Raw genomic sequence first — 72,089 nt, 5'->3', positions numbered from 1 at the left:
GATTGAATTCAATAACTACTAATTTATAACATGTTGCTATTCTTTGTTTTAATGCAATATTTTACTAACACATGTAATCATATATTTTGAAAATTGTCATCTTCATAATTCCATTAATACTACTTAAGATCAAAGAACAGAAACGGTTAGCTATGATGTCCCAAGTATTTGAGTGCTGAACTCTGGTCCAAATCACTCCCACCTGAGAACTGAAAGAGGGTATTCAAGATTGCAGAAGACTGCCATTGAAATCTATTCTCAGGGAATTTCAAACACACAATGGATTGTATTGCAATTTACACAGCACTAAAAAATTGTTGAATTTATTTTCCTGAAAGAAAATTTTGTAGCCTTTGATCAACCCTTCCCCAAAATCACTACATTGATAATTAGTTTGTGAGGTAATGTGTATGTTAATTATCTGGATTTTGCTATGCTACAATGTATGTATATTTCAAAATATTATGTTGCACAATGTAAAAATTTATATAATTTGTCTTTGTCAATTTAAAATACTATTAATTTTAAAATTATTTTAAAAAGATAGCATTTAAATGAATAAAGTCATAAAGCAAGATTCAACTTCTTAAACAGGTTGATAAATATAAATATCAGTGATACATGAAAAGGCATAAAATTTTATATATATTATATATATGATAATATTTTATTCCTTTATTCAACATATAAAACAAATATATATATATATATATATATATATATATATATATATATATATATATATAAAATATCTCCCAATGACCAAGTTTACAAGTCCACCTGAATAGAAATGAATTAAATTTTTAAAGGGGGGAATATGATGGAAGGGGAAAAGGAGTTAAATCTGTTCTCTATGATTTCACTCAAGAAAAATTTAAATAAGAAAAAGAATAACTACTTCCATTCTTTGTCCCATTTCCCAGACTTTGGGGCTCTGAGCAATTAAAAAAAAAAAAGTTAAGCTAAATTGTGTAGTCTATAAGGCACACATTCATCAGCACTTTGTTTTCATCATTACCATTAGTACTACTGATAATATAAACTACACAAATAAATCATTAAAAATATAGAAAGACGATGTTACAATTAAGTAAGTCAGGCTGGATTATGAGAGAGCTCTAACATCACAAGTTTTGGAGTGAAGAAAAGTGAGAAATGGGGGGTATAGAAATACAGGATGAGATTTAATTTAGATAAATATAGGGTAATATACAGAGGGAATGCCAAGAAAGAAAACAAATTGAAGAGTATTAGTTAAAGAATACTACTTGGAGTTTAACCATGGCATATTATAGGAGAGAATGTTTTTAGATAATAGTGAAGTTAAAAACAAGTAAAATTGTTTTTGAGTATTTGAAGTGAACTATTACCCTTTCATTCATACATCTTCTTTTTTTAAAGAGAGAAAGAGAGAGAGATTTTTTTAATATTTATTTTTCAGTTTTTGTTGAACACAATATGTTTATTTTATTTTTTTATGGTGCTGAGGATTGAACCCAGCACGCTTGAGGATTGAACCCAGCACGGGTGCCAGGCAAGCGCGTTACCGCTTGAGCCACATCCCCAGGCCTTATTCATACATCTAAGCTCCATTTTTAGCAAACATTAACTTTAAAAACAACAATAATAATTATGATAGGTAAAATTTACTGAACGAAGTGTATTAGTCATATTAAATTCTACATCTTAGTATTAAATACTTAAGCAAATATTGAAGCAAATAGTGTTATGATCCCCATTGTATTGATGGGGAATTTAGGTTTTAAAGAGATTAAGTAGTATTCTTAATTTGAACCATTATAAATTATGGATCATGGATAATGAAAATTTTGAAAACTGACAGTACAAAAGACAAGAAAAATTTTAAAAAGTATACCGAAGAACTGGAGATTAATATATCCAAATAAATGTTTTAGTATAGCATAATATTACTTAACACCATTTATTACGTGCTATCCACGGTTTTCATAATTTGCTAATTTTGATTTCTTTAATTCTTGAAAATAATATGAGTTAAAATTATTGTTTCATTCAAAACAGGGATACTGAAGCAGGAAACAATTATGTAACTTGCTTAAGGTCATGAAACTATTAAGCAGTGGAGATTGGATTTGAATTCAGTTCTCCCTTGCTTAGCTACATGAAGATGCACCACTTACCATTATGTTATGCTGAATAAAAAGGGCATAAATATATTAGAATAAAGTACAAAAATAATAAAATGCAAAAGGGGGGACAATTACTGAAAATGTATGCTTTGTGACACACAGTAAAATTAAAATAAATACTGAACACACAGAAAGCAACTAAAGGGAACTAAGGAAAATTTGAGATAAATATTATCTCATTAAAAAATAAAAATAAACCAGTAGGATCTCTTGCTTCATTAATTCATAATATTTCCTGTTTAGTATTTGCTAAATATTCACCTGGTGTGAGAAACGTTTTAAAACAAACAAAAAAGTCTTGCCCTCTCGAGCTTGTATTCTAGAAATCAATATTATACCAGTATTCAAACATTTACCATTTTATTTCAAATAGTATTCTTCCTGTTAGCTTTGAAACAAAATATAATTTCATAACATAAAGGAAAATTCATTGTAATATCAAGAATATGTAAAGATAAATTTAAATGATAAAGTATTAAATAAAACTCAGTTTTTAGCATAAATGCTTAGTACTTTGAAATCTAAAATTAATCAGACTCAAGCATAATGCTAGGTGTAGTGCCCTGTATCTTGCTTGTCACATCACAATCTGAGTCCTGAATATACTTCCTGTGATGAGTGTTGGGAGTATGAGTCACCTTGTGGGCATATGGTCTCAAGCCAAGCTCTTCTTTGTCCTTTCAAAAACATTTGCTCACTCTTTCGAACTTGGCATTCCCTAGTCACCTTTATGGCCACTGTAGTCTAAAGTAAAATGCATTATTTAGTCTGCTTAATAAAGTGAAATTCCAAGGCAGCTGAGGAGAAGTGGCAGCAGCTTTAACTTTTCTGGTTTATGTTTTCCCCTCTCCCTCTACCATCTTTCATTTGAAAGAGCAAGGATGTTCTACCTTCACCTCCTAAGTAATGCAAATTATGCTACCTTTTTTTTTTTAACAGAATAGGGTGTGTCCTTATTTTAAGTTGTTTTATTTTTCTTGCTATCACACAAGGATAGTTTAAGTGAATATATGTCTTAATATGTGTTTCCAAATTTCTCATGGGAAAAATAGAAATGCACTTTGTCAAATAAGAATTTACAAAGGATTAAGTGAAATTTTTATTTTACATGCTGGTAGTATTTCTGAAAAACTGAGAAGTATGACATATTGAAAGAATGAAAATAGCAAAATTCAAAAGAATTCTGTTTTCTACTTCCAGTGTTTATGTCTCTTCCTGCCATTAAAAAATGCATGAAATTATTCATTTCAGTGAAGTATAACACTGCAAATGGTAATGATATGATGACAGAGTGAAGAAATGAAAATGAATTATACAGTCAAAGCAAAAGTTGCATTATGTGAGATAACAACTATGAAAATCAATTAATGAAGAGGTTAAATCCAATCTTGGGTCATATGAATCAAGTAAAAATAGGCTGTGTGTATGCATGTTTGAGTTGTGTGTGTGTGTATGTTTGTGTGTGTGTGCATGTGTTTGTACACAAGACAGAGAGAGACAAAGAGATTTGAAAATGATGTTTATATAACAGAAATTATTGCACTAAAATGTTTAAAATCTGATATTGGAAGGAAACACCTTACAGCATCAAAGATTTTTGTTGTTATTGTATTCTCCATTATAAAAGAAAAATCAAAAACAAAAAACTACACTACAGAAAATTTGAGAAATATAAAATTTAATTAGGAAACAAAGTAGCAATCATCAGTAGCTACTGACAAAATTCTTTCTGGCTATTTTTCTATGACAGGATGAATGTTTATTGGTTCCTAATGTTTATAATTATTTTGCATCATTGTAAAGAGGGGTGTGCTAAACAAAATTCACAACCAGTATGGCATTGGCCCTGAACAATGAGAACAAGCAGTAAACACCATGCTGATAGACCCCACAAAATGCTATATGCATCTTAGTCCTGGCAACAGTCAGAATTTGCACAGACATCTTATTCCTAATTATGGAATTGGCAAGATTACTTGTTTTTCCCTAAAAGGAATACTGTTTGTGACTTCTTCCAGCATTTTGATAATTTCACAAATTAAGTATACTCTGTATATGATTTTCATCATGCTTGAGGAAAAAAATCTCATAAGAAAGGTCATTGATAATCCTCTAAAATATTTGGTATACATATCAAATATAGGGAGTTTTAAATTTTGCTAAAACATTATTATATAAACATTTTGCTAAAACATTATTATATATGTATGTACATTCTTATAGTAACATAAATGGACAGTATACCTGTAGAATTGTAAAACCTTTTGACCATATGTTAGATACATTTTATATCACTACCTTTGATTTTTCTGCTTTTGATAATTGCAGTATATTACACTTTACAGGTGCAAAATGCACATTATTAATCAATTTCGGGTTTTTTTGTTATCTTGATCATTTATATCTCTACTATAATTTTTTCTAAAAAAAGACACAACTTGTGTGAAATACATGCATTTTTTATGTAATAGATTATTTATTGGGCTAAATTCTTAGAAGTAGACTAAATTAAATTTTGTGACAAATTTAATTCATATTTAAAATTTTATCATTCAAAAATGAAAGGACCAGTTTGTAATATAATAAACTGGACAAAATCCATGTTGATATGGAATTGCCAACATGTATCTTATCATGAAACAAAACACATACATCATACATGAAAATAAACATAGGTGCTAATAAGAACACACACTTTGATAATTCAAGAAATGAAAAGTTAGATCTATTGCTTTAATTTGCAATTTCATTATAAGTTATAATGAAAAATTTGAAGCACCAAAATATACAATGACATGCTATTGATTATAAAATTTATATTACATGATGATTCAGTACAATATTTACTGACATTACCTGCCACACGTCACAAGGTTTATATTTTATGCAATAAATCGTATTTAATAATCAGTATTCCACTTAATAAGTGTGCTTCATACTTAATACACTGGTGCTTTTCTTAGACAAAATATTTTCAACATGTGATTAAATGGATTTATTATTTTCTTATACTTACTTTTCATGTTTGAATCATTTTTATTATGTATCTCCTAAGATATCAGATAGAAATATAAGAATACAGTATGTTTTAATAGTTAATATTTCTTTCACTTCAAATTAATCTCTATTGTGGTAATATAAATAAACAAGATTTTATTCTCTCCCAGCCATCAGGAAGTAGTTCAGAATTGGTAGCTTGAGTATATCACTGAGGACCTAGAATTCTTCCTTATTTTTAACCTCCTCTGTCTTCTTTCTTCAAAGCCATGTCTTGATCTAGCATGCTCATTGAGTCAACGTTAGCATTTCACACAAACATAAGGGGAAAAAGTGGAATGGGAGAAATTAATATTTCTGAAAATTTCATATGCAATTCTAAAGTCACATATAACTATATAACAGTAATCACATTTGGATTAATATTGGAACACATTCAATTTACTAAGGCCTTCCATATATCTGATTTGATTAATGTAATTAATCAAATTGCTGGGCTCTGGAGGTGCACTGACTTAAAATCTCCAGCCCAACTAGCATTCAATAAAGATCCTAGAGCCCACCTAAGCCTAAACCCTGCCTCCAGGAATTCTACCTACAGGATTATCTCTCACTCCAACAATCCCAGCAATACAGAGGGTGGAACATCTGATGAACCCACCTAACACTGCAGAGAAGAGAGTCTGAGTATCTTTTGAACTGAGAAGGAACTAATTGTTTAATTTTCATCGAGATTCCCCTCCTTTTTCTCTTTTCTCTGTTTAATTGTGATCTTAATGGTTCATGGACATTTATATATACTTATATTTGGTTTCATTTTTTGTTTTTTCTCATTTCTAGCATTTTTGAAGTCATTTATTTTTCACACATCAGTTTTTTGATGACTAGGGTGTTTTATTAGTACATTTCAGGTTTTTTATATTCTTTTATTTTCATTTTTATTTTTAACATTTCTAAATTTTATCATATATAAACATCTACATACCTCTATTCTCTTTTTCTTTTTCTCCTGCTAAAAACTAATATCTATTGTTCACTCTTTTACTCTTCCTATAAGTTTTTACTTCTATTACTTTTATCTTCACTCCTCCTTCCTCATAATCTTTACATCCTATATCATTTCTGTTCTCTCCCTGTCCACCATTTGAAAATGTAAACCCTATGACAAACTTTTTATTGCAGGAAATAACTGAACATATTATTTCTGTTTATTGTGACAATTAACATTTTAGACATCATAGCAGGAATTAATTGGTTTAATTTTGTACATTGTTATGATTTGTCTCCTCCTAAACAGTGAGTTACTGAAAACCTTCCGGGATACTCTAAGTTCACAGGTAGAAACTCTACTGCCTCAGCTCCATACTGTTTGATGAGTAAACACACACACACACACACACACAAAAAAAAAAAAAAAAAAAAACCCATAAAAAAGTAAGGGAACAAATTATTCCAAACAAACCAAAATACTCCAATAACTCCATCAACATGACAGTGGAAGAAGTGTCAGAGAAGAATTTTAGAATGCACATAGTTAAACTGACCTGCAAGGTAGAGGACAATATAAGGAGTGAAATTATAGAGAAAATAAAGTAAGTGAAAGGTCACTGTTGAACCATGATGCAGAGAAAAGACCACCGACTCCAATTTGAATCAAATTAAAGCAAGGTTGTATTGTGTCCACAAAAGATGGCCAGTGGCTCTCTCTTGCATGAGTGGACTAGAGATCAGCAGCACAGCTTGCAGGTATAAGGTTTTATAGCACAAAGAGTTACAAAGAGGGTTGTCTTGGGAACTTACAGCTAACAGGATTCTGGCAAGCATAATAAAAAGGCACATAGGAGGTTAATAATCTACATGGCTAAAATTTCAAGGTAGGGAATAAATTGAAATTCCAACATCAGAATTTATGAGGTGCCATTGAGGTTTGGGGGAGGGTTATTATCTTTTCAAGGAGAGCCAGGCATGTGTGAATTCAAAGCATGGGCAGGAATTTCAACAAGTTTGAACATCAGGTTGTCAGGCCAAATAGAAATCTTAGTATTTTATATTAAAACATAAATGAACTTTTCATAACTTTATGACAAGATGACTCCCAATCTTAAGATGGAATTAGGTTGAGTTCATTATTCCCCTTGTCTTAGGTGTCCATTTCAAATTTTTGATGGGAGGAGAAAGGGCTTTGAAAGAATTTTAAGCCCTCAGGGAACAGTCCCCAACTTCCCAGACTCACTCAAAATTGGCTTTCTTGATCTGACCTGACTCAATTTACCTATCTATACTAACTATCTATACTAATTCTGGCTTCATTTTTCCCCCCCTTCTAATTTTAGGAACTTCTTTCTGCTGTAAGAAAAAGGGGCAATGACCTCTGGCTTCCTCAGAGCTGAGAAGGGGCAATGTGAGATGGGGCAAACAGCTTTGGAGTTCCCTTTTAGAAGTCAGGTTGGATTGAAGTCTTGTTGGGAAACAACAAGTTGTAAAGTCATCTGGGGAAGGGTGCTTCTATAAGAGCGAAACAAAAAGACATGAGCACAAAATAAATATTGTAACATCTAGAATATATCAATGTATATCATGAAAATGATAGAAATCAATAATTTCTCATCAGGAGGTATGAGGATTGAGAAGTTTTTCCCATAATAAAGCCAGAGTGGACAAGGCCTTTATGTGGAAATGTAAATCTTTCATATCCTCAGAGTTATCAGGGATGTAAACATTTAACATTTAATTTTAATTTTTACAAATGTCCTTTCCCACAAGATGTAGTTTAGCTACTTAATGTCATTTCATCTTTTTTACTGGTATGACCTCTGTGTCTACTACAGAATTCTTTATTTCTGCTACTGAGGGGTGGATAATCATTCTATCAAACATCAAGTCTACCTGTGTAGGTTAGGAATATCTAAAGGCCTTAAACTAACAACTTCTGACTCTGGCAGTTACTCTTGATAGTTAGATTCTTTTGATGGTTATTAGGCATTCATGCCCAAGAATCTCTCTTTTGTAGCCTCCAGTCTTACTTTTTCTTGGAGGCCAACACAATGTATATCCTAACTTATATTAACTATTATTTTTTAATGCTCAGGAGTGGCTGTGTTTTGTTTTTACCTGTTTTTGCTAGGGTGATTAAGATAAAGCAAGTCAAACTGACTTTTCTTTCTATCTATTGTTAACAGTCAGCTGATTTTCCATGGAAGTCACTCCTGGGGGAACTTGAGAGCAGTTTCTTAGTTCCCTTAGTGCCATTTGTGCTAGAATGGGTCCAGGTCTTTCTGACCATGTGACTTCCCTTGGAAGCATCAAGGATGTCTCCCTTCTCCAGTGACCCTCCTCTTCGTAGCAAGTGCAATGATTGATTTCCTGTATTCCAGTGGTCTCATTAATCTTGCTTATCAGGAAGTTATGTGGCCCAGGGTTGCAAACTCTTTAGAGAAGTTCCCTGTCCCCTGGATTTAGACTGCCTGGGAGGGCAAGAGCCAAATATTGGTTCTTGGTTCTTTTAATTTAACTTTAATTTAAGTCTGATCTTAAACATTTAGCAAATAAGTCTCACCAGTCTTAAATTAAGGATACTGGGCTTTAACCTTAATGTCTATAACCTTCCAGTCATTTACACTTTTTATTAATTGCAGTCTCTCCTATAGATGATGGCTTATTATAATAAACCCAGGTTGTGTTCTTGAAACAATACCTCTGCAAAACATTAACAGGCAACATTTAGAGAGTTTATAAGGAAAATACAAAAAAAAAAATTAAGAAGAGCAAAAACATATTTAATTTGTGTAACAACTAACTTGAATTTTGGTTGAGTTATATATTATATCCTCTGAGATCCTAGTAATCTTAACAACAAAAATCAACCCTTTGAATATAACTTTAAATGAACTGAATTCTGGCCTATTTTGGAGGAATTCTGACATGTAGTAAGGTAAGAGGCAGAGCCTTATCTCAGATAAGGTGGAGCTCCTTATAAGTCTTAGGTAAAGTGTTCTAGTTTTGAAGCTAATCTTTGATTTTTAAATATCATTTTACAAAGTTTACATATATTGTTTGAGTTCACATGAAGATTAGCTAACACAATATGAAAGCACATTTAAAACACAAATTAAAGAAAGACTGAGAAATTTTAACCTTCAGTGGAAAAGTAGCAAAATGCTTTTGTGTTTTACAATATTAACATTTACATAGATTAGGCTGTCATTAACTTAAAACTACATTTAAATTTTACCCCAGTGTAAAAAGGAACATAAAACTTTACATATCTTATTGATAAGGGGTTCTGTTATAGAAAATTAAATGATATAAATAAACCTCCAGTATTCTATTTTTATAAGACTAAAATTATCATATAACTTTAGTTTGGAGAACACCATCCTTATACAATGTTTTGTAAACCTTCTTTTTAAATACTTGTATACCTGGAAGATATGAACACATTTAATATACAAAGAAGAGTAATAGTACCAAAATTACATTGATGTTTTTATTTTAATCAAGTTTAGTTCTAACAGAAATAACATATTAAAATATTCTAAGATAACAGTTATTGTTTAATTGCAGTTATATAATTCTTAATCTCTTTAAGATTACTTGTTCATAAAAAACAAAACTTCTTAAACACAATGTTATGAGCAAATTAATGTTTCAAGAAGTTTTTTCTTTTTAAAACATAGATTAAACTTTGGTCTATATCAGTATATTAACATTTGACCTTAGGGAAAAAACCTTAAATAGCTTTGACTGATTGTTTCATATATATGTATATATACATATATAAGCAACTTACACAGACTTTTTTTAAATCACTTATTCAAACCATCTTATTCATTTTATCACATAAAGTCTTGCTTATACAGAAACACTTCATTTTCCTTCTTTTAAGTATGGTTTCCATACCTAGAACATTCTAATTTCTCTTTCCAAACTGTTAACCCCCTTCTCTATTCACATTTTGAAGCAATCTTTGTAAATTTCTGAGTTTACATAAATTACTTCATTTTAATAAAAAGAAATATTTTATGTTACTTATAGTACTCTTAATTAGAACACTTGAAACTTTGGGGCCTTTATACATAGAAATCTTCTATAAACCTTTGTATATAGTATCACATCTGTTTATCATTTCATGAAAACATAATGTTTAAGTATATAGAATTATACCTTATAAATTTTTGGTAACTTTTTTACAGTGATGACAAAGCAACTTTAAACCCTTTTTTTTTTCTTTATTTACCAATTTATGAAAATATCAATAATATTACCCAATGGAATTCAAGGAGTTAAGAGAACTTGATGGTATATTTAACAGTTAGCATTTTAAATTTGTAAATTAATCATATATCTAACAAACACATTTATGAGTAATCTTATTCAAATCTATTTTATTTATTCTATGAAAACATTGGACAGGTGTATTAAACAGTATTATCCAGTTTTTGTTGAGGAAAATTTTTAGAACCAAGAGATACTAGACATTTTATAGACATCAACATTTTAATAATTCTTTGACCACCTAGAGAGACTTCTGGATTAAGTGTGATTTTAAAGACATTTTTACTTCTATCTTTTTGCCAATTTAAATTGAACCATTTTAAATCATGTGAATTAAAGATATTTGGATACATTTTTAGAATTTATTAATGCTTCTTATATATCTGCCAATTTTTATATTATATTCATGACATATGGACACACACACTCATGGACAACAACACAATACACAGAGTGCACACATGCAAAAGTAAAGGCCTTGCAGCTTTTGAGGCAAATCTCCATTGCAATGTTACAGATGTTTAAAAACTCCATAGTTGAATAAAAATTAGGACTGGTCAGGGGAAAAAAAAAAAAAAAAACATTTACCTAGATGCCTAGGACTAAAATCATTAGCTCAAAAAATATGGAATTTAAGAAAAAACAAAGAGACCTACAAAAATGACCAGCTGGTAATTAGCAAAGTGCCATACAATTTACTTTTGGGATTCGTCTAATGTAAATTAAGTTAAAGACACTTTTAATCCCCCCCCCCAATTTTAGACCATCTCCTACTCAGCTTCCATTTGCATTTCAATGTAAGTCCTGGCTGATGTTGGGAAGCAGCTGGAGAAAATGTGGTTATGAACAGAAACCTCATACCTAAGGCATTTTAACCATTTTTATCTAGTTGGTAATAGGACAGATTTGGATATTGAAAATTATGATACCTTACTTTCTATTATTTTTTAGAACAAACCTAAAATGTTAAATTTCTTACTGATAAACCATTGGCTGTTGAGCAGGTAGAGAAGCAGGAGAAGCCTACCTGGGGCATTTAAGGTTAAAGTTTGACGAAGTAATAGCGTAACATCTTTCCAGGTGAGGTCAAACATATGGCATGAGTTCTGAAATATCTCAATATAAAAATATATTGAGTACATCTGAGCACAAGAACAGTAATGGGAGATTTTAAGCTGGCTTGTGAAGGCTAACTATTGAAAGACTCCAGCCCAAAACCACCGAGGCATGTCACAAACCTATGCAGGCACCAGAGGTATTTTTCAAATAATTAGTTAGGTGTAACCGGTTGGGAAAGGACAAAGGACCAGGTCCCTAGGCATGCCTGAATGAGCAGGAGCAGGAAGACCGGAGTGCAAATATGTAGCTTTTATGTGGTTCTTTTTTAGTAACATACAGTGAAAAACAACTTTGCCCTTTAGGTAATCTATATGCTGGGTTTAAAATTAACCAATAAGAAACCTATTGTTTCCCCCGCGCGAAAACAGCCCCTTTACCCTATAAAAATCTCTGTATCCCCAAGCCCGGTGTGCCAGCTCACCAAAGCTCCGGCTGAGGTTCTGCTGGGCACCCGCAGGCGCCTGTGTCCCCCAATAAATCCCTCTTGCTTTTTGCAGCCAGTGTTTCATGTGATTCTCCTTGGACAGGGAAACGGGGGTCTTTTCACTATGAGTACAGATGCAACCTGGATGTTTTCTTACAAATTATCTCATGTCTTTTTTTTCAGTTCTATGATCTGAATTGTTAGTGTTTCTGATAATTATTTTATCTCTGACGAACCAACACCCAACTGCAAGATTGTACAATAATTCAGAAAACCATTCAAAGACCAGATTGTTACAGTAAAACATCATTTTTTAGACATGATTACATCTGTAGGTGAACCATTCCGCCAAGATCTTTCCCAAGAAACCACATAAAAGAATAACACACTATAGTTTATGTCTTAGAGAGCCAAAAACAGATACAACAAAAAACACAATGCCAGACCAACAGAGAGTATCTCAAACAATGACCAACAAATGGAAACCTTTAAAACAGATCAGATAAGGGAAGAATCTCCCCAAGTTTTCAACTCCCATTTAATTGTGACTCCTACACCTGTGGTGCCACAGAGGTTCCCATGAGGGGATGAGATTCTCTCACAAAGGGAAACCAAAAGTGTAGAATCAAGGTTCTAGGTGTGCACGCTGGGAAAGCTTACCAAATGGCCCATGTGTTCCAATCTTACTGCATTCAGTTTCCTTTTTCTCCAAGTACAGAAAGATGTAGCAATCCTTACAGTGCAGGGAAGGAAGACAGGAGTTCCTCAAAGCAGAAGGGACTTCAGCAGCTGCTGGGAGTCTCTCAGTCCCTCACCTTACATACAGGAATAGCTAGTTCCTCTGGTTCAGTTCGACCTCAGGCACATTCACCCATTTCCTAACTCTCCACTAGTCAGCTCTCAAAAAGTTACTTAGTTTCTTGGAGTGCCAGGCCTTCCCAAGAATCTGGAGCAGGGGCTGTTCTGGGGTCCCACCTGGGGTGCCAAACGTTGTAACTGAAAGCTCTGTCCCTGTCCCCAAAGCCAAATGCCAATTTAATAATGAGGACATGGTTTTGAGAAAAAGAAAAAATAAGATTTATTGCTTTTCTAGCAAAGGAGAAACCCAGGGGACTCTTGTCCCAAAGGCTGTGACTCTCTCAATCAGGAGGGACAAGGTGTTTTAAAGGAATTTTTCAAGAGTTACATTTCAGTAGGAGTTCCCAGGGAACTCTGATGGCAAGTTAGGATTCACTTGTTAATTTGGGAGATATTCATTTTCTAAATCCCCAGCAGGCAACTTCCTCCTGTGGTGGGTGTGCTCAAGGGCAGCCAACTAGCAGAAGAAATTGTAACATTGTTTCCCTAATCCTGCTTTAAAAAGGGTGTTTGTCAAATTTCCTTAAAACACAGCTCAAAGGAGTATCAGGGTTACTTGTCTTATTACCCATTTTGTTGTTCAATTATCTTATATTTATACCAGAAAAGACACACAATGAAAAGGCAGAAAAAACATATAGAACATAGAACAAATGAGACACAGGGGAACAAGAATGAGGCATCTAAAAAAAAAAAAAAAAAAAAAAAAAAAAAACAGGGAGAATTGCAATGTCTTGCTAATGTTCCAGACATGAGTGCATATGTACCTTGTCAGACACCTCACTGTCCCCACCAGACTAGAGGATGGTGCAACACTTTGCAACCATCCTAGACAGGAGTGCCTATGTATCTTGCCAGACACTTCACTGTCTCCAGAAGGAATTCCTCACCAGTCCAGTAACAGAGGACAGTGTGACAATTTGCTAGTATCGTAGACAAAAGTGTATATATGCTTCTCCAGGCACCTCACTGTCAGGCACCTCACTGTCAATATCAGATGTTATGGGGGCTCCACTTACCTGCAAAGGCTTCCTCAACTAGATACTTTCTAACTCTTTTAGTGCCGCAGTTCACTCCTGCAATCCAAAGAACCACAGGTACACCCAAGGGCTTGGAAAGTCTCAAGGTGTACACCTTCTGGGGTGGCACTCTGGCCTGGATCCCAGAGCGACTGTCCAGCTTCAGAATTTTGGTGGTCTGCATCTCACTGGGGCCTTTAAAATGTTGAACCATGAGGCAAATAAAAGACCACCAACTTCAATTTAAAGCAAATTAAAGCAAGCTTGTATTGTGTATATAAAAGCTGTCTGGCAACTATCTCTCCCAAAACTGGGCTAGAGATCAGCAGCCCAGCTTTCCAGGTAAAAGGTTTTATAGTACAAAGAGTTACTTTGTCTTAGGAATTTACAGCTAACAGGATTCTGGCAAGCATAATACAAAGGCATATAGCAAGTTAATAATCTACATGGCTTAACATTTCAAGGTAGGAAGTAAATTGAGATTCCAACATAAGAATTTATGAGGTGTCACTGAGGTTTTAGGGAGGGTTGTTATCTGCTCAGGGAGAGCCAGACATGGGTGAGTTCAGAGCATGGACAGGAATTTCAAACAAATTTAAACATCAGGTTGTCAGGCCAAATAGAAATCTTAGTATTTTATAGTAAAACAGAAATAAATTTATCATAACTTTGTGATGAGATGACTCCCAATCTTAAGGTGTAGTTAGGTTGGATTAATCAATCACTTCAATAAAGAGAGAGATTCTGAAGAAAAAAAAAGTTAAACAGAAAAACCTGAAATAAAGGAATTAATAAACCAAATTAAAACTTCAATTGTAAGTATCATCCACACACTAGGAAGATAGAGTTTCAGGCAATTGAGACCAAATATATTGTCCTGAAAACAAAGTTGACCATGGAGAAAAGATGTTAAGGGACATTTTAACTATCAGATCTAGTGACAGAGGTAGCCCTACTCAATTGGGAAAAAAAAAAATAGGCTATCTTTTTTAGGAAAGACTGGTAAAGAGATGATAGCCAACTGAATTTGATTGCATCTTTCAAAAGTATGTTTCTAATTTACAGAAATATTCTTATATTCCTACAAATTATGAAATTTTTTCTCCTATAGTTGATACATTTTTATGGATAAATTTACAGAAAATATTTAACTATACTCTTAATTCAATAAATGCCATACTTTCATAGTGTTTTCTAATGTTGATTATTAGAATTAAAAATAGTATTGCTTGTATGTTTCTTGTGAAAAACTCATTTTTTTATTATAATGCTTTCAAGCTGAGGTATTTGTGCTCTCTAGATATGCAATTACATCATTTGTAAATAGTAATTGACTTTTTTTCTTTCCCTGTTTCTTACCAAGTTTATTGGTCTTATTATAGTGAGTTAATTTCAGAATAAACAAATTACTTGAAATCATGAACTACTTTATTTCATGCAGCACTAGGTTTTGTTGGGGAGCATTTATATCACTACATAAATCCAAATATACTTTGTTCATACCACAAAGCACTTTATTGTTTTAAAATGTAAGATTATGGAAAGAGAGAACAGTTATTTTTAGTAGGAAAAATTACTTGCTTAAGAAACCACTCTTGGGCTGGGGTCATGGCTCAGAGATAGAGCACACACCTAGCATGCATGAGACACTGGGTTCAATTCTCAGCACCACATAATGCAAAATAAAGACACTGTATTCACCTATAACTAAAAAATAAAAAATAAAAATAATTTTTTAAAAAACCACTCTTTACTTTCCAACATGAAGAATTGATTTTTTATTTCCCATGTGTAATAAATTCTAACACAATAAACTCTGTGAGAATAAACTATTTTCCTTTCTTCATAAGAAGGTGACTTTTGCATGATTCCATAGAGATTGCTTTTAGTTTCTAATGGAACACGTTCCAGGACAAAAGGCAAAAGCCACATGTGAACATGGCACACATGAAATTTGGCTGGTTTGAGTTAAATGTGCTGTAAGTATAAAATACTTGCTTGAATATACAGATAATACAAAAACTATATAGCAGTAACAATCATAATAATAATATATTTAAATATTTGGGGGTGTATATTGATTTAAGTAAAATATATTGCATGTTTAATCTCATTTTTATCTGATTTCTAGAAAATCTGAAAAAAATGCTTTTCAGTTTTATTTGTCAGCACTTTTCTAGAATCTTTTTTAAAATTTTAACTGACATATAAATCATATAACATACAATTTACTATTTAGAAGTATATGAATCAGTACATTTAGTGCACTTACAATCTGCGCAACCACCACTCTCTGCATTTGTAAACTTTTTATGAGCCAAGAAGAACATCATATCCATAAACAGTCATTCTTCATCCCCTCTTCTCTTCATCTCCTGGCAACCAGTAATCTTTCTACATCTATAAAATTTCTTCTTAGCATTGTATATAAAAGGAATCATTCCATAGATGACCATTTTGTCTTTTTTATTTCACTTACCATAATGTTTTATCAAGACTCATCTAAGTTATAGAATATATCAGTATTTCATTTGCTTGTATAGCTGAATAATATGCCAATTATGATTAAATACTTCAATTCCTTTATCTCCTCAGTTTTGGTGAACATTTGGATTGTGTGTACTTTTGGCTATTGTGAATGGTACAGTGACGAACACTTATGGAAAAAGTGTCAGTTTGAGTACCTGTTTTCAATTCTTGGGATTATAGACATGGGAGTGGATTTGCTTGAGCAGATGGCAATTCCATGATAAACTTTTTGAGGAATAAGCAAACATTTCTACAATGCCTGTGCAATTTTACTTTACTATCATCAATGTGGTAGGGCGCCTGTTTTTCTACATACTTGCCAACACTTATTCTAGTTTTTGATTATGGCAATTACAACAGGTGTGAATTGATATGTCATTGTAACTTTAAATTGAATTTCTTTAAAAATAAATGATGCTAAACATATTTTCATATGCTTACTAGCCATTTGCTATTTTTGGAGGTATAAATATCTATTTATTTTTTGTCAAGTTGTTTGGCCTTTATTATTGAGTTATGAAAGTTCTATATTCTAGATTTTAAAAATGTTATCAAATATATAATTGTCAAAATTTTTCCTTTTCTTTAGGCTTTAAAAACCTTCTTCTTTTGCCTATCTACTGTGAATTTTATTTTTCTTGTTTCTTTTTATTTGCATACAACATTAGAATTTATTTTGACATAATTATAAAATATAATGATGAAATATAATTTGGTCTTATTCAATTCCCAGCATTTTATTTTCTCTGTCATACTCTCTCCCCCTGGTACCTTACCTTTACTCTGTTGATCTTTTGCTATTTACTTATAGTTTATACAGTTTTTTGTTTATTTGTTTGTTGGATATATATGATATTTATGGATATACATAATGGTGAGATTCACTGTGATATAGTCATATAAACACATAGAAAATTTAGGTCAAATCATTCCACTGTTCTTCCCTTATCCTGTCCTCCCCCACCCTTACCCCAATTATTCACATGTCTACTCCACTGATTTTGCTTCTATTTTTATGCAACCACCCCCTTTTTTCTTTCTTTTGACAATGTCTTTGGATGTAGTTTTGTATTTCATTCACTTTTACAAATTCTAATTTAACTCTCTTTTTATTTTATTGTTCATGCTTTTTTGTGTCAAATTGAAAAGTACACTGTGAGATTCAAGGCCCCTATATTTTCTTCTAATAACTTTAAAGATAGAGCTCATTGACTCATTTTGAGACAATTTTTGTATATATAATGAGGTAGGGGTCCAACAACATTCTTCCATGCTTGCCTTCCAGTTGACCCAGAATCATTAAGATAATTCTTTCTCCCATTGAATGGCTTTAGCATACTTGCCTAAAATCAATTAGGCATAGACATATAATTTCTGGACGTTAATTCTATATGTTGGTCTGTATGCCTGTCTGTAGGGCAGTATTATATTTCTGATTGCTGTAGTTTTGTACAGCAAATTGGTTACAACATTGTTTTGAATATTAATGGGATGTGGACATTTCATATAAATTTGAAGAATTTTCAGAAATATGGCCATTTGAATTTAGATGGAATTGCATTAAATCTGCAGAGTAGTTTAAGCACTTTCACAATCTCAATAATATGAAAACTTTCCAATCATAATTTATGTCTTTTCATTTGCTTAGATCTTCTTTAATTTTTCTGATAATGTTTTACGTATTTTCATGTACAAGTTTTTCAGCTCCTTGGAAAATTTTTCAGATATTTTATTAATACTGTCACAAATAAAGAGTTCTATATTTTTGTGGAATCTTCATTTCTAGTGTATAGAAATACAACTAATTTATCTGTGTTAAACTTTTATTCTACAACTATGTAACTTTGTTTATTTCTTTCAACAAATGTTTGTCCATGTTCTTTGGAATATTACGTATACAGACATGCTTGCGTCTGTGTGTCAGGGGTGGAGCCATATGGTGGGACATGGGTGGTTTCTATGTGACAGGATGTGGCATTTGAGTACAGGGGAATTTTTCCTTGAATCGGGGATTAAAAAGACAATGTCCAGCAAAACTCAGCCCAGAAGGCATTGCCTAAGGATTTAGTGGCAGTCCATAGGGAAGCCACAGAGCAGTGATGATGGGTAGTGGTGAATGAGGCCTTGAGAGCCCAGGGCAGGCAGTGCTAGTTCTCTTTCCCATGTCTCTGACTGGGAGTGTTTGGTAATTAAAATGGTGGATGTGGTTTGGGCTACATCTGGTGTTAGCATTGTTTTAGCAATAGTGTTGAATTCTCTCAGATAATCTTCTGCATCAATTGACATTATCATGCATATTTGCCCTTCCTTTATTTTTTATTGATTTATTAATTTTTCATGTTGAACTGTCCTAGAATTCTAAAAAACAGGCCTACAAAATTGTAAAATTGTATACGATTGTGTAAATATGTTCCTAAACTTCTTTTATTAATGTAATATTCATGGTTTTTGCATCAGTTTTCATCGGGGATATAATATAAACTCTTATTTTCCTGGTATAGCTTTGGTTATTGCATCAGTGTAAAGATGGCTTCACTGAGTTGAGAGATATTTCCTTCTTCTCAGATTTTGTAAGTGTTGGGAGAATTACGTTTAATTCTTTTTAAATATTTGATAGTAATCTGCAATGAATCTATCTGGTTTAGAAATGTACATTAAGGGAGGTTTGGATTAATGATTCAAATTTCAATCTCATGTTCTACTAAGGCTTTATGCTCCCTAAGCATTTGATATTGTTTGGTTGTGTTTCTAGAAAATTCTCCATATCTCCAGAGTTACTTTATTTATTGAAATGCAATATTGCACGGTATTTTTTCACTGTTTGTTTGTTTTCTGCTTTCATTATTTTCCCCGAGTTTGTGCCAATCTTCAAAGGCCATTCAGATACTCCATGTAAAGAGAGATTATTTCAAAGACAGTTATTTCTGGTCGGTGTCCCACAATTACAGGAGCATTGGTGACTGCTCTATTGACTGGCCTAGCCACTCAGTTGCCTATATTTGCTGTCTGTGTTTGAGTCTTTCTCCATATATTCTAGATTTGATCTAATTTTCGAATCGACTGCTTAATAGTGATGCTTGTTATAGTTCAAATCTAAAATGTTCCCCAAAGTTCATGTGTTAAAGTTGTTGTCCATAGAATATGGCACAACTGGGAGGTGGTGGAACCTTTAAGGGGAATGGCCTAGTGGGACAAAGTTAATTCATTGGGGCATCACTTTGAAGAAGATATTAGAATTCCCCCAACAACTGCCTCTCGCTCTTTGCTTCTTGGCAACACGTTAGTGAACAGGCTTCCCCTGTTATATGATCCTGCCATGATGTACCATGCTGCCCTAAGTAGGCCCTGAGGCCCAGAGCAACAGGGCCAAGAAACCATGGACTGAAAGCTCTGAAACTGAGCCAAAACAAACCCGTCCTCTTTTGAGGGGGCATTACTCAGGTATTTTTTTATTTTTTCACAGTGATGGAAAACAGACTAATACAATTCTTTCGCTATTGCCTTTTCCCTATGTTTGCTAAATCCTATTGTACTATTGAAGTCATGCTTTCAAAAAATATTCAGACTATTTGTTGTCACTGTTTTGTTTTGAGGCAAATGTTTTCACATTTGTGACTTTACTCTCAAAATTTTAATTTTCTCCAAGTAAATCCACCTAAGAGTTTGTGAATTTTGTTGTTCTTTTAAAGAAAATTCTTTGCCTAATTAATTTTGTATGTTTATACTTTGCTTCATTTATTTTCTCCTCTAATATTTAATATTTTCATTCCCCTGCTATGTTAACCTGTACTTAGATATTTGTATAGATTCATGAGGTGCATTTTTTTTCTTTGGTGGTGGTGCTGGTAATTAAACCCAGGGCCTTGTGCATGCAAGGCAAGTACTCTACCAACTCAACTATATACCCAGCACCCCCAAGGTGCAATTTTTTAAACTTTGAGATATATTTTCATCTCTAATAATCCATCTCAGCAGTTTTTCCTGCATAATATATGTTTTGATATGCAGTGTTTTCATTGCTTATCTACATATGTACCATTTTACATGCAACTTCTTTTTTGACTCAAAAACTTTTTTAAGGATTTATATTTTATTAAGGAAAGGAAATCTTAATTAATGTGATTCAATCATCATCTATATACATGTATCGAAATATCACAATGTGATTCAATTATAGCATATTAAAAAGTTAATATGCTATATTATGGCTATATATATAGCTATAATATCACATATTAAGAAATTAACAATGTTTTGAGAAAAGAAAATGCATTTCATAATTATAAAATGAACACATGTATTAAAGTATCACACTGTAACTCATGAATTTGTACAATAAAAGAATTAAACACAACATTGAGTGTATCCGCAAGACACTAACAATTTACTGTAAATGGATTGACAAGGGATCTGTGGAGTAGAGGCAGTGGAGCAGGCAGAAACATGGAAGTGCAGTGCATCGGATTTTGATGCTCAGATGTACAAGGGCATTACTCAGACCTAGAAGCCCAGTGAAAATGGCAGCAAGGTCAGGTGCCAGGTAGTCAGTAGATGAGGATCCTGAACACATGCAGAGGCCCAATTTCTTTACCAAAAAGCAGGGAAGGTCAGCATACCCACTTCCTGTGTAAAAACACACACCAGATTCTTTGGTGAAGACATTCCACAGTTGGTACCTGTCTTGCAGAAATATTACACACCGGCAAGCCCTCCCTACCCCAACTCCAACAGATGCCAAGTCCCTGCAATAATCTGGTTGAGATTGGAAGAAGGAACCTGAATGGGCCTACGCTGGATGGGAGTTGAGCAAGGCTGGTACAACCTATCCAAACACCTATAGGCCCAGGACCCTCACTATTCTCCACAGAGGAAATTGGGAAAAGAAATCCAGACAGGTATTTTAGAAGATCACCCTCCAAGAACAAACATGGAGTGAGCTCATGGAGTGACCCTGAAGTTCTCAGGCCTTACAGGATAGTTCTAGCCAGCCCTCATCTCCTAAACTGGATTTAGAGAAAAAAATCCTGCTAGATTTGAAGGGAGCCTTCAACCTAGCCTTATCACATTCCTTGGGTGTCCTTAAAGTGTCCCAGATATAAAATAATGACTAGAAAAAAATTGAAGCCAGGAACTTTCCCTAAAATGAATGATGTTTAGGAGATCATACCACCTGCTTCTGAAATGCAAATGACCCATGTTGGTTTCCCTTGCTCAGGGATTATGGGGCTCCTGGATGTGCTGGTCTGTCTGTTCAGGAAGACCCTAAAAACCCTATGCCAGAGTGGAAGAAACTACAACCACAGGAAAGTAGGGTGAGTAATTTCATTGTGTTGGAGGGAGAAAGAGGAGTTCAAATGTGACACCTGATAGGACTCACTTCACCAAGTCTTTGGGAGAAGGTCCTGGCCTTGCCCCACCAAATCCCAGACTTCCCCTGGGACAGAGGTCAGAAGCATCCTCGAGCACATTGTCTCCTCATTCCATGCCATTCCCTGAACCAGTCACAGCCCAGGGGCAATACATGAAGGGGTGTGGAATATGTCAGGTGACATGGTACCACTCTGGTTGGGCATTCCTGTCCTCTTCTACCCTGTGGTTACTCCTAGGCACTCTGAGTGCCAGCTGAGTGCTTTTAGCCTCAGTCTAGTGTGTGTGCTCCCACACCAGGGAGGGCATCCAGGCAGTACCAGAAGAAGACAGGGGACTAGCAGGCAGAAACTTGAGGCACTGTTCAGGTAGTGTTGGTCCTTAAAATATCCAGATAGTGGGAAGATCTGCCTAATTGTCTGAAGATTTGCAGGATGCAGCCAAAGCTGAGTGGAGCTGAAGAGAGAGAAGTGTGACCTGGTTGACTGAACATGCTAGACTGGAAGCAGGCTCCAACATGGAGGCTGTGGCCCATGGACAAATGCATGAAGGGTGGATCCGGTCTGGCAAAATCCCTTCCTAGCACCTGGTGGCAGCATTGCAAGGCAGCATGAAAACTTTAAGAACAGGGGTTAAGAACCCGCCCCACACTTGGATGGAACAGAGCAATATGACAGGGTGGCAGACAGAGGAATGGGTCCCCAGTGACTCTGGGTGACATATTCACATGGATGTGCAACTAAGTTTCAAACAGTGGCAATAGCTGGCAAGTGAGCAGCCTATAAGATGTGTAGGGAGCAGGTGAGGACTGCAGGAGATGAAACCAGGGAGAATATAGGACACAGTAGGCAATGAAGAGGTGTACCTCACTACCAGTGCCACGAGGCACACACACTGTCCTGTGGCCTCTGGCAGAGTGTCCAGGCCTCTTTACCACCTGAGGAGGTTCTGCTTGTCCAGTGCAGTGACCCTCAGCCCCAAGGGTCATTCAGACTACAATAGGCCAACCACAATCAATGCTCATGTGGCTCTTCAGGATCCAAAGGAGGGCAAGGCTTTTCTGTTTGAGGAAAAGGTAGGAGAATGGCAGAAGGAATTTCTGTAGGGCCAAAGCCATTTGGTCAAGGCACAGCAACTTTGGGATGACCTCTAGAGACCTCAGGTATGGTTTAGCCACTAGGTTAACATAACAAGATTCTACTAACACACCAAAGAGCCATTACCAGATGTCTGAGATGCAGCCAGCCTTAGGCACCCTGGAGCCATTGACCATTGACCATTGAATAGAAATCAGACACCCTCCCTGTTTCAGATGGCCTAACTTGAGACCTCAAGCATTATATTCAGTACCAGGAGGGTATTGGACTCCTGTGTTGCTGGTCTACTGGCCCAGGCCTGTGGGGGCAGGGACAGACACTTCAGGTAGACACCCAAGCCTTCAGTCTTCCAGGAACAATTGAGTCACCTATGCCTTGACAGGGCTGGGGTGGTTCTGCCTAGTCTGATGGTGGTCCTGTGACTCTACCCCAGTACCATACAGACATCCTAGCTCTTACCAGCTCCCTAAGAACAAGGGAAATATATCAGAGCAGCAATCAGTTGGAGTGTAGCTAATGCTAGTGGACATGAGAAAGTATGGTCTGCCTCCTGTGAAGTCACAGAAGTGTCTGCAATAGGATTATATTCAGTGTACCTTGGATAACAAAACAAAAACTAACCAATTCTATTCCAAAAGCCTTGACACAAAACTAACATATTCATTCAGGGAGGCTAAACATGGCAAGGAAGATGGCAGATAAAGGAAAGAAGCACACAGCAGTCCCTCAGCATGGGACTCCCAGTGTAAGAAGACAGCTTCTCAGATAGGTTGGTAACAAAAGGGAACTCACTGAAACTTAACTTTGCACTGTTAAATTATAGGGAAACACAAAGTAAATAACTGGAATGTAAGAAATAAATTAGTGAAGCACCAGCCCAAACACCAGCAAAGTAGAGAGGCAGTGTAGACTAAAGAGATGTCAACTATGGAAAGAGAGAACAAGCCAGGTTTTGTGGCACACACCTGTCAAGCCAGTGGCTAGGGAAGCTGAGACAGGAATATCACAAATTCACGTTCAGAAATTTACAGAGCCCCCAAGACACTCAGCCTGCCCTGTCTCTAAACAAATAAAAATATGATTGGAGATGTTTCTTAGTAGGAAAGAAAGAAAGAAAGAGAGAGAGAGAGAGAGAGAGAGAGAGAGAGAGAAGGGAGGGAAAGAAAGAAAGAAAGAAAGAAAGAAAGAAAGAAAGAAAGAAAGAAAGAAAGAAAGAAAGAAAAGAAAAGAAAAGAAAAGAAAAAAAGAAAGAAAGAAGGAAAGAAAGAAAGAAAGAAAGAAAGAAAGAAAGAAAGAAAGAAAGAAAGAAAGAAAGAAAGAAAGAAAGAAAAGAAAGAAAGAAAGTTTGATTTGGGGAATCCTGTGTGAAGAAGGCCAATTTTAATGGTCACAAAGTGATTAGGGATAGCAGCTTAGTGTAAGTAAATTCAAATTTAACTTCCCTAAATCAAGAAATGCACCAACATGGAAGAAATAACTGTACAGGAAGACAATACACAGTATCAAATGCTTATGCTGTAGCTGGGCCCCATCTGCAAGCCTGAAAAAGACTCCAAAAACCATTCTCCATGTGGGCCTGAATGGGGAAATCCACTGCCAACCCCAGTGCCACAGTCTGTGCATGCATGCATCCAAAGCCCCAATCTATGGGGAAGTTATAAAAAAAGCTCCTTCTGCATGAATGAACCTGGCAGAAAAGTTCAGCTCTTACTCCCCAATTGCTGCTGTTCCCACAGCAAAAAAAAATGGAAAATTTGTTACTTAGCCCTGCATGTGGCTTGTTGATGACAAAAAGCAATTATTATGCTTTGTGACTAAAAGTCTCATTATTCAGAATAGATTTGTTAAATTATGCTTTCTCTTTTAATGTTTTACAATTAACAAAAATGAGAGATGAATAAATAAGAGACACCTCTCTTTAGGCTGGATGTTTCCTGCATTAGCATTTAGTATTGAATAACAAGTACATCATCTTAGAAACATCTAAATGTATTCCAAATGTGTCTGTAGCCAACTGTTTGTAACAATTGTTTACTCTCCTAAAGCTCTTATTCTCTCTTATTGGAACCACTACAATTACCTTGTCTACTATTTCTTCTTTCTTTTTCCCACCCTCCAACCTACTCTCTAAGGAGAAGATTGCAGTCAAGTAGGAGTTAACTATTGGAATTAAGGCCTACATTCAAATCCCATCTCTGCCAAGTGCCAGTATATGCAAGTCCCTGAACCTCAGTGTTCAATATTTAAAATAATCTCACCTTGGGGGTTGGTAGCAAAATTAAATAAGTCCACTCCAAGGTCTAATTGAAAAAATCTCTAAGTAAGTATTTTAAAAGTATGAATTATATTATAACACTCCTCAATTCATACTCTGCAAAATAAAATCCAACTTCCTTACAATAACTTGTGTGGTTCCAAGCTTCCAAGATACCCCTAAATGACCCTGCTTCCTGACACTCTCATCCTTTTATGTTCCCCTTCCATACTCTACCAAGATTGTTTTCTGTGGTCAAGACCATACATCAGAAATGGTGGTACATTGCTTCAAAAAGATATATCTCTATGAAGGAAGCAGCCTATCATGTTTTGTGCATAACTGTGCAGAGGCTCACATGGAAGAGAAATAAAGTGTCTGCACAACAGCCAGTGAGGAGCTGAGCCTACCATCACCCTTGCACATGAGCTTGAAAGTGCATACTTCAGTCTGTCCTTGAGATGACTGCAAGCTCATGTGGACCTTGAGCCAGAACCACCCAGCTAGACACTCCCAATTTCCAACTCAGAGAAAGTACATGAGATGTTTCGTTTTCAAATGAGAAGGGGGTAAGCTATGCTTCTCTGTGTGTCTGTGTTTGTGTCTATGCATGCATGCTTTTCTGCACAGGATTCAACTCACATCTTTAGGTGTACTCTGACCTATTTTCTTCAGTCTCCTGTCCCTTGCCTCCTGATGCCATCTACAAACCCATACTTTACCTTCTCTGGACTGTGCTATGGATACTAATGTTCACTCCTTCCCATGACATTTTCCTCTTTTGAATCTCTTATCATCCTGGCATGGAATGGGTATCACCCCTCTGGTTCAGCCCATGACAGACCCAAACAGAGCAGGCCTTACACAACCCCACTCATTATTGGAGCCTTTTTAGCAAACAGGAAGCCCCTGTAAAGACTCAGTGCTTTCACTAGGTAGCATCTGTGTGTTCAAAGTCAATCACATTATCAATGCAAGAAAGGAAGTCAGCCACCATATTCTCCTTATGTCCAATTTTACTTTCTTTGAAGGTAATGTTTCCATAAGGAAAAGACAATAAAAAATTAAGCAAAGCTTTGTGTATGAGTAAGATACTGGGGATGGCTGAAACTTGGACACCACTTAAGTGATCCATTATGCATTTTCTGCTTTTGTGTTCTATATTGATGCTATCCAATATGGTGGCCATTGGCCATACAATCTATCAAAAGCACAAACTATGTTCCTTAGTTATAGGAGCTGTATGTCAAATTTTCATGTGCTGGAAGCTACTGGATTAGACTCAGTTGACACAGGACATTACCACAAAAGCAAAAAAATACTGAATGGTGCTGTTCTAGAGTAGTGGCTAACAAACATTTTCTATAAATCACCAGGTGGTAAATATCATGGCTTATGTAACCTATGTGGACTTCAAATTGCTACTCAGTCTGGCCACAAATGAATGGTGGTAATTGACAATACAATCATTTCTGTCAAAAAAGAGGTCAGAGACACAGACCTTAGATACCACGTTTTTGAACCCTATTTCCACAGAATCCACCGGGTGGTACCTGAACACTTCCAATGATAGAATTTCAAGCACCTCCCAGGCATGCCTCCTCCCATTCTGGTAAATGCCAGTGACTTCTAAGTTTTTCTATAGCTAGAATTCCTCTTACATTCTAGGCAAATGAGAATAGCTAATGAGGACAACCATCACTACCGGGACCACCATTCCAGATAACTCTGGGGAGCTAGCCTGAAAGACAGTTTGTGGACTATGTTTAGGAAGGACCATATGCTCCATGCCCCACCTGATGAGCAGCACTAGATTTCTCTTTTTTTTTTCAAGGGTAGGGGTATTGGGTATTAAACTCAGGGGCACTTGTCTACTGAGCCACATTCCCTGCCCTATTTTGTATTTTATGTTGAGATGTTGTAGGACAGATGAGGCAAGGCACCAAAGATATCAACAAACAGGTTTTTTGGCTGCAGCCAGGCTTGCAGGGCACAGCTTTTGCTATAATCAATTAATCACCTGAACCCTGAGTTCAGGTACTTCCAGAATTTTATACTCAGCATGTAAGGTGAGGGGCTCACAAGTGTACAGCTGTGAAAATTCACATAAAAGCAGCTTTTTCTTTCACTGTTCTGGGCAAGTCAATTCTTCGAGAACAACACCTGAGAAAGGAAGAGCTTCTTCTCCCCTTTCTTTCTCCCACTGCCAGCTGTAACCATGGCGCCCAATTTCTAATTTCTCTCATTGTAAAAATGTAGAGATCTCTGTGAAGCTCCAGCTCAAGGCCAGAGGCCTTGTTAAAGAATTTGTTCTTTTTATCACATTTTGCATTTGCAAACACACTTCTACAAATTACTATTGTGGAGACAAGTGCATGAAATACATTGCATTAAAGGCATCTGAGTGACAGGCCACTCCCCTTGTGCTAGGCACGTGAGCAGCAAATTACTTACCCTGTAGGCACAGCCCTGGTCAGGAGGTCATGAGTTGTAGCCCATGGCCCACTCCTCAATTTGTCACTGCAAGAACAGTTAGTAAGAAATTATACTCGTGGCTACCTATAATCTGTATAGCTACTGCCTGTGTATATATATATAGTAACTGCGCAATAAAATCATACCTGTTACCTTTTTGGTCTCCAGAGGTCTTGATTAGTGACTCTGCAGCCATACTCTCCTCTACTCTGTTCCATGGACTTCCTCACTGGACGAGAGAGAGCACACACAACTGGCACCCAAACAGGGACCTGAGGTAAGCCTATAAGACAGGGTGTGGCCCCTGACAGAGCAGTGAGGAAGGAGAAAGGGGGAACCTACTGAGTTCCACCAAAAACTCGCAGCTGCAAGCCCTGCATACTCTATTAGATACTAGAGGTTTAACCCTGAATAAGAGAGAAGCCTAGAAGTTCAGGGATATGATAATAATAAACATTAAACCATGGATCAATATTACTGATGTTTTTGATCTTAGGATATGAGACAAAATAAGGGCAAATGCGTGGGAAGCTAAAGTAGACAGGAGTATACTTTACCACTACATTTTTTCCCTATTGTGACAGCCATTCAGCAAAGTTTAGGGAGCCCTGCAACAAACCCTTGTCATATAATGATGGCCCTGAGGGAGGATGAAGCTGTGAGAGACAGACAAGGGTAAAAAAGTAGGGGCAAAAATCTACCTCAAAGCAAGCAACCACAGCAGGCACAGGAGAGTAGGGGCAAAATTTTACTTTGAAGTAAGCAACCAAAACATTTGCAGGTGGGAGAAAGGCAGAAAACAGTGCCACTAACCTTCATGGTTCAGGAATAGGTGAACACAAATTGTGCAGGTGCACCTTCTGCTGACAGGCAAAGATTATATCCTTCCCTGAGTCAATGGCAACTGCCTCCTTATGAGACAATATCAATGCCAGCAAGAACCTATGACAGCTTAGAGATGACCAGGCCACCAGACAGGCCCAAGCCATCATCTCCCAGAAACCCATTCCAGGAGGCCAGAGATCCTTTTCAAGATCTATGTAGGATAAGAGATGAAAAGTGGGGTAACAGAATACAAGCCTTCCCAGTCAACCCAGCCTCCATACCACAGCACCCTGCCACTTGGTAACCACATGCATTGGGTACCCTGAAGGAGTTAAAGAAAGCAATAAAAGAGGATGGGACCTGCGGGCCCTTTGCAGAGCAAATGCTAGAATCATTCAGTCTTGAACTTAATTGCCCTCAAGACTGGAAAGACATAGCCAGAGCCACTTTTGAGCATGCAATATTTTTGAAGTGAAAGGCATTTTTCTATGATGAATGTGAACAGCAGGGGTATCATAACCACACCACAAATGTTAACCTCCCAGCTGAATGCTTGCAGGGAGAGGGAATCTACAGTTCCCTTTCAGTACAAGCCACTGGCCCACCAAATTATTTGGATTAGGTGTGGCTCTGTGCTCTAAGAGCCTGGAGGAGGTACCTGCTGAGCAAGGTACAATTTCTATACAGGGCTTAAGGCAGAAAGCCACTGAGGACTTGCCACAGTTTATTGACAGAGTAAACAAGGTGGTAGAAAGAAAGGTGTCTCATGAAAGAGCTAGGGCTGCTTTAGCCAAGGAATTGATCTGGGACAGACTAAATAAGGAACACAGAGCAGCAGTGCTGGATGACTGGATTTTGGCCATGCAGGATATTAGAGACACAAGCAGCTCAAGCCTCTCTGCTGGCCTTAGCCATGGCAGCTGCATAAAAGAAAGACCTGCTTCCTGCTTGTTCTCCAGAGGACTTGATTAGAGACTCTGCAGCCACACTCTCTACCCTATTCTGTGGACTTCCTTCCTGGACAAAAGAGAGCCCAAGAACACCTGAACAGGGACCTGAGGTAAGTCTATAAGACAGGGTGTGTCCCCTAACAGAGTAGTGAGGAAGGGGAAAGGGGGAAACTACCAAGTTCCACCAAAGACTCGAAGCTGCAAGTGCTAAACACTCTCTTAGATACTAGAGGTTTAACATGTTAATTCCATAGAAATGTAAAGTTGTGCTGCAGTTGTGTACAATGAATCAAAATGCATTCTGCTGTCATATATACCTAATTAAAATAAATAAATTAATTAATTAAAAAAAGAAGGCTGATGATGCTCTGATCCTTGATGCAAGGGCTGGGTAATTAGGTGTTTTCAGCTTATGAAAATTCATTATGTTGGAGTCTGTATGTTTGTAATTCTTCAATTAAAAAGAAAAACAAAATTAGCAGCTTAAAATAGCACCTATTTATTTTCTCTGGGTTCTGTAAGTCAGAGTGTAGCTCAGCTAGTTCCTCTGCTCAGAATTTCTCAAGATGTTAGTAGGCCTGTGTTCTTTTCTGGAAGCTCTGGGGGATGGACTGCTTCCAATTTTAGTTCCTGTGGTTGTCAGACTGTGGTGCACATTTCCTTGCTGGCTGTTGGCCATGGTGGTCTCTCCCCTACCCCCCAACCCCATGTTGCCCAAGTCTTTATGATTTCTATGTGGCTTCTCTAGCAACAGTACATTGAGTCTCTTTCATATTTGACGTGTTTTTTTTTTTTCTCATCACCTTCTGTGATAGCTCTCAGTCAGAGCTCTCTGCTTTTAATGGCTCATGGGATTGAATTGGTCTCACCTAGATAATTCATTACACTATCTGTTTTAAAGTTTGTAATCTGTTTCAGGTTTCAGGGACTTAGGCATATTTTGGGGTGGCTATATTGTAAAAGTCCTTAGTTTATCAATCTTGAGCTGGATACCTGGGTTCAAACTCTGACCCTGCCACTTCCTATTAGCATCACTTTTGGTAAGTGACTTTTCCTCTCTCCCTGTGCTGCATACTTTCATTTGCAAAATATGGGAATGATTGCCCCTTTACCTTAGGTTTTTTATGATGACAGTGAAGGACAACAACAGACTCAGACAGAGGACATATAGTCTCTTAATGAAGTATAGGATAAAATTAAATGCACACAGCTCTGCAAGGCAAGGTCAGCAGCATTTTCCATTTGAGGAACAAGCTTTCATGGACTTCCAGTCCATAAAGTTCCCCACTGATGGTACGGGTCTCTTAGGACCTATAAGAAACCCCTTCCCAGCCTGACAAAGGTTATTAATGCCTTTCCATCTTCTCTTCACCCTTCTAAATATTCTGGCTACTCGCCTACTTCCAGGAGCAATAATAACCCCAGTAAATTCCTGAATACCCTCTACAAGGGTGAATTGAAGATTATTTTTCAAGATGCACCATTTTCCTAGCTCCTCTAGGCTGTAGACACGTTTGAAGTTTTAGCATCATTCTACATATCTTTCGGAATATTTCATGTTGTATGTTGCTAAGTCAAACATTTATTATGTGTTCTCATAATTATTCTTATGATTGTCTTATTAGATCAGGAACTTGGGAGGGAAGATTCAATCTTATCCAACTTTTTATTCTAGTAATAGTGTCTGGCAATTTGATTATTTTTTTAAAAATAACTGAATAAAATAATCTAAATTTAGACTTACAATTTGCTAATGAGCCACAATTTTTATTTCATTTTCCCCCCTCAAGTATTTCCTAGGTGTCTGAAGATTAGATAGATAGATAGATAGATAGATAGATATAGATATAGATATAGATATATAAAATATTCAACATTTTATCATATATTAAGTTAATAAACTATTGTATTACACTTGCTGAGCCTTATGCCAAGATAAAGAAAATTTCAGTAAAACAGTGAATAATTTCAGTAATAGCTTTTTACCATTCTTATCAGCTATAAATTTTATAAAATTATAAAAATTTGTGAAATCAACTTATTTTTTCCATATTCAATATAAAAAATGGGGTTGGGAGGGAGAGCAAGGGAGATTACCTCTAGATAGGGAATAGGGGTGGGAGGGAAATGCAGGGAGAAGGGGAATAGCATGGAGGGTGAAAAGACACCCTCATCATTATACAAAATACATATATGAAGATGTGAATTTGTTGTCAACATTCCTTATATACAATCAGAGATATGACAAATTGTGGTATAAAGGTGTACTAAGAATTATAATGCAAAATAAATAAAAACATAGCTTTTGAACATGGTGATTTTCCATGCCCTTTTTTAAAATCTAGAGATGGGGCAGAGAGATACAGAATATATGCATATGTTCTAGGAAATAAGAAATTTGGAAATAAATTATTTCCCTTAATTATTCTTATGAAGTACATGGCAAAAAGAGCATTGCTAAAGAGGAATATAATTTCCCCAATTTTTTTTTAAGAACTTAACTGGGTTAAATGTCACCCAGAGTTTGCCTGTCTCTTTCACTTTTTCTCTCTTTCTCCTGCTCCTATCTTCATCTCAGTTTCTTTCTCCATCTCTGTCTCCTTCTTCATCTCCCTCTCCCTCCTTTCTCCTTCTCCCCTTGCTCCAGGAAAAAAAGCTCTCCCATCTGAACTCTAAGATTTATTATCATGAAAAACATTGTGAAGAAGGAAATGGACACTAGTTATAAGCCATTTTCCTGCCTCTGCACCTTGTCTCTGTGTCTCCTTTATTATTCCTTACAATAAATCTTGCCATATACATGCATTGCGCATCCTTTGTAATAACAAGTGTAGTGATGCCTTACAAGGAATTTTACAACCAGTGATTAATAGCTACTCCATTATATTTTTGCTTTATAACACATCTGGGTGTTTTTGTATGGGAAAACAAACCTCCCTTAATAGAATAGAACAGTTTCTTTCTGATTGCAATGCCTTTGCAAAGGATCAATCTCAAATAAAATCTCAGTGATAAAACCTCCAAAGTTTTTCCCTTATGCATTTTACAGGTATATTTGTACAATGTGAGTAAGTGAGTGAAGGCTATAGGTCTTGAAAATCTTAAAGGTAAATTGTAAATCCAGATTCCCACAAAGATTTGTACAATAAGAAGAGAGCGTAGGGAGCCCAGGAACTCTGGAATTAATAATCTACTCAAAGCTCCAAGAGTTTTCTCTCCTTTTGCCTTGTGACCTCCAGTGAGCCTTACTTTTCTCATCTAAAAATTGAAAATGAATGGATGATGAAAAGAGTGACTGAACTATGATGTAAGGCCCATAGTGCCAGGTACATAATAAATGTTTAATAATTGTTATAATAATACCATTATTAAATGAGATGGACCAGTTAAATTTCTCTTGGTATAGTAATCTCCATCAAATGCAAATAGAATTTGTAGAATAAAAGAGCATTACCTGTTTTCTTTGTTCAGGAGATTTGGATCCAATATAGAGATTAGAAGTCTCATTTATATAAGATAGTTAGAAAAGGAGGAACTAAAAAATGTACCTTAAAGTAAAGTACAGTTCTGGGCATGTTGGTATACACCTGTAAAGCCAGCTACTAAAGAGGCTGAAGACAGAAGATCATTAGGTTTGAGGCCAGCCTATGCAACTTATTAGCAAGGCCATCTCAAAATAAAAAGGGCTGGGGATGTAGCTCAGTGGTAAAGTGCCTGCTTATATGCGTGGAGCACTGGGTTCAATCCCTAGTACTGGGGGGTGGGAGAGAGCACAGAGCAGAAGAATGATTTTTGCAGTAAAATTTTGGACTATATTAAATAGAATTCACATTAAAAATATACATCATAAATATGAGAAATGAAAAATTAGTAGTGTATGCTTTGGAATAAAGTTCATTACTCAGCCACATATGAATGTGAGTTAGGTTTACATTCACAACAATAAACAGAAAACTCTTATTTAAAAATATCTTGATTAGATTTTATTTGCCTTATAACAAGAAATCTAGAGGTAGGCAATTGATAAGGTCTTGATAAGATTGAATAAGATTAGGGCCAGGATTTCTGCTGTTTATTTTGGTCTTTCTCTCAAATTTTTTCTGCTATAGTACCAGATGGCTGCTGTAGCTTCAGATATCATGATCAGGTTTTCAGTGGGGAGAGAAAGGAAGAAGTACCTATTCTCTTTCTCTCATTTATCAATAAAAATAACAACTTTTGAGATCTGGGAGATTTGCACTTAGGTCTCATTGGTCAGAACCATGTCATATGACTTACCTTTTTTATAGAAAATCTGGAAGAATAGTAAGTAGCACTTCTGGGGATGGATATATTGTTGTTAAGAATATAACCATAATTATTATAACAAGGAGAAAGGGTGTGGGGAATAGATGAACCTACCGTGTAGGTTCTGCCACACCAGGTATTATGAAGAGGTATTACCCACATTTTTTTCTTCATCTGCATCTCTTTGATTATAGCAGAAAATAAACATTAGGACTCAGAGGCCTAAGTTACTAATTTGAAGTCAGAGTTATCAGTCAGTTGTATGGGGAATCAGATAATTATTCTTTTTGACACATTTTTCAATATTTATTGTTGGAGTATCCTCTAAAAGACCATTGGGAGATAGTGATACCTTTGAGAGGTGGGGCCTTGTTGAAGGAAGTTAGGTCACTGGGGGGACATGTCTTTGAGGGGGATATTGGGAACCTTGCCACTTTTCTCTCTCTGCTTCTTCAGTTCATAAGGTGAGCAGTTTTGCTCTATCATGGACTCCTACCATGCTGTAGGGTACTGTCAAATGCTCAGAATGACAGGGCCAAGTGACCATATACTGAAATCTCTGAAACCATAAACCAAAATGAATATTTTTTCCATATAAGTTATTTATCTTGGGTATTTCATTACAGTGATTCAAAGCACCTCAGCTAACTTATCATAGCAACAAAATAAAATACATTTACAAGTATATCATCAAATAATAGGAAACGGCAAATCTTGAAAAATTTTTAGTAAGCAAGGATTGGTAAAATGGAGTCTCTTTATATTACATCACCTCTGAAATATCATTGATATTGAATTCATTGGTGTGCTGTCTTTATCATTGCATGTGAGTAAGCATATTTGTAAAGAAGTTTATAAAGTTGCTGTTTGTGTTAGATTTTTAGCTTACCTTTTAAAATAAGAGAATGTATTTTACCACCATGATTGAGTAGGAATTGTTGTAATTTACTACTCTAAATAACATTTAATTAAGAAAGATAATTTTGAAAGCTAATATTATGTTTTAGATACCGAGTAGAATCCATAGTCTACTTGCGCATTTTAATCTTTTGCAAATGATAAATATGATAAGGAGGAAAAAAGCATACTCAATACCTACATGATAGTTGAAATATATACTTATTAATGTAAATCCTCTTTGACAAAATTAGTTGGCTGTAACCACCTCAGCTAATACTTACTGAAGCTTAAAAATGTGGGCAGGGATGGGGATTTTAAAGGAATTGCAGGCATACATCATTTTATCATAGTTCACTTTATTGATTGCACTTCATCGATGATGGTATTTTTAACACATTGAAGATTTGTGGGAATTCTGCATTGAGCAAATCTAGCTATACCATTTTCCAACATGTGTTCACTTCATTTTTCTGTGTCACATTTTAGATATTCTCATAGTATTTCAAACTTTTTCATCATTATTGCATGTTTTATGATGATTGTTAAGACCTTTGATATTACTATTGTAATTGTTTGAGGCACCATGAAATGTGCCAGTATAAGATGGTAAACTTAAGTGTATGTTCTGACTGCTCTACCAGCCATTCCCCTATTTCTTTCATTTTACTTAGACTTCTGTATTGTCTGAGACACAAAAATGTTGAAATTAGACTAATTTGTAATCCTACAGTGGTCTCTAACCTGATTTAAACTGAAATTTGTGTGACTCTTACAGTGAATGAAAGAGTCACACATCTTTCAGTTTAAATCAGAAGCTAGAAATTATTAGATTTAGTGATGAAGGTGTTTCAAAAGCCAAGACAGACCCAAAGCTAGGTCTCTTCTGCAAAACAGTAGCCAAAGGAAAAGTTCTTAAAGGAAATTAAAAGTGCTTCTCCATTGAACATAGAAATGATAATAAAGTGGTTATGGAGAAAGTTTTAGTGAACAGGACTGCCACAATATTCCCTAAAGCTACAACCTAATTCAGCGCAAAGCCCTAAATCTTTTCAGTTCTGTGAAGACTGAGAGGGAAGGAAACTACAGAAGAAATCTTTGAAACTAGCATAGGTTGGTTCATAAGGTTTAAGAGGCCATCTCCATATAATAAAAGTGCAAAATGAAGTAGCAAGTGCTAATGTAAATACTGTGAAAAATCATCCAGAATATTTAGCTCAGATAGTTGATGAAGGTAAGGTTACATCCAACCACAGATTTTCAAGGCAAACAAAATAGCCTTCTCTTGGAAGAAAATGCCATCTAGGATTTTCAGAGCTAGAGAGCAGAAGTCAATGCTCCACTTAAAGCTTCAAAGGACAGGCTGAGATCTTATTAGGGGCTCATGCAGCTGGTGGCTTTATGTTAAAGCTTATGCTCATTTACCATTCTGAAAATCCTAGAGCCTTTATGAATTAGTTATGCTAAATCTACTTTGTGTTCTGTAAATGGAACAACAGAGCCTGGACAATAGCACATCTGTTTCTGATATGATTTACTGACCTTGAGAACAACTGCTCAGAAAAGAAAAAATCATTTTAAAATACTAATACTTATGGACAGCACAGTACAGGTGTGCACCACCACACCATGGTCACCCAAGAGCTGTTATGGAGATGTACATGAGACTATTTTCATGCCTGCTAACACAATATTCATTCTCCAGCCCATTGTCAAAGAAATTTCAACTTTCGAGTCTTATTATTATTTAAGAAATATATTTTGTAAGGCTGTAGCTGACATGGATAGTGATTCCTCTAATGGATCTGGGTAAAGTAAATTGAAAACTTTCTGGAAAGGATGGTTCATTTTAGGTACCATTGAGAGCATTTGTGTAATGAGGTCAAACTATGAACATTTTGGGGGCGGGGCACTTGGCCACTGAGCCACATCCCCATCCCTGTATTGTATTTTATTTAGACACAGTCCCACTGAGTTGCTTAGCTCCTCACTGTTGCTGAGGCTGGCTTTGAATTCATGATTCCCCTGCTTCAGCCCCCTGAGCTGCTGGGATTACAGGTGTGCACCACTGCACCTGGCCAAGCTATAAATATTAATAGGAGTTTGGAAGAAGCTAATTTTCACCCTTATGGGTGACTGTGAGGGATTCAAGACTTCAGTGGAGGATTGTGAATGTGGTGAAATAGAAAGAGAACTAGAAGCAGAGTCTGAAGATGTGACTAAGTTGCTGCAACCTCATTATAGAACTTGGAGTTGCTTTGTGTGGATGAACAAAGACTGGTTTCTTGAAATGGAATCTTCTCCTTGTGAAGATGCTCTGAGCATTGCTGAAGGGACAAGAAAAGATTTAGAATACATAAACTTAGTTTTAAAACAGTGGCAGGATTTGAGAGGATTAACTACAGTTTTGAAAAAAGTTCTACTGTAGGTAAAATGCTGTTAAACAACATCACTTGTTACTTAAAAATCTTTCATGAAAGAATTGGTGGCTACCAAAGACAAGGGGGAAATGAGATGAGTCCGAGAAGGGATCCCTAAATTTTGTCTAAATGTACCTCTAACCAAATTTTGATTACAGACTTAAAGATATTTAGCTAAAGACAGAAGATCTGAACTGATATAGAGCTGCTGCCCAAGAAACAGAATTTGCAATTCAACACAAGTAGGATAACAGACTACAAATTTGCATTCTAGTTGCCATACCTGCCATTACCTGCTCTATGAAGAACCACAAAAATAGGGGAGAAAAATAATTTTCTCTTTGGGAGTGCTTAGTTGGGATAGACAAAAGACAGATTAACAAGAGAAAAACAGAGGCTTTTTAATTTGTACAGTGTATTTTCCATATGAATGGGTGGTACCCAGGGAATGAGTAAATCTCAGATTTGGCTTAGAAATCTGTTTATATTGCATCTCTAACTTAAAACAGTAAATTTTTAGAGAATACAGAAAATGAAGGAAAAGAAATTTGAATTTTCATGCATGCTAATTGCAGGAAGGCAAATAAATGAAAATTTATTATATTGATTTCTCTGGTGACTTCTCCAGGCTGATTGGTGTCTAAAGCTGTCTTTACTTGTTGAAAAGGGAAGACTGACATTTTTGTAAATTTATGTCCTGCTTTTAGGCCAGTGGGGGAATGCAGAAAGCTGTTCTTGTATTGCTTCTTCTGAGTTGTCTTCAACTCAGAATAAATAATTCTTATGTCAAAAAGGCATTTTTTAGGGTGGCATATTCTACTCTTCTACAATAGAAACACATTTTCAGGAGAAAAGAAAATTAGCTGCAACCAACCTTGAAATGAACCAGATAGTGAAACTAGCAGACAGGATTTTAAAGTGAGTACTGTAACTGTCTTCCACAAAGCACAGCAAAAATACTTTCAGTGAATAAAAAGATAGGAAAAATCATCAGGGAAATGGAAAGGCAAAAAACAACATTATGGGTAGTCTAGAATTAATATAGACAAATCTGAAATTTAAAAGCTACTGGATAGATTTAGAGGAAAAAAGTGACTGAACTTAAAAATAGATCAATAGACATTTATCCATTTGTGAAAAGTAAAGAAAATATTGAAGAGATAAAAAGCAACAGGGCTTCAAGGACTTATTAGATTATATGAAGCAATCTAACATAATTGAAATCATAGAAGGAAAGCAGAGGAAGGATGGGAAATAAAAATAATCTGAAGAAATAGTGGGCGAGAATTTATAAATTCAATGAAAGATTAAAATTTGAAGAGCAAATCTTGAATAGAGCAGGGAAAACAACACATTATGTATAGATAATTGATTAATGATGATTAATTAATTAATATGATTAATGGCTGATTTCTAGTTAGAAAATCCTGGAGAACAGAGGAGAGTGAAAAAAAAACAAAAGTACTAATAGAAACTGTCATCTAGAATTCTTTATTCAGTGAAAACATCCTTCAAGAATGGAGGTAAAATATATTTTCAGATTAAAAAAAAAAGAATTTAAGACCCTTGCAAGTCCGTTCATTGAAATAGTGACATTTAAGGGGATATAGGTAAAATAAAATTTTCTACTCTTTTATCTCTGAATTTGTTTACAAAACAGGTTGTACATGAAAATTGCATTATGATCTTGTAGGATTCATTGCTCATGTATTGGTAATACAGATATCAGCTATAACAGAAGAACTTGGGGTAGGACCTAAACCTATAAGATTCAGAGTTTCCGCATTTTGCATGAAGTGGCACATTACTAACTGCAAATGGATTGTGAAAAGGTGTGGATATCTCTTGTATCCTCTAGAGCAACAACTTAAACTAATTTCCCTGCTAAAAGTTCAGCAGGAATATTAAAATACCTTTCTAAAAGTATTCAAACAATCCAAAAAGCAGGAGAAACAATAACAAAAACAAAAATCAAACAAACTGAAGAAGTTAAGAATGTGCCATCTCAAAATATGCTGAATTGCTATATTGAATTTTTCAAGCTGAAATTACTTGAGAAACTGTAAGTTCCATTTGGCATCTCTTTTCCTACAGGCAGCAAGCCATAAATATTCTTTTGGGAGAGAAATCTTTGTGCCAAGGCAGGAAAATAGCTTTTATCACCAGACATTGGTGTGTTAGTCAACTTTCTGCTTCTGGGACAAAATACCTGAGATTATCAACTTATTACAAAGAAAGCTTTATTTTGGCTCCTGGTTTCAGAGATTTTAGTCAATGGTCAATTGGCCTCTGTGCTTTTGGGCCTCTGGTGATGTAGCACATAGTGACAGGGAACATGTGGTAGAGCAAAGCTGCTCACCTTATGGTGCTAAGGTTGCAAAGAGAGAAGGGAAGGGGCTGGGAATCCCAAATGCCCTTTCAATGGAATGCCCTCAATGGCTTAATTTCCTTCCACTAAGCTTCACTTACTAAAGGTTCCACCACCTCCAAATAGCACCACAAGCTAGTGACCAAGCCTTAGCATATGGGTCTTTGGGAGATATTTAAGATCTGTGATTGGGACCGTAATGAAGCCAAATAAATAAGTTCATTGAGTTAACCCTTATTTTACACTAGATTTTACATCCCTTTCATAAGTCACTTAGTGACATTCTGGAATTTACTATTTGTAGTTCAGAGATTAGTCTTTTCTTCCTTTGCAAATTATTGTTGTCTAAAAATAATAAAAACATTGATTTGGACATTTTCTTTGGACTTCACTCTGTTGTAAAAATTCCCATGTAATATGCTTTTTTTTTTTTTTTTTGCTAATCAGCTCTTGTATTAATTCAGTTCCTAAATCCAGCCAAAGAGCCCACATAAGAACTAAAGAGTGATAGAAGGGAATTCTCCCTCCCTACAAAAAAAAAAAAAAAAAAAAAAAATAGTTAACGCTGTGCTATCCAAGATATTTACTTTAACTCTGAATACAGAGAGACTGAAAATAAATGGACAGCAAAAGTAATCATCAATAAGAAAACTGATGTGACTATAATATCACATAAGATAGATTTCATGACAAGAAGATAAAGAGGGTATTAGGTTTTAAATATTTACCTTTCATTAGTTTTGTTCTGAGTGTACACAAAAATTTCTTGGATCAGAGATTTTTTTTTGTTTACCAGACAGCACATAGCAGGTGGTTCCCTGTGACTCAGTTCTTAATGGCAGGGGTGATGCAGTGAAGGTGAGGTCCTACATGCACAGAGTTGTATTACAGGCAAGAATGAAGAAAAATAAATTTTCTGCACTTTTTATAAAGGGGAAAGAGGCAATGTCTACCCTTCCCCTTCTAGGAGAATCTTCTTATAAATGTCTTACTCTAACCCTTTGGAATGTACACTAATTTCTATATGAATAAGACCAGCCCATTGTCCAGTTTTACGTTTTCTCATTCCCTTTTTGAGATGTAAACATATATTTCCAGGGGTTAGCCACTTGGAATTTTCATTACATATACAGTGGCGAATTAAATCTTAATGTTTGATTCCAGAATCCCAAATTTCAGTAAAATTTGCCTTGACACCTCTAATTGTGCAATACAGGTTCTTTTCTATAGTCCTACAATAGGAGCATTTCATTATGAAAGTGAGTCAATTTTTTAGGAAGATTTAATAGTCAAATTTGTGTATGCCACATAACAACTTCAAAATACACGAAAGAAAAATACTCATAAAAGGCAGAAATGAAATTCTATAATCATAAACTGTTTTTAAGACCCTTCAGCAATTGATATAGCAAATAGACTTTTAAAAATCAACAAAAGTATAAGAGATTCTACTATGTATTTAAGAATGTTGTATATTTCTCTTGGGAATGACTGCCAAAAATGAAAAAAAAAAAATACCTGTTTTCTTTGTTCTTAGCAGCCTTAGAATTTAATATTTTAAAAAAGTATTCTCTATTAGTCTGACAGGGAAACTGTGGCACTTGTAATGATTTGCCCCATTCTTGGTGCTAGGCTTGGCACATACCCAATTCACATCTCAACCCTATGCTCAGGCCAGTTCACATCGAATACCCACAAAGAGCTCTCCTTACTCTGGGAATTTCTTTATCCTGATTCCTACCCAGAATAGCCTCCGATTGCCTAAAGATGAAAAGTTTTTGTTTGGTTTCCATCAAGCCTTTGGAGGGATCAAGGCTGGGACCATGGCTGCAGACAAAGTACCCAGGCAATTCCAGAGGCGCAGGAGGACCAAGTTCAACAAAAGTCAGTACAAGATTCTTATTAAGGCCTTTGAAAAGAACCAGTATCCAGACTTTGGAATGAGAGAAGAACTGGCCAAGCTGACCCAGATTCCTGAGCCTCGAGTCCAGAGTCTCCCTAAGTTGCTTTGGGCCTTGCTAAGATGCTGAGGATGGCTTTGAACTTGAGATCTTCTTGTCTCAGCCTCCTGAGCTGCTGGGATTACAGGTCTGGTTTCAGAACCGGAGAGCTCGAAAACTAAAGAGAAGCCAGAGAAACTCTGGCTGGAAGGCAGCTTGGGCTCAGGCCCCTGTCCCGGGCCAGGAGAGCCTTCTGGGGACCCTGAGAGAGATGAACCGCTTCCCCTGGGAGCCGGGGCAAGCTTCTGGTCCAGCTGTCCTCTGCGGGCATGCTGGTACCCTAGACGTGGACAGGACCTTCTCTGGCCTGGAGACTCCAGCCTGCGTGTGGAGCGAGCCTTCTGGAGACCTCTGTAGCTCTCTCTTCTCGAATTTAACTGTGTTTTCACCTCCTGCTTCGCCTGAGTTCTTTTCACAGCTGGATCCTACTGGTGCTGGGACTCAGGTTTGTGTGGAGGGACCTGGGCTGCTGCCGCCTGGGAACTGGGTCCTGCATGGAGAAGAGCCATATCATTGTTCTGGGGAGCTACAGCCAGGAGTGGCCTGTGGGTGTGGGGATCCCTGTGAGCAGCCATTACTGTCCCCTCCCCAACCGTTCTGTCTGTCTCCAGCTTCTTTCCCTCTGCTCTGGCCTCAACTACAGCCAGTGAAGGGGATGTCTGAGTGTCAGGAGCAACCTTTAGGGTGCCCTAGAGTGCCCAGCCTCCGGGTGGCTCTGTAGTGCAAGCTTCTGCCACAGCAACATAGGAAATGACCTAAGTATATGTCCACTGATAAGAGATGATGAACTTAGCTATGATTCTACATTGAAAAATCAAATATGCAAAATTTGTTTTCTCTGCCATGGAAATTTTGGCCTCCCAGACAGACTTTTCAGTGAAATGAAGACATGTCCTGCAAACTAGACAAAGGGCTCAGGGACAAGATGAAGATCGCTCTCAAGAAGTGCATTATTCTACAATTAATAAGGCACATTTAATAGTCCTGCACAGTTTTTTAGAAATATCAGGGCTGAGCAGAGCAGAGATGCACGCCTGCAGTCCCAGTGACTCAAAGGGCCGAGGCAGGAGGATAGCAAGTTCAAGGCTCGTCTGAGCAATTTGGCAAGATCCTGTCTCAAAACTGAAAATTTTTTTTAGAGGGCTGGGGATATAGATTAATGGTAAAGTGCCCCGATTCAGTCTCCTGTACAAAAGAAAAGAAAAACAATGTGATGTGTCCAGAGAAATGCCCAATACTTGGATATTCCCTTCCATGGAATCATATCAATCTGTGAAGAGAGACCATATATTCACAAACCCGATCATGCACCTGAGCCCACCATGTCATTCTGGTGTACTGGGTGCCCCTGTGTTCCACACAAGTTTCATGTGGAGATGGCAGGTGAGGCCTGTCTGTTGTGTCCCTGCCACACAGCCCCAGGAGTCTAACATGGGACCCATGAGTACTGCTACAGATTATGATTCTCAAACACTCGTACAACCAGGCACAGTGACACAGGCCTGTAATCCCAGTGACTCCAAAGGCTGAGACAGGAAAATCAAAAGTTCCAGGCCAGACTCCTCAACTCAGAAAGACCCTCAGCTGCTGCGCCCCTCCCCTGACTCAGGCAATGGCAAGGCCCTACTGAGGTGGATGGCACAAGGCGTCCATCCTCTGGAGGAGCGCAGTATGTTTCTGGGAATGTGCTGATTTGTTTTTGTATTCCTTTTATAAGTATAGTTGCAATTTCTCATATGACCATTAAGTATAAAGGAAAAAACATGACTTTCCCAATTAATGCAACTACTTCTAAATCATAGATCTGTTTGCTCTAAATGCAATGATTCAGCTGTGGAGTGTAAATTGTTAATGTCTAATGAAAAACTCCCTCCTGTATTCCTGTCAAGGAAGTTTTTGAGAAGTTAAATTAAAATCTAGAGAAGAAAAATTAGTGTTAAGAAGACAGATTAGTGCTTAGTACTGGGCAACTTGTTCTTGTTCCTGTGCACAATGGTTTGTGCTCTTACTTTTGTTTGATTAAAAGTAATAACAAGTCAACCACTTGCCGTAACCATGGCACCGGTTCTAGTCAGTAAGTCAAGAAAGAATAGTCAAGGTATAGGCCAATAGTTTGGGACATTTGTAACTATTATTAAAAGTTAACTAAGCAGAAAAAAAAAAAAAAGAAAAAGAAAAGTTTTTGTTTGTGTTTTCCCTCCTTCTTTAGTGAATTCTTTATCTCATTTTTTCCCAAGGTTATCACACCAAGGCCCTTCATGTGTCCCCTGACTGCCCACATGTAACTGAACTCTCTCCTCCTTAGTCTGGCCAGGAAAGGGTTATTCCAATGTTTACATTTGGGCCAAAGGAATCATCAGAAGTATGACTGGGATCCCAGTCTGGGAGCAGGGACTAAGCATGTATCCTGCTTCCAACCAACCTTGGGTCTAGCCATGCTCCCATGCTTGGGGAAATATTTCATCTATTTCCAGGATTTTCCTTATACCTCTAACACAAGTGGTTGCCTATAGCTGGAACCCTTGAATCTTGGGTGTCTCCAGAGTCTTCTAACAATTCCCATGGGACAAGTCTCTTCATTTAGCTCCTAACTCCCTAGCTGAGAATACTCAAACCCCTCTTTAGCCTATCCAGAGGAGTGTAGTTCTTACTCCCCAAGGTTAGGCCAGAAGTGCCCTCAGAAAGAGGCTTTCTGGGACACCACAGTGGGTGTGGGTTTCCATGAATGTGCACTTCACTTCATGACCCAACCATAGGCTGAAATTGAGCTAAGACCACCATCTCAAAAAAGAATTATTCTCACAGCAGATATTTCTTTACCCTGTTTCTAGAGGAATGGCTTCGGACTGCCTGAAACTGGCACCCTGACATCATGGATGTCTAATAAGTCTGTGAAAAAATCTTTAATTTTCTCCCTCCTACTTGTCCAGAGATTCAGCAAGGGTGAGTTCATTTTTATGTTGTTCTGTTGTTTTATTCTTCAGCCTTTGGCTTCTCAGAGGTGACCAGTATATCCCCAAAATCTGTCCATGGAGAATTATTGCAATGCACAAATATTAGATCATAAGAACCCTCAGAAATCTGTCTTTCTAGAACAGAAGTCTGGGTGCAATTTTCTACACATGGACATTTCACATAGCAACCACAACCTGAGACCAAGCCAAGGTCACCACCTGAAAGAAACATTTCTCTTCCTCCCAGAAATTTCTTCCTCACTGTTCTGCCAGGGATGGCCTCAAACTGCCTGAAATTGGCACCATTCCATCCTGGTTGTACCCTGTTTCTGTGGTGGGGGGGGGGGAGCAACATCAGTTCACCTTATTTCTCTTCTAGCAGTAAACCCAGGGCAGGCAGGACTCTTCATCCAGCCCATCACTCCCAGGTGTGACAAATTAATCTGTTGTACTGCCAATAAAGACAATGCCTTTTAAAGCCAACTGGAGTATTATGGAAGAAATTACCACTAGAAACTCCCTCCAATAACACTGTTCTATATACTACAAAAGCATTTTACAAATTACATACAGGCTTCAAATCTTAGTCCTGGCCTAATGAACCCCAGTGAAGAATGGGAAGGTTATACTTAATAAAGGAGATAAATCTCAAGGCAAGAATTGAGAATTCAGCTTGATCCAGTATTGTGAAGCTTTCTATATGTAGTATTTCCCTTCTGTTTATTCTACTGTTTTTCCCAAGGAAGATATTTGGGCATTTTGAGCACTGTAACTAGGAAGCCCCTTTAAAGAAAGTGAGCCTGTATTGCAACAATAGTCAATTCAGTAATAACCTTTGTGAATTTAGTTTGAATCTGCTTCTGGAAACTGCCTGCCACTTTCATTTCACTCCTGTTCCAATAAACCATTTTCAAAATGTACATTCTCTGCTGTATTGAGGTGCCCTTAGCAGGAAAGCTAATGTTCTGATGAGTTGGAAGACAATTCCTTAATGTCATCCTGAGGATTAGGGAAGAAATCACCTCTGCAAACTCACTCCAGTTACAGTTTCCCATCTTTTGTACTTATTAAACTTTATAAACATTGTACTTATTAAAGAGATAACTCCAATTACCCGAATTGAGAATACTTTTACATTTATTTATTTATTATTCCCCCATTGTGAATACTTTTACATTTCTACATGTACCGGTTCACTTCTGCTCATTCTGGCTGTTTTTCGAATGCAGATATTTGACCTTGTTTAGCACTGCACCTACTAAACCCCTGGGAATAAAGTTAATCCTGTGTTGCAGCAGGAGCCCATTCAATGTGACCCTTTTCAGAACTAAGGATGAATCTGTTAATGAAAGTTCCCTGCCACTTTTTTTTTTTTTTTTTTTTTTTGTACCAGGGATTGAACCTAGGGGTGCTTAACCATGGAGCCACATCCCCAGCCCTTTTTTATATTTTATTTAGAGACAGGGTCTCACTGAGTTGCTTAGGGCCTCACTAAGTTGCTGAGGCTGACTTTGAACTCATGATCCTCCTGCCTCAGGCTCATTAGCTGTTGGAATGACAAGAACATGCTACTATGCCCAGTTTGCCACTTTCATTTTATTCCTGTTCCTATATATAACTGGTTTTCCAAGTAGACATATTTAGCTGTACAGACTTCAGGCCTTGAGTGCCCTTAGATAAATGTGAACATCTGTGTGTGATGAAAGATGATTCTCTAATGCCACCTGGAGCATTTCCGAAGAAACTGCCTCTGAAATATCCCTCCAAGTATAGCTTTCTTAAACCTAGTAAAATCAGTTTACAAATTTAACCTGGGATTTAAATCTGAGTCCTGGGCCCATAGGGCCCCAGAGATCTATGAAACATTTTAGATAACAAAGGAGTAACTATAAATGCAAGAATTAAAGATTCAGCTTGATCTTATGTAGTGAAGCTTTTTTAACATTTGCCTTCTGTTCATTGTGGCTGTTTTCCAATGGCAGATATTCATTTCTTTTGAGCATGCTAACTAGGAAGCCCTTGGGAAGAACGTGAAGCCTTTGTTGCAGAAAAAGCAGACTCAGTAAGACCGCTTTGTGAATTAAATCTGTTTCTGGAAGCTGCCTGCCATTTTCATTTCATTCATGTTCTTATAAGCCATTTTCAAAATGCATTCAGCTGCGTTGAGTTTAGGCCTTATGTGCCCTTAAGATCAGTATTGAGGCTTTGCTCCCATGATAAATAATTTCTTAATGTGCTTGGAGCACGTTGCAAGATACTTTTTCTACAGTCTCCCTCCAAGTACAGTTTCCCATCTCCTATGAAAAGCAGTTTACATATTGAACATAGGTTTCAAATCTGAATCCTGAGCCTATAAAGGTCTCAGAGAAGTATGGGAACATTATACTTAATAAAAGGATACCTCCAAATGCCAGAATTGAGAATTCAGACTTATCCTGAATTCTGAAGTTTCTACCAATACCATTTCCTTTCTGCTCATTGTAATTGATTTCCAAATGAACCCTTCCTTAATAGGTTCCAGCTTTATTTACCCTTGGTAGGGCTGACACAAGTATATGTTACATTTTTTAAAAATCGTCTTTCCTTTCAAATGTTCATGTATGTCAGTGCTTCGGTTATACTCTCTTGCAAGTGCTTAGGATGAAGTTGAGCAAAATTGACTTTGTTCCTATGTATTGTTAAGAGTCAGCTGAGATTTTTCAGGATCACCCTTGGGAACACATGAAAAAAACTCTTGGTTCCTTCTGATACCACCCATTTACCAGTTACCTTGATGAGTCCTGCTTCCTCAAATGTTGAAGTATGACAACAGAGAAGCATGCCTACACAAGTGTAGAGTAGAAAATAGGAAGCTTTATTAAAGAATAGTAAGAAAGACTTCTTTCTTGTGGAAGAAGACCCAAAGTGGAATCCATAGGATAAGAAAATCCTGTCCCTTTTATACATCCAAAGTTTCCCTTGTTCTTCTGCAATCTTCTCCCTTGTTAATTTCTCCCCATCCTGCATAGTGACTCAGAAATGTTGGTGGAATGACATCCCCCAGAGGCAGGAACAGGTGGGCTGGAAGGGTCAAGGTGAAATGCTAAGCAGGAAGGGAGTGGCAGCCCAGAGGACCTTAATTAGTAACTCTCTGTCAGCTAAGGACTTGCTTTATTAACAACCTTTTGGGGAAGGTAGTATGAAGGGCTCTGGAGACATGAACATTTCATACTCCCATGAGCAGTTTTCAAATTCCTGGACTCAAATCAGCCTCCATTTTCTTGATCTGACCCAATCATCTATTCTACACTAACTGCCTGTCCTTAATTCTGGCTTCCCTTTTGACTTCTTCACAAGTTGTGCCATCTGCCAGGATGGGTCAGAGTTTTGCTGACCACAATTGGATTCCCTTGGAAGCATAAGGGCCTTTTCCCCTCTCCAATGATCCTCCTATTTGCAAAATGTGCACTGGTTTTCTTCTTGTCCTCCAGGGTCCTCTTAGAGGGTTCCCATTGTTTCCTGGATCCTGGACTCTGGGGGACCCTAAAGGACAAAGACCAATTTATTGGCAGCTTTTTCCTGGGCTATTTTATTTCCTTGACCTTAGTCTCCAAGGTTTTGTTTTTTAAAACACTGCAGGTCAGTTTCACCAGTCTTGATGTGGGAGTAATGGGTTTTAACTTCCATGTCTATGATTTTAGTTATCCCTTCCACTTAATTGCAGTCAGGATTAGTACTAGATGCAAGCCTTATAACCCATCTGTTTTATAGGTAATGTCTTATTATCTCTAATTAACTCAGGTAATTCTATTAGAAGGAGTACCTCTGCAAAACATCAACAAGCAATAGTTATAAAGTATACAAGGAAAATACAAAATAAAATTAACAAGATCAAAACCATATTCAGTTTGTATAAGAGTTATAAGCCAAGCAACATGATTTTTAGAATTTTAAACCTCTATTTAGTTATGTATGATATCCCCTGTTTGAGATCACAGTAATATTTACAACAAAAATCTATCCTAGCAAGAGTGATTGTGCACACCTGTAATCCCAGTGGCTTGGGAGCCTGAGACAGAAAGATCATGAATTCAAAGCCAGGCCCAGCAATGGCAAGGTGCTAAGCAATTCAGTGAGACCCTGTCTTTAAATAAAATACAAAGTAGGGCTAGGGATATGACATAGTGGTAGGTTATCCCTGAGTTCACAGCTTGAAAAACCAGCCTCTATCTCAGATCAAAGCCTGTCCAAGGAAGGGGGCTGGCTTGACTCTTGTCCTTAGAAAGACCCACAGAGCACTCCTAGGCACATACCCACCCTGCTGAGTTGTTTATCTACAAATAACAGGAGAGATCTGTGGAGCCAGGTGTCCCTGACTCAGTCAGGCTAGGTGAGGACCCATACCAACCCCCTAGCAACCACCAATCAGCATGAGACAGGGAAAATACCTGGGATGCCAGATGACCCTCCCAGTAGTTTTTGGTGGTTGATAGCATGTTGGGAAACTATGTAGTTCAGCACTACTCCCCTAGTGGCTTAAACCAATCAGTTCAAACGAATCCCCCTCTTGTACTAACCAATCACCCTTACCCAACTTGTTCCCGCCAGTGAATGTACTAATCATGTTTTAGAGTTGTGATTTTCCCCGCAGTGTGTGGTGATTTGCTAAGAGATGCTATGATGTATGTGAAGTTCCTGCCTTCCCCAAAGAGTGTATAAAACTGCTGCAAACCCTGTGCTCAGGGCTTCTCAGCATCACCAGTAGCTGTGCACACAGAGGACCGAGGTAGCTTGCAATAACCAATTCTTTGCTGCTTACATTGATCTTGGTTTCTGGTGGTCTTTTGGGGGTCCCAAATTCAAGCATAACAAGCCCATTACCAAAAAAAAATATCCTTTGAACATAACTCTAAATGAGCCTGTTTTGGAGTAAAGAGAGAAGCAAAGCCTTATCTCAGGTGAGGTGGGGTTCTTGACGAATAACACAATACAGCAGTACTTCTGAAACATCAATCAAACAAAAGAAAGCTCGAAACTCTCTTTTTGTGGAAAATGTGGCAAAAAGCTTCCATGTTTCATATTGTTAACTTTTAAACAGATCAGGTTTTCTTATTATCTTTTAAAAATACATTTAAATTCCCTTCCAAGTATAAAAAGTAACAAAATTTTATAAATATCATAGATTACCTTTATCCAGTAGCAGCACATTCAATGACATAAATAAATCTCCAATTAAACTTTCTGCTTTTATATAAGTTCAAAAGAGATTACCACTACAGACAAGTTTAGTTTGGAAGATACCAGTGCTCTCCTAAGCTTGACATTTTAAAAACTTGTATACTAGAAAAACATAAATACATATCATATAAAAAGAAGCCAGTAATTGTTAGCATAATTACACAGATGTCTTTATATTAAATTTAACTTTTAAAGTAAAATTCAGGATCTATAGTGTACAATAATGATAAATACAGTTGTATATAGTCTACTAGTACTAGCAAAAATCAAAGAATAGTCTTAAATCTCTTATACATTTAGGAAACAGTACTAATGATCATGAATAGACTTAGGCAAAGCAGACAAATATAAGCTAATTCTTCAAATGGCAGTGAGGTTCTTTCATTCCAGATGCAATGTATGTAAAAGAGGACTTATCTGTTACCTTGCCTATAAACCTACACAAATGTTCACTTTGTAAACTTTTAAAGGACATTTAGATGAGGCTCAGAAAAACAAAGTTAGTTTCAGGTGTATGCAAATTTTAGTCACATAGGTTATTTACAAAAACTAAGCTTTGTCAACATTTTAAGCTATCTTTTTTTTCCCCCTGACCAAAGAAAATTCCTAAAAGTAATGGACATTACACTTTAAACATTTTATATCTCTCAAGGCTTACACAAATTGGTACTCATCAGAGTGAGATTTTTGTTTTGTTGTTTGTTTGTTTGTTTGCTTTATTATTTTGGAAGGGTTATTTGTAATGTTTGGTTTGGTTTGGTTTTGTACCACAGATTGAACCCAGGGGCACTTAAGCACTGAGCCACATACCAACCCTGTTTATTTGTTGTTGTTGTTGTTGTTGTTTATTTTGACACAGGATCTTGATAAGTTGCTCAGGCCTCACTAAGTTGCTGAGGCTGGTTGTAAATTTGTGATCCTTCTGACTCAGCCTCCCAAGCTGCTGGGATTAGGGGCATGCATCACTGTACCTGGCTTAGAGTGAAGTGATTTTAACAAGCAGAATATGTATATTGTTGGGTATCTGACAAAGCTGACTCAATTCATGTTTTAAACATTTGTCCAGAAGAGAATAGATCTCCTTTAATGCCTCTACCTTAAGGGGTTATTGTTCTCCCTAGAGCAAGTTATTTCTTCCTTAAACAAAATCTTTGTTAAAATAATACTTGTGGCCGCTTTGACCTAAAAGGCCCTATTCACTCTTAGTAGGCCTCCAGCATAGCAGGTTTTGTTTTCTTTTCCTATGAGGCACTTACAAAAACACTTTGTTGCATTTTAGGTGAGAATTGTAAGGTCCTTACTTAACATCTGGGTGGCCATTTTAAGAAAAAAATTTGCTTTCCAGCCAAAGGCCTTTCTGAGAGGCTCACCACCCTTATACCAACTCCACCATTAACTGCCTACATTGGGACCCACCAGCTCTAATCCCTGAGCCTCCCCCATAAAAGTCTCAAACCCCAAGCCTGTGTTGCCTCTCTCTGTCTATGGAGAGATGGCCTTTATTTGTCAGCTCTGGCAAATAAACACTTGTGTGTATCTCTGGCTGGTCTTCATCTTTCATTTCTCACTTGTCCATCTCCTGATTCCTTGCTTTCCTTTCAAAAATGTTATCTGTACATTTAATTTAGACAACAAATTTTATCCCAGGAGAGGACTTGGACAATCTGGTGTATACAAAGAAAAACTGTGCCTTAATCTTTTTTTCTTTCCACTTTGGATTTAAGAGGTTGGAGCACATGATATTTTGCAACTTGACCTCTCTCTCTCTCTTCTCACAATACCATCAACTTCAAGCAGTCTCCACACTCAACTGTACTCATGTAATGGTAGGAAGGGCAGCAGAATACAGCAGACACTAGTATTACTGTATGTATATATGTGGCCATATAACCAATGTGATCCTGCAACCTGTACACGTGGAAAATGAGAATTCATACCCCATTTGAATCAAATGTATGATATGTCAAGATCATTGTATTGTCATGCACAACTAATAAAAAAAAAGGAAAAAAAAAAAAAAGCCTGGTTGTAAAATAAACTATGAGAACACTGTCATAACAATTGGTGTCTGGGAAAGGAAGAGTATCCTTTCCCTTTCTAGTCATTCCATCTTCAAGAAACCTGATTAACATCATTCACCCCTACCTTTTGGATTGTAATTGACTTCTCCTAAGGCTATAACTACTCCCCTTTGAAGTGCGAATGCCCCTGTGCAAGCTCCAGGCCCAAGGCTAGAGATTTATTGAAGGCTGTGGAAAAAGAAACCAGTTCTTCCCCTTAGGGCACACTGCCTCTGTAAACATGCTTTCCACTAGAAACCCTGTGCACAACCATATATCATGTAGACTAGAATGTTTATGACACTAGATAGCCTGTATATGTTGTGAAAAACTGATGATAGGTGCTCAGAACTTGGATTCTGATCTCTGGGCACACTGGCATAAAATAAAGTTTGAGTTCTCCCACTCTTTGAGTTCTGTTTGCCACTTCTTTCCTGATTCCCACAATATTCAGAGCCATTTTTTATGTTCAGGCCACTCTGTCCAATGAAGGCCACATTGATCATACAGAGACTGTTAGGGACCTCTCTCCGAAGAAATCAGCAGGCCAAAACATAGGTTCCTGCGTACGTGGGCACTCTAGGAGGCCCCTGTATTTTAGCTCTGTGTGCAGCAGGCACAGTTGCACTCAGAAGTGTCCCCTGGCCAAATGTGGCATCCTTTCAGGTCTTAAAAAAAGACAGCATTTTTGTCCCCAGGTTTTAATCTAATAGTGCTGGAACCCACTGTCATGCCTTTTTAGACTGGTGGTTTTATCTCCTGAATTAGATAGGTTAATTATCAGGCAGAAAAATGTAAGTAGAGGTTACAAATTAAGACTTGAGTGTTAAACCACAGTGCAAAGAAAGAACCACCAACTTCAATTTTAAATCAAATTAAAGCAAGCTTGTAATTCCAGCTGGCTGGGACTGTCTCTCCCAAAATCCTTGGGTTAGAGAAAAGTGCCCCAGTTCACTAGGAGCATGGTTTTATAGCACAAAAAGTTGCAAAAGGGAGGGTGTCTTGAGAACTTACAGATAACAGGATTTTGACAAGCATAATACAAGGCAGATAGTAGGTTAATGATCTAAATGGTTCAACATTTCAACTTCGCAAATAAATTTAGATCCCAACACCAGAATTTATGCGGTGACACTAAGGTTTCAGAGAGAGTTGTTATCTGGTCAGGGAAAGCCAGGCATGGGTGAGTTCAAGGCATGGGCAGGCATTCCAAGTAAGTTTAGAAATCATATTAATTTATAGTAAAACAGAAATTAACTTTTCATGACTTTGTGATGGGACTAAAAAAATTACATTCAGTTAGAATATAGATTCCAGCAATTAGCCCCAGCACTTTTGAATGTCTGTTCATCATGGATTCTGATCAATGCCTTCATGCAGAGGCTGTAAGTTCCTAAACCACTACACTCAAATGAAAAAGTCTTCTGCCAGTTTTCCTCTCACATCACAGGAGTTCCATCTTTTCTCCTCTTATTCAAATAAATCAGTGGATTTTATTATTTGAACCCATGAGACAAGAAATCAGAAAGAATTCAGTGAGGCCTACAGTCCACTGAGAAGCCACTACCAGCAAAAGTGGTACAATGACCCTCGTGATTTAACTCTGGTTTTATTTCCCTGAGCAAACAGGGGCTGGAAGGCAGAGCTGAGGTCAGGTCTTCTTAGACCATTTATCTACATCCCATGTAGTTTCCCTAGGATTTGTTTTCCTTGGCTGAGGATAGGTGTCCCTGACATACAGTAAGATAATTTGCAGCTCCTTAGGGCTAGACTGAGAAGCAGTGCTGGGACTGCCAGCACTGGATTGAAAGGGCTTACATTTTTTATCCCTTTCTTCTGGTGTCCTGCTGTCCTTACACACACAGACTTTGCCTTTTTGCATTCTCAGCTTACTTTTTAACTTTCAAGCTTCTTATAATGCAATTGTATAAATGCTTGTACATACAGGACTTCTTTCACTTATTTTATCTCTGACAAATCAACTTCAACTGCAAGATTGTACAACAACTTAGAAAACCATCTAAAGGCCAGATTGTTATAGTCAAACATTATAATTTTTTCTTAGGCAGGATTATACCTACTGGTGGCCCATTTACCTAAGGTCTTTCTACCTAAGAGAAGACTTACAGGATCAATGCAGTATTGTGCATGTCTTAAGGGGTCAGTAACAGATGCAAACAGAAAAATGTGGACACAGACAACCAGAGAGAATCTCCAATACCATGGCTAACAGACAGAAAACTTAAAACAGACCAGATGAGATTATTCCCCCAAATACCCAACTCTCACTTAACTGTGATTTTTATATCAGTGGCACCAGAGATGTTCCCACAAAGGGGAACAAGATGTGTAGAATCAAGGTTTTCCAGTGTGTTCATTAGGGGAGACTACTAGATGGCCAAAGTGTTGTGACTTTGCTGAGTTTAGTTACTTTCTTTTTTTCAAAGTGAACCAAGATGGAGAAATTTGTTCTGTTCAAGGAGAGAAGGCAGGAGTTCCCTCAAGCAAAAGGGGCTTTGGCAGCTCCTGGGAAAGTCACTCACTCCCTTCCTTTACTCACAATTATAGCTCCTCTGGTTTGACCCAAGGCAAACTCACACATCTTCTAACTCTCAAGCAGTTGTCCTTCAACAAGTTCACCTAACATCCTCAACATGAACATAGAGTGCCAGGTCTGCCCAAGAAAGCCAGAGCTGGGGCTATGCTCAAGTTCCATTTGGGTTGCTAATTTCTTACCAAAATCTCAGTCCTGTAACTAATGCCAATTCAATAATGAGAAAATGGTTCTGAGAAAGAGGAAAGGAAGGTTCATCATTTTGCTAGCAAAAAAGAAACACAAGGGAATTCGGTCCCACAGGCTGTGATTCTGCTTCTCCAGAACAGAGGGATTTTGATGAGGTGATTTATTCCAGGTATTCCTTGTAGGAAAACTGTGATTCCCATGTCAATTTGGGAGATGGCCATGCCTTAGATCTTCTGGAGCCACACCCACCAAGTCTGAATTACTTGGCTCTATAACAGTGTCCACTTTATTCTTTAAATATAACCCTTGCTGCTCTGCCACTACAACTTATTTTTAAAATGGACATATTTCTTTCTCTTTCTCTCTCCCTGCTCATCCCTAATCTCTCCCTCTCCCTAATCTCAGGAGAAACAGAATTCCCTTTCTTCCCCATCCTAGACAGATTTATCTGTTACTGAGTACACACCAACCTAATAATGAGGTAACAGTTTTGAGAAAAAGGAAATAGAAGCTTCATTGCTTTGCTAGCAAAGGAGAAACACGGGAAGACTCCTGTCCCAAAGGCTGTGATTCTGCCCCTTAGCAGGAACAAATAGATTTTAAACAGGTGATTCAAAGGTTACATTCCATGTGATCTCTGATGGAGTTGTAATTCACTTGTTAATTTGGGAGATCTTCTGGTACATGTATACTCAAGGAAAAAATAATAATTCTTTTTTCTTGATGAAATTGGGGAGGGGGAGAGATTAGGGAGGATCAGGAGAGAGGAAGTGAAAGAAACATGTCCATTTAAAAAACCATTTGCAATGGCAGAGCAGCAAAGGTTATATTTGAAGCATAAAGTGGATGACTTTATGGATGATTTTCCCACTGTCAATTTCTGCATTCCATTTCTATGGAAAATTGTGCAACAACATCTCCAAACTGCTTCCTGATAAAGCGGGGTGAAGTTGGGGATAGTAATTCAAAAGTCCTTGTTGTCTATCAGGTGGAGCATGGACAGCTAAGGGCCTTCAACATTATAGAAATCCAGAGGTCCACAGTGGCAGATAGCATGTAACTGGAAAAGATATACATAGGACAGTGATCAAGCTAAGCCAACGATAAACAAGACAGCAAAGCATTACTTTTTTGTAAAAATTGCCACAAAACAATTACTATTTCAGCCAATCTCTGAATACCATGAGAATAGTAACTCTTACTCTTATCAGTGAAAAACAGATCTCAAGTTTATCAATATAGATGGTTAGGAAGATTTGTAAGTCTATGAGATAAGATTCAATTTAACTCAAGAATTCTTTGTGATCGTTATTATAAAGCATTCCCATATAAAAAACTCTTACTTTATAGCCTCCAACTTTACTTATTTTGGGTAGGGTTTCCACAAGTGTACATCTTAAGTTATATTTTTTAAAAAGAAAACATTGTTTTTTCTTTAAAATGTCCATGTAGGACCAAGTTGGTCAAAACTGATCTTTCCTGTCTACTCTTATGAGTCAGCTGAGGTTCCTCAGAGATCACTCCAGGCACATGTGCAAAGCCTCTTGGCTCCTTTAGCTTTCCTCTACCAGTGATGCCATCAGCCAGAATGGGTCGGAGTCACACTGGCAATATGTGGCTTCTCCTAGAAGCAACAGGAATGTTTCCATCTCCAATGACCCTCCTCTTTTCATAATGTGCACCAGCTGGCTTCCTGTTCTCTAAGATCCTTTCAATTCCCTTGATCGGCAGATTATTTGATCAGAATGCAGGGCCTAGAGAGGGTCCCACCATTCTCTGGATTATGGCTGATCTTAGAGGGCAAGGGCCAAAATTTTGGCTGCTTTCTTCCTTGACCCTTTTACTTCCTGACCAAGTTTTTTGGTCTTTTTTTAGACAAAATAAAGAGTTTTATTGTCAGACATGTTGACTTCCAACTTGGATACAGCAGTTTTGAAGTTAAGGAGAAAGTTGGAGTTCAACATATACACCCGTGGTATCAAAAACAGAAATCAAAGAACAAGTAGAAGCTGTGGGAGTCGTTGTAGTATTTAACCTACTAAGCTTTCTCACCTTTGATTCTGTATACATTTTTGGGGGGTTTAGTGGGTACCAGGAATTGAACTCAGGGGCACTCAACCACCGAGCCACATCCCCAGCCCTATTTCATATTTTATTTAGGATAAAATTGGATATTTAGGATCTCATTGATTTGCTTAGCACCTGGCTTTTGCTGAGGCTGGCTTTGAACTCCTGATACTCCTGTCTCAGCCTCCAGAGCCACTGGGATTACAGGTGTGCACCACCGAGCCCAGCTTGATTCCATATACTTTTTAATAACTCACATTCTAATACTTGTTTATTCTGTATGCAACTTACTTTTAAAATAAAATATAGTTGTATATCTGTGTCTATACCTAAAACAAAATTTGTTTTAGGTATATTGTTTATATACAACTATATCTTATTTAGGCAATGGGGAAGCTAGAATTTTATCTGTTTTATATTAAATTATTTTATTATTTCTAAGTTATTCTCTTGGCAAGCCAGCAAAATACAGAAGGGTTTGAAAACTATTTTTCTGCAGCATAATTGTATTGAATGGATGTTACCATTTGCTAACCAGCTCTTTGTAATTGCACATTTATGCTGTTTTTGAGTTTATTAATTTAAAAATATGGTAGCTTATCAATAAAGCTTAACAAATACTTGCATTTGGTTTTCAAAGCACAAATTCCAATGAGAAGAAGTATTTGGAGAAAACACATGAATACTTTTAAGAATGTTAATATAAAATTATAATTTGCACTCCATGTGTGATATCTAAAAATAGATGCTCAGTAATTATTTATTTGCAGAATGATTATAGTCTTGTTAGGATTATATGAAGGTGACTTTTCCCCCTTTGCTTTAACAACACTAAATGGTGTAATTTATAATAATGTCAATTTGCTAGGCAACATAACTTATTTTAATTTATATTTGTAAAACTATGGAATAGTTGATATTTTTCATACTTTCTTTAGATATTTGTTGCTCTCTTATACAATCTTATTTATTGCCTCCTTTTTAAAATTAGGGATCACTGTAATTTTTCTACTACATTTTTCTATTACATTTGCTATTACATTTTACTAGATTTTTCTAATTGTTTCACCAGTCTTAAAGAGGGAGTAACAGGTTATAACTTCAATATCTGTAATTTTATAGTTACCCCTTTCATTTAATTGGGGTCAGTACTGGAAGTCAGAATTTTATACTTTCTGTCCTGTAGGTGATGGCTTATTATCTCAAATTTATTTGTGTTGTTTTTTGTTTGTTTGTTTTGTTTAGAAGCAGTACTTATGCAAAACATTAACAGGCAACAGTTATAAAGTCTACAGGGAAAATACAAAATGAAATTAATGGAACAAAAAATATTCAATTTGTGTAATACCTATGAATCAAGATACATGATTTTAACATATCGAGCTTACTTATTTATATGTTATATCCCCTGTTTGATATCACAGTAATCTTTACAACAAAAATCAATCTTTTGAACACAACTTTAAATACACTGAAGTCTAGACTATTTTACAGCCATTCTAACATGGAGTGAGGTGGGAGGCAGAGCCTTATCTCAGGTAAGACAGGGCTCACCACATATAACACAATACAACATTACATCTGAAACAAGAATCAAAGAAAGGCTATGAGAACTTTTTAACTTTCTTTTTGTGGAAAAAGTGGCACAATGCTTCCATGTTTTATAGTGACACCTTTAAACAGATCAGGATCTCCTCATTATCTTTCAAACATGCATTTAAATTCCAATTCCAGGAAGAGTAACACAAAATTGTATATTTACCTTATTGACAACAGGCTATTTTACTCAGCTATAAAACATCAAATGACATGAATAAATAACAACCAAATTTGTTTTTTCTATACAAATCCAAGTCTTTTGCTACAGATAATTTTAGGTTGAAGAATAGCAACTTGGCAAAGTGCTCTCATAAGCTTTACATTTAATTGTTTAATTTTTAAAGTACATTTTAGAATACAAAGTGTATATTAACAGTAATCACAGGTATGCATGGGTTAACAAAAATTAAAGGATAACCTTAAATCTCTTGTACATTTAGAAAACAGTGTGAAGAGTGTGAAGGACTAGAAATTGACTTAGTCATAGCAAAAAGATATATGTATATGTATATATATGTATGTGTATATATATATATATATATATATATATATATATATATAGAGAGAGAGAGAGAGAGAGAGAGAGAGAGAGAGAGAGAGAGAATTTTTTAATATTTAGTTTTTAGTTTTTGGTGGACACAACATCTTTGTTTTTGTATGTGGTGCTGAGGATCGAACCCAGGCCGCACGCATGCCAGGCGAGCACATTACCACTTGAGCCACATCCCCAGCCCAGATATAGGCCTTTAAATGACAGTGTAGCCCTTCTATGTCAGATACAATGTATAAAAGAGAGTATTTATTGGTTATCTTGCCAGTAAACTTACATAAACTTTCATTTTTTAACTTTTACATAGCACTTAGTTGTTTGTTTAACCAGTTACACAGTAATTATTTATGATTTGAAAATAGACACAGCCCCAATTCCTTGAAGACTTAGTTTCCCTGAGTAATAAAAATGAACAAGTACAAGAAAATTACCTTGCTAGATAAGAGCAGATTAATGTTTCAGACTTTGCTTCATATCAGTATATTGAAGCTCATATAACTTTAACTGATTCTGCTAATTATAGCCAATTAATCACAAGCACAAATTTTTTGAGATTTACCTTCCACAAACCTTCTGTGACAATTAAATTTTCACAATTTACATCCTTAGTTTTGTCCTTTTTCATCTTAAACTTTAGCTACTTTCTCATCCAGAAACATTTCTTTTTCCTTCTAATTTTCCGTACTAAAAATATACTTCCATACCAATAACTTTCTTTTAGCTCTTCAAGTTTTGGATTCTTTCTTAAGTTCATATTCTGAAAAAATCCTTATGAATGGTGTCTGTGCATTTAATTTACACAATAAATTTTATCCCAGAAGAGGGTTGGACAATCCAGCACAGACAACAATTGTGCCTTAATCTTTCGTTTCCCAGATGGCATTCAGGGTTTGGTGCACAGAACATTTTTGAGCCTGACTGGTCTGCCTTAACCTGATCATAATGCCATCAAATTTAAGTGAGTTCCCCACTGTCAATTGTACCCAGACACTCCATTTTAGCCCTTTTTAAAAATACTAGGCATATTGATATATAATGGAAGGAGGCCCATTTCCTTCCTTTTCCTTAGGCTTCCTTAGAGGTCCCTTTGCAGAGACTACCTATAAAACACAGGTTGGCCTTAGTTTAGTTTAGTTTTGTTTTGTTTTCTGGGTACAATTATTTATTCTGTCAGTCTCCTCAGGTGTAGCTTAATGGGCTGTTGTAGCAAGAATTGCTTTGCCCCAGTGATCAACATCCCTAGCCCAATTGGGTGTCTTGTCAGATCTTAAAAGGGGAGACTATTTCTGTCCCAAAGTCATAAACTAACAGTGCTGGAACATCCTTTGTGGGCAGAAGTCTCCACGCCTCAGTGAAAAAAGGGGCTGGAATATAGGACACAGGCCTGGTTCTCTTTGGCCATTTTTTCTACTACAAAGGCAACTTTTCTAGAATTCCCTCCCACCCCCAATTTAGGGCTGGTGTCCTTGGCCTACAGTGAGATAATCTTCAGCTACCGGGAGCCAGGCTGAGAAACAGTGTAGAGACTACTAGGACTGGGTTTAAAGGATTTAAATCTTTTTTTTTACACTTTCTTCTGGTGTTCTGCTATTCATGCACACCAGAGGCAGTGCCTTTTGATGCCTTTAACTTAGTTTCTGCTGGTTCAGAACCATTATCATGCAATTTCCTAAATGCTTATACATACAGAATCTCTTTCACATACTTTACTGCTGACAGACCATCTTCAATGACAAGATTGTATAATTATCCAGAAAAACTATTCAAAGACTACATTACAGTAAACAATCATTCTTGTAGACATGCTTATACAAATAAGATGGCCCATCCAGCCAAGATCTCTGCTCAAGTCCTACCATGAATATCTATGCAGCATGGCCCACATCTTTAAGGATTAATCAATGTCAAAAAGATACAGAGAGTCACCAAAACTGGAGCTGTGGGAGTTCTGTGTTTTGGATTGGGGTCTACAAACTTTGTGATTGTGACATGCTTGGTGACTAGGAAGTTTCTGTGTAAAGGTACAGAATTCCTGGCTGCTAGGAGACACCTAGGTGCTGGGAAACTCCTATGCAAAAGCAGGGGATGCCTGGATGCCATAGAATTTTTCTTCACAAGTTTACCCTGCTTCCTAGACCCAGCATACCCAGTTGTCTCCCTTTGAGGTAATAAGATAATTATTCAGGCACTACCTGGTTTTCATGGTAATGTCCTTGGATGTGAGAGGCTCTGGTGTTTGTATTAATCTGGATCTTATCTCAGTTAGCTAGCACTCCAGTTAAAGAAATACTAATATAGTCATGGTAATGAGAGGTACGGGTTCTTTGAGTTAATAAACTCCCAGGCAGGGAGGAAGGAGCAGACACTTCACTTCTACACTTCTTCTTTAGCATTTTAGTTTACTCCTCTCTGCTCCATCTCTGTCTGCCCACTGATACTTTGTGTCTGTGTCTGTTCTTTTGTGCATCTCCCCCCACAGGTTTTCTCCACAGGTGTTCCTTTACAGCTGGTGCCCAACATGGGGCAGGAGACCCCACATGTCCTCCCAGTCTTCAAAAAGTTTTCGAAAACAAAATCAGCCCTGGCAGAAATCCTTCCAGATGTTGGAGGTAATGAAGGAAGGGAGTGGTTGATACTGGCCCAAATAGGGCATTTAGAGGCATCTTTTCATCAGCTGGTATGAGTCCCTAATCAGTGATTCCATGAGAAATTTTCTGACAGATGCACAAATGCATCATTGGACTGAACTTTCTTTCCTACTTTGCAAGGCTAGACATACTGTAAGTAATAATAATCTTATTCCCTTACTCTTCCAAGGAAGAGATAAGATCTCACTGTCCCTTCTATCCAAAAAGTGGATCACTAAATTTGAAAGACTAGGAGGAGATAGGTGAAATAATTCATAAGAAGCCACATGTTTGTATACCCATGTTACAAACTTGGTTTCTTTGTAGGGATGCAATTGATAAGGCCTCCGTTTCTCACTACTCTTCTCTTTCTGTGCCTGTCTGTCTGGTCCCTTATAGCCTCCAGGTTTACTTACTTTGGATAGGGCTGTCATAAGTGTATATCTTTTTTTAATTTTTAAATATTTTTAAATATGTTTATGTCTTTATTTTTATGTGGTGCTGAAGATGGAACCCAGTGCTTCACACATGCTAGGTGAGCACTCTACCACTGAGCCACAGCCTCAGCCCATAAGTGTACATCCTAGGTTACATTTTTTTAGAAAAAAATTTGTTGTTTTTTTTTTTAAATTGTCCATGTAAGACCATGCTTATGTTATACTCTCCTGCCAGGTGTTTAAGAACAAGTTGGTCAACACTGACCTTGTTCCTATCTACTCTTATGAGTCAGCTGAGTCAGAGAAACAGGCACATGTGCAAAGCCTCTTTGCTCCTTTAGCTTTCCTCTACTAGTCATAATTGATAGATCACATGCATTAAGCTGGAATCCAAACAGAACCTGTTGGTGTAAGCATAGCAGTCTATCCTTTTCCCCCATGTGATAGAGGCATAGGTTCTTTTTATCCCGGGTCTGGTGGAACTCTATATTTTATATAAATTTGGTAATGGCTGTTTGGGAATAAAATATCTACCCAAAGCAGATGACCAATTGTGAGCATTAACTTTGTATTGCATATGGTGTGCATTAACTCTAAATAAAACAATATTTAAAGCATTATTAATATGAAAGAGGTTAGATCCCCTTTTTTGTTTTTGTTTTAAAAGGCAAGTTTTAATAGTACAAAATGCTCATTTAACCAAAGCCTGTCCAGTAGGATTTTGAGGAATTCTTTGATTTAAAATTATATTTCATTGATTACAAAATTGTGCAAAAACACATGCTGTATATGCATTATCTGTTTTTAAATGAGAAGGCTTGCCTGTAGTGGCAAAGCAGAGTAATAATTAAGAAATATAATCAGATACTATTGTAGACCTGTGGGCATTAGCTCAAATAAACCCAAAGTGAGTATCAATAAAAACATGAAGAAAGAAACAAGGATGAAAAGAAGGGAGATGAATAACATCCATTTGTCAAAGTATATTAGAACGTAGGCTTAATGGATTCAATGATTCCCAAATAGGGGCCTGAAAGGGTACACAATGAGAACAGTCATTAATTGTAGCATGAGCCTGTTGAGAAGAGATGAAAGACAATTTCATTAGTGATTGAGCATTTTGATGAAAAAATCAATGGAATTCTACAGCATCTGAAAACAAAGGACAAAGGAATTTCACAGCTTCATCTGCATGAATGTTGCCCTCCATCAAAGGTCCAGGAATTTTGGTGTGGCTGCATGTATGAGCAAGGAAAATAGGAGACATACAATGCTGCAAAAGAATATAAAGGATTAAAAAAAGAGATATAATAAATTGTAATCCAAATGAGGACATAACACAGCTATAAAAATATGAGGAACAAATTTAGTTTTATATTAAGAATCTAAAATGATGTTCAATGTAGTAGAAAATAATCTCAGCATTAGGATAAAGGTGGCTAATGCAGCTTGCTGTGGAGAGATTTGAGGCAGGGATTAATAGTTATTTCATTTACCATTAATAAAAATAGATATTACTCCTCTTTGTTTACCTCTATCTGTGTACACCATTAGTCCATCTACAAGAGGAATGTATAAATTAAGAAAAAGGGATATAATTAAGTAATCTGATATAACAAAGAGAATTAGCCATCAAGAGGCATGTTAAAGACAATTGGTGCTAAAAAGTCAGTAAATACAACTTGATAGTAGGGGAAAACTGTAGGTATTGGAGATATAAATTTTTTTATAAGTAAGGTATAAAACATGAATTTCCATGCCTGTTAAGGATAAAATTTTAGTATGACAATCAGCAATTAATTGAGCATACGTAACAGCAAAAGGCAAAAAAATTACAGCCTGAAAAATAAAGACAATATAATTATATAATTATGTATATATATATATATATATATATATATATATATATATATATATATAATTTTTATTACACTTGGCAACTACCTCTACAAAAGCATAAGGTGTTTTAACAAAAATTATTAATGACAATAGCACATTAGATATTGAAAGTTGATCCACCATTATTGTTGACAATCCTTCTTAATTTTCTGTTTTTCCTGTTTTAAAGAAGGAGTTAAATAAACAAAGGAGAGGTGGGGTCCTCTTGTTTCTTTAACAACTGGAAAAAAGGAGAGATCAGTTGGGTGTCAGCTGTAAATTTTTGTTTATTTATTCAATAAACCATAATTATGAAGATTAATCCCATTTATGTTAAATTTAATTTACTTATTTTAATTGTAGAATAAAAATACCAGAGGAACATGATTAATAGTATTAACCATCTCTTTCCTGTTGAGTAAAAATTTTAGAAGTAATGGAAGTTATATTATATTTTAGATATTTTTTAGAAATTAAGACTTTATTGTTTGGCCACCTAGAAAAACCTAGGAGTCAGAACCTTAAAGACATCTCTATATTTATTTAATTATTTGATTTGAATTAAAGTATTTGGATCCATTTATTTTTTTAATTTTATTGATAAGCACTCATTTGTTTAAATGTCAATTTAATACCAAGTATATAATATATAGACATAAGACAGGCCTGTATAATTGGAAATGTCAGTTATAAAATCCAACAGCCATGATGGACACTGAAATCAAAGATTTCAGATAGCTGAATTTTTGTCCTTGATAGTTATCAGACTTATTCCCAACATAATCATGTTCATATCCTTCTAAGAATTTATTAAAAGAAAATTTTAATGTATTTGAGAGTTAACTCTGGAGAAATTGACCTTTGGATAAAGACAGAATGTAAAAATCCTTATAGTTAAATAAAACAAGACTGATCAGAAAAATACATCAACTTACATAGAATATTTAAAAATATACATCACCATAATATTATCAGGTCAGAGTGTAAAGAGTCAGTTGAAAGCCTGTGAAATTCTTTAAAAAAATGTTTTTTAAAAAAAGAAAGCATGGGGCTGGTGTTATGGCTTAGTGATACAGGGCTTGCCTAGCACATGCGAGGCCCTGGATTTGATCCTCAGCACCCCATAAAAATAAATAAAATAAAGATATTGTTTCCAACTGCAACTAAAAAATAAATATTAAAAAAAAAGAAGAAAGCTTGTACATTTGGAATCTTTCTACTTTTCTCTTTCTGTCCTGTAACATTAGGGAGGAACTGGTTAAGAAAGCTGGTTGAAAACAGATAACCAGCCAAGTGGCTTGGATTTAAAAGAGACATTTTTTTTTCCTTCTTATGTGTAAACTGTTTTTTTTTATAACCAAATAAATCATATAGGGCCTATAATTCATATTTTAAGTATAAGGCTAGGAAAGTTAGAGATCCTGTAGAAGTTAAAAAGTAAGGAAAACTGTTGTAACCATTTAAAAAAAAATAAGACTATTCTCTTAAAGCATGGTGTTGTACTTTATATTCTTTCTGGGGAGTTCTTTTTTTCTTTTTATTTTAAATCTTGCAAATCTTGTAATAGTTTCCACTTATGGTTGAATATAAGGAATGCTTTGTTGTGGATTGGTAAGAACAGAGCATGGTAGCCACAGGGAGCTTTTGGTCACTTGTCTATTTTTGTTTTCTCTCCCAGACTAGGTGGCCTTTTGAGGCAGTGCATAAGGCCATACCATAAAAGTATTTATTTCTATGACATTAGTATTTGTGTCAGATAATCCTGTAAGACTGCTGATTTAAACAAAGAGTTAATATAAGTCTACTTTCAGTAACTTATAAACATGCTCCAATAACTGTAGAGTGGAACCTTGTATTTCCCCCTTCATTTAAAGGTTGTTGAGTGAAATATGGAAAATTACAATAAATTGAGCAATAGAGAATTTTGTGGAGGGAGGTTGGAAAAAAATGGATTCTCTCTTCTTTTGCCCTGGGTTGGTAGGTTGAAACTCTTTAAATACAGCAAAGGGTGATTGTTCATATTTTGGTTGCTTAATAGGACAGACAGATAACATATAACTCCCCTTCCTCCACAGCTTGTCCCAAACATTCAATTAACTTGGATCTAGTAGAGGGTGGGGTGGCTGCCATAGCCAGCCATGGAGGCAATAGTAGTGAATTACTTAAAGGAACCCTGTACCCAAGAGGCTCCAGAACAGTTAAGGCATCCTGTTGCTGTCAAAGCTGTGCTGCTGTGGTGGAAGTGGTGCTGGATTATTTGAAGGGGCTGCATACCCAGGCACAGGAGGAAAAGAGCAGGCAGGTTGAGAAACAGAGGCCTTATCAATAACATCGTGACCAAAAAAAAAAAAAAAACAAGCTTGTAGCACAGGTATCAGTGCTCATGGCTCCTCATGAAGCCTTTCACCTATCTTCTCCCAATCTTTCAAGTTTAATGATCCACTTTCTGGATAAAAAGGACAATAAATGCTTATCTCTGTCAGAAAAGCAGCAAGATCAGCATTACTTACAGTTATGTCCAGTCTTGCTAAGTAGGAGAGAAAGCTATACCCAATGACATCATTGAGCATCAGTTTGAGAATTACCCATAGATGAGGGATCAGTACCAGCTGATGAAAGATGCACGTCAAAAGCCTGTTCCAGGCATAAGTAAGCTACTCCCTTTCCCTTACCTGTTAAAATGTCCATGAGGGTCTCTATTAGGGTGGATTTTGTTGTTCAAAACTCTCTGTGCACTGGGAGGCCATGTGGGGAGAGAACTCTTCTCATGCCCCAATATTGAGCACCAATTGTAGTGAAAATAAAAGGAGACACAGAGACAAGATGCAGAGGCAGGAAAAGAAGTCACTGCTCCTCCAAGCAGCTGCTTTTATTTATATCAAAAGTTACATTAGTTTGTTAGTGCCATGACTACATTATTATTTAGTATTAATTTAATCCCAGGTGCTAGATAACTGCAATCACAGTCCAGGGTGATAAGACACAGAGCCTTTTTCTCTAATGATATTACCATAGTAGCTAGATACTGCACCTGTATAGTTACCTATATAGCTTCAAGGAGAAACTACTGGGCATTCCAAAAGTGGAAAACAGAGCACCTGTTACCCACTGGGAGTTTGCTCACCAGAGGAATGCTTCCCTGTACATTTCCATGGTCAGAATACCTACATAAAACATTATCTTAGACAGGCTTATACCTATAGGTGACTCCTCAACTCCTCTTACCTCAACAGACAAACTCCAATTGCAAGATTGTACAAAAAAGACACAGAGAGGAAAAAATAAGAGTGGAACCCAAAAACCAAAGAAAACAGACAGAAATCTTTAAATTGTCAAGCCAAGATCTTTCCCAAAAGACTACCTATAGAATAAATGCAGCATTGGCCACGTCTCAAAAGGGGCAGTAACAGATACAAACAAAAACAAAAACACAGACCACAATGGAATTCCCACACCCGCAGCCAACAAACATATAAGAACCTAAAACAAATCAAAACAGAGTAAATATACCCTTGGTTCTCAATTTCTGCTTAACCATGGCTCCTACACCAGTGGTACACAGATGTCCCAGAATGAGGAACCAGATATTCCCACAGAGAGGAGTCAGATATTCCCACAGAGAGGAATCAGATGTGTGGAATCAAGGGTTTTGGTGTGCACACCAGGGAACTTACAAGATGGCCAAAGATGTGATCACTTTGCTGAGTTCAGTGTCCTTTTTCTCAAAGTGGACCATGATGAAGAAACCTATACCTATCAGGGAGAGAAGGCAGGACATCCCCAAAACAAAAGAAGCTTTAGTATCTGCTGTGATGGTCCCTCATTCACTCCCTTTACTCACAGGAATAGCTTCTCTGGTTTAACCCAAACAAATTTGTTGCTGAAATCTTGATCCTTATCCCTGATGCCAATATAATAATGAGACATGCATTTGAGGGGAAAAAAAAAGAAGAAGAAGAAGAAGTTTATTGCTTTTCCAGCAAAGAAGAAACACAGCACTCCTGTCCCAGAGGCTGAGATTCTGCCCATTAGCAGGAATTTTGAATCCTCTTTTAAAACACCCTCTCTGTTCTGGGTGTAGTGGCATATACCTGTATTTTCAGTGGCTTGGGAGGCTAAGGCAGGAGGAGAGCAAGTTCAAAGTCAGGTGTAGCAACTTAGTGTTATCCAGAGCAACTCAGTGAGACTCTGTCTCTAAATAAAATATAAAATAGGGTGGGGATGTGGTTCAGTGTTTAAGAACTTCTGGATTTAATCCCTAGTAATAAATAAATAAACAAACAAGCAAACAAACACACCACCTCTGTTCTCCATGATGGGCTGAATCACAGCTCTGGGACAGGAATCTCCTGTGTTTCTCCTTTATTAGCAAAGCAATAAAACTTCTTTTTCCTTTTTCAGGGACAAGGACCAAGATTTTGGTAGAAAAATTAGCGACCCACAAAGGGATCTGAAAGCAACCCTTGATCTGGCTTTCTTTGACACTCCAAGCAACCCCACTTCCCTGCTGAGGATACAAGGTGCCTGGAAATCTTGACAGCCAACTACTGGAGAGATAAGAGAGAGATGATTTTGCCGTGGGTCAAACAGGAGGAGTTATCCTGTGAGTAAAGGGAGGATTGAGGGACCCTCACAGCAGCTGCTGAAGCTCCTTTTTCTTCAGGGAACTCCTACATTCTTTCCTTGAACAGTACAGGTTTCTCCATCTTGGTCCACTTTGAGAAAAATGAAACTGAACTCAATGAAGTCATGACACCCCAGGCACCTGTTAAGTGCTCTAGTGTGCACTTGATTCTACATATCTGGCTCCTCTTTATGGGAAAGCTGGTCCCTCTTCGTAGGGACATCTTTGGAACTGCTGGTGTAGGAGTCATGGTTAAGTGGGACTCCAGAACCTAGGGGACTGGGGTTGTAGCTCAGTGGTGGAGTACTTGCCTGGCATGTGTGGGGCATTGGGTTTGATCCTCAGTACCACATAAAAATAAATAAAGGTATTGTCTCCAACTAAAACAAAACATAAAAAAAAGAATAACCAAGAGATATTTACTCCATCTGATCTGTTCTAGTTTCTTATCTATTTGTTGGCCTTGGTGTTGTAAATTCTCTCTGATTGTGTTTTTGTTTGGATCTATTACTGTCCCTTTTAAGACATGGGCAATACTGCATTGATCCTATATGTAGTCTCTTTGGAAATATCTGGGGTGGTTTGTTTTGATTTTTTTTTATTACCAGAGATTGAACCCAGGAGCACTTAACCACTGAGCCATATCCCCAGACCTTTCTGATATTTAGAGACAGTGTTTTGCTGAGTTTCTAAGAGCCTTGCTAAGTTGCTGCAGTTGGCTTTGAACTCATGATCCACTTACCTCAGTCTCCTGAGCTGCTGGGATTACAGGTGTGTGCCACTGTGCCTGGAGGCTGGTGTGTTTTAAAGGTTTCTATCTATTGGCCATAGTTTTGGGGGACCCTTTCTGTTTGTATGTCTCTGTATTTATTTTTGTAAAATATTTCAATGGGAATTTGTTGGTCAGAGGTAAAGTTAGTGGATGAAAGGGCCACCTATAATTATCAACCTATGAGCAATACTGTGTTGATCCTGTGAGAAGTGTTTTGGAAAGACCTTGGCTGAAAGAGTCATCTATGGGTATAAACCAAAGAAAAAGATAATGCTCTACTGTAATGATATAATCTCTGAAGAGTTTTCTGAATTATTACATGATCTTGCAGTTGAAGTTGGCCTGTACATACAAGTCTTTCTGTTTCAAAGTTCCTGTCTATCAGGCATGATTTCAGAGACCCTCTCTTGTTGTCACTCTCTCTTTCTTTATTTTATCTGTTGCTGGCCCTTTTATACATGGACCAGCATCTATGTTGATCTTACCAGTAGCCTGTTGCAGAGAGAGATCTTGGCTGAATGAGCCACTGATAGGTATAAGCCTGTCTATGAGAAATACGTTTTACTGTAACACTAGCCTTTAAATAATTTTTTTCTGGATTATTACATAATCTTGCATTCAGAGTTGGTCTGGAAGAGATTTTGCCTGCGCAGGCACTTACATAGTTACATGATAAGGAGTTTTGAACAGTCAAAAACTAAGTTGATAATACAAAAAGGCACTGCCTCTGGTATTCAAGGATAGCAGGGCACCAGAAGAAATGTTTAAATAAAAAATTTAAATCATTTAAAACCTGTGCTGGCAATCCCAGCAGTTTCTCTGCCTGACCTCAGACAACTGCAGATCATCTGGCTGTGGGTCAGGGACACCAGCCCTGGGCTTGAAAACAAAATCAGATAATCTGCCTGAGCTGTATAAAATTGGACAAAGACAACCTGGCCTCTGCCCTGCCTTCCAGCTCCTTCGGCCCATAGGGGATGGAGGCTACTGGCCACAAAAGTCATTTTAACTTAGAGTTGACAGATCTATATATGCAATATATAATATATGTAGGCAATATTACTTAGCTTAACACAACGTACTATGAAGATTTAAATTACATGAAAATTTCATTTAAAATGTATATACCATTTATGTTAACTAATTTATTTCTGAAAATTATTCTTAGAGCATCTGTGAAAATCAGAATATTAAACAAACATAATCATCATTTCAAGTTATTTATCTATCAAAAAAACCCCGAAGTTCAACTGTTTTATATATATGCAAAAAAGGACATTATATTATGTACTTTTATCTGAACTATTTGATCTTAGGACAAACAAATTTTTTTTTTACAACTAAGAGAAATAAACATAATCCTGCCTAGCCAGCTAACCTGGGCAAAAGTGTATGCTAACAATTCTGAAGACATTATAAAATTTTTATTAACCAGAAAATTTAAAAACAGCTTATTTGTCAAAGATTTACCTAAGTCAATGAATTAAAAGTTATTTGGGATAATTTAATAATTTTAATTTACATTAGCATATTTATCTGTAAGCCAATTAACAAGAGTTCTTCAAGAATTTTACTATGTAGACACAACATACAATTGCCACATATGTGTGTAACATGCATAAAATACAGAAAGATGAAGATCTTTTCTTTCCACATTTTAATTGGTGCATTAAAGCTGTATATAACAGTGGGATTTGTAGCTACATATTCATATTTGCACATAATATAACAACATAATTTGGCCAATATCACTCCCCAGCATTTTCCACCTCCCTATCTTCCTCCCACTCTTTGGTTCCTTTCTTCTACTGATCTCCCTTTGATTTTAGGAGATCCACCCCTACCTTTGAAAATTCACATCATTCTTTTTTATTATTAATAAACCCATTATTTTATTTCAATAATAAAAAAGAATATAAAGATTCTAATTATGAAGCTTTTTCACTCATTAAGGGTTTCCCTTTTCTCTACTACCCCCTTTAGTTCTCTTCTTCTTTTTTATACTAATTAGTTATACATGACAATACAATTCATTTTGATACATCATAAATAAATGAAGCATAGCTTCTCATTGTGGTTGTACATGATGTAGAATTACACTGGTTATGTAATCATATATACACATAGGGTAAAAATGTCTAATTCATTCTACTATCATTCCTACCCCTATACCCCTTCCCCTCACTTCACTTCCCTCTGTATAATCCAAAGTACCTCTAGTCTTCCCTAGCTCTGCCCCCTTATTGTGAATTCACATCCACATATTAGAGAAAACATTTTGACTTTGGTTCTTTGAGATTGGCTCATTTTGCTTAGCATGATATTCTCCAGTTCCATCCATTTATCAGCAAATGCTATAATTTCATTCTTCTTTTAGGCTGAGTAATATGCCATTGTGTGTATATACATATACTTTTTTATCCCTTCATGTTTTGAAGGGCACCTAAGTTGGTTTCATAGTTTACCTATTGTGAATTGAGCTGCTATAAACATTGATGCGGCCACATTACTGTAGTATGCTTATTTTAAGTCCTTTGGGCATAAACCAAGGAGTGGAATAGCAGGGTCAAATGGTGGTTCCATTCAAGTTTTCTAAGGAATCTCCATACTGCTTTCCATAGTGGTTGCACCAGTTTGCAGTCCCACCAGCAATGTGTGAGTATACCTTTTCCCCACATCCTTGCACACATTTATTGTTGCTTAAAACAAATATAGTGATTTTAGAGTGTTATTCATGGAACAAAAAATATTGTAATATAAATTTGCCAGTATATAGAAAGACAATTCATTCCACCTTATATTTCTGGCAAAATGGGACAAGGTAAAGACACTCTGTTTATATGATGAAACTTTAAAATGATCCATTGCCTTGATAGACTTATGATGGCCATGAACCAAAATTTGGGATAAAACTGTTCCCATTGCACCTTGGTTGTTTCAAATGTTCCCTTTTATCATTTTATTTCTTTTTTCAGTCTCAAATGTATTTTGAGATAACTCTTGATATTACATGTTAGGTAAGATTTGTTGAAATAAATTTCCAAGCAATCTTGAATAACAAAATTATCTTAATATAAGCAAAATGTTAACAGATTCAAAGTAAAGAAAAAAATAAAGTTAAATGGCCTCTAAATGTTAATCCTATAATTGCAGCTTAAGAATGGTGTTTTCCCTTGGAATGAAACCACCATTTGACCCAGTTATCCCACTCCTTGGTCTCTAGTCAAAAGACT

Source organism: Urocitellus parryii, chromosome 3, assembly GCF_045843805.1.
Source record: "Urocitellus parryii isolate mUroPar1 chromosome 3, mUroPar1.hap1, whole genome shotgun sequence".
NCBI classification, from domain to species: Eukaryota; Metazoa; Chordata; class Mammalia; order Rodentia; family Sciuridae; genus Urocitellus; species Urocitellus parryii.
The sequence above is the reverse complement of the archived record's forward strand: the minus strand, read 5'-3'. Positions refer to the sequence as shown.